The sequence below is a fragment of the Trachinotus anak genome, unplaced genomic scaffold (assembly GCF_046630095.1).
Source record: "Trachinotus anak isolate AG129_WGS33_773 ecotype Australia unplaced genomic scaffold, CSIRO_AGI_Tana_v1 ptg000015l, whole genome shotgun sequence".
Classification (NCBI taxonomy): domain Eukaryota; kingdom Metazoa; phylum Chordata; class Actinopteri; order Carangiformes; family Carangidae; genus Trachinotus; species Trachinotus anak.
The window spans coordinates 6,430,139-6,502,227 of NW_027273866.1; the positions used below are offsets into that span (position 1 = coordinate 6,430,139).

Here is a 72,089-nt window from a genome sequence, read left to right on the forward strand (position 1 = left end):
TAAAAAGAATGCTAAATACATAGACACAAACGCAAGCACACACACATTCACACATACACAATTGCACACCCTGCTGACACCTCAGTGTGGCCACATTCTCACCTCAAACCTTTCCATTCACTGACTGCCAGGCCAGTGTTTCCACCAGCGGATGTTTTTTGAGGCCAGCATTTCTTTGAAAAGACACACAGGGCCTCAGCCTGGCAGGAGAAACCTGCTTCAGCTATTTTAGACGGCGTCTTCTGTAGGATACCTGAAGTGCTCCTTTTCGAGAGCTTTTCTAGCTGCGCCACTGAACTCTCTTTGTTCTGAGCCAGTTTTCTGTTTGATTGTAGATGACTGATCTGTCTTTACGGTGCAAGGTTTAAAACTTTGTTCAATTTTGCATCTTCACAGCCTTAATAAAAACCAAGACCACTTGGCATAACATGGCCCTACGCTTAAATATTACTACATATAAGTACATCAGCGTGAAGCCAGTAAAAAGTCTGGAGAATATACTTTTTTTTGTGCTGGAACAATAGAAGTTCCTCTTTCCTTATGTAGCAGTAAGACACTAAATCTATACACACACATACACACACAAACACTCCAACAGGAAGAGTGTGGGTGTTTGGGAGCAGCTGCATGGAGAAGCATCAGACCCAGCTTCCTCCTGGTGCAGCCAGCACCATCTCTCCTCCCTTTTTCTCTCCCTCTATCTACTCATTTCCTCCACGTCTATTTCTTTTCTTTTCCTTTCATTTCTCTCTCTCTCTCTCCCTCTTACACAGACAGAAACATACATCCAGTCAGAAACAGACAACACCACCATCACCACCATCTCGTATCAGAAACTTAACACAAGAGTCAATCTGCTCCGCCGGCAGAAATTAGCTGGCTGTGGCAAGCGTGGCAAGAAAACACAGTTTGTGCATGTTGCAATGCAAACTTTGCGTGTGTGTGTCCTGTTTCTGTCCTCTTTCCCCAGAATGGTGACACATCAACGCATCACGACCTGAAAGCCCAAACGTTGCACAACACTTTCCTGTGTTCAGTTCTAATCGAGGTCTCGTCAGTGGCGTTAAAGCTCGGCTCCACTCTCACACCTGTGTGAAGTACGCTCAGATGACTCAAGGCGCAGATGGACAGAGCAGATAAAGCCAGAAAATAAACATGAGAAAGCGAGAGAGATGTTTTGGAAATGTAACTGTTACATCAGTGCCTCAGCTGTAAAATGTCAAACTTTGATTGTTGCGCAATCATCTTTGTCGTGGTTTGATTATAAAAACAGGATACATTGTGTATGTCAGTGACTATGTCTGAAATGCAACATACAGTTGAGGAGGAATCCTCCTCTCGCACAGGTGCAGCTGCCTTAGCATCTCTGTGTTTCACTTTCCTTTCCAGTTTTCTATTCTTACTCCCTAATGCTATCACCCAGCGCCATTCCAGCCAGTATTCCTCTGTCTTCTACTTTCCTTTAACCCCTTTCTGTCAGCGGCACACCCCCAGCAAGTTGTTACTGTGCTGAAGACACTAGGCAGTTATTTCTGTGTTTCCTGTGTGTCATGCGGTGGTAGCTTGAACTTAGCTAGCATGGCTGACAACTCGCAGGCTCCCAGGTGCAGAGTGTCACAGTGTGGGCCGTCAGCCAGAAAGCCAGTGGGCCAGTTAGCAAGCCAACTAGGCCCTGCAGCACGTGCTGCCCTCCACCCCCACCCTTAACCCAGCACTATTCCCAGTAGAATGGAGAAACAGGCTTGCAACACACACCTGTGTATTGTATGTGTGAGTGTGTGTAAGCTTGTCTTTTTTTTCTAAGTTTTTAATAAGGGTATTACTGCACCAAACTAACCTGTTTCAGGATACAGTCTGTGTGTGACCTGTGCGTGACTGAGACACAGGGGCTGCAGATCTACTGTATTTGGAATAAGCTTGTCTTTCTCCCACGGAGTTCAGGGGTCAGGCTGCACTGATGGAGAAGACCTCGAGTGAAACCAGCATGCGGCTGCACCAGTGTTCGCCCTCTTCCCCCAGCTCGCTCGCTCGCCCCCAGGCCGCAGATGCACCGACCCAGACAAGGCTGCACTTCTCTGGGCAGCACAGAGAGACTGCTGTGCTCCGGTTCCTGGAGCCCTGATGCTCTGATTGAGACCCTGCGCCCATGCAGGAACCAGAGGGAGGGGAAGGGAGAGCTAGGAAGGGCAGGCAAACACATCTGGCATCTGCAAAACCCTGCACCTCCTCCTCATATCATCATGAGAGAAATGTACAGGACGTATAGAAAAATACACGTTGTTGTTTTGCCTCTGCTATCACATATACAGAAGATACATACTCCCACACACATATCCAATTGTGTGTCTACAACCTCTACAATCCAGAAAAGTAATTATGTGAGGAGCAGGACAAGAAGGCACAACAAATCTCCAGCTGGTAGGACAACACCACAATATACCACTCTGCTGTTCTATTTATACAGCTCACCAAACAATGCCGTGTTGGTGTCCTGCAAAAACAAATTATTTTGCTGCCTATGGTAGCATCTAGAGAGGAATAAAACAAGGCTACTTCCACCTATGTGTACATACAGGGTATGACATATGTATTACATATATATATATACGGTAAGATCTTTTGAAGCCGTCGTAGGGAAGATAAATGAAACGCTGTGAAAGGAGGACACAATAAAGAGCGTATCAGAGTGCAAGAAATTTGTGTGGGTGCACGTCTCTGCAAGGTGTGTTTTTGGTGTGTTTGTTTCTCGTGCGTGGGCGCTGCCTTTTGCATTAGGCGGCAGTACAGGACGAAGTTAGAGGTAGTGGTTGGGACGTGTGTTTATGTATGTGTATGTGTGTGTGTGTGTGTGTGTACATGTGTGGGTAAGAGTGCAGAGTACTTCTGATAAACAACCAACACCTTTCTGTTTCAGCCCACTCTTCCAACAGTACCATGTGTTTGCACAAAGCTATTCTTTTCTTCAAATAACCAGGCGATGTTGTTTCTATAGGAGCTTAGAGAATTTGACACCGAGGACAGGAAAAGAAGAATAAAACACGCTTGTAAGATTATAGTAGAATAAGATATCAAATGCATGAACATGGTAGTGTTCATGTGCCTGTGAGTTGCCTACTCTCTTCAGGGTGACTGAGCACAGGCCAGTGAGAGGCATAGCAGCGAGCTGGAGCGGTATGCTCTTTGTGGCCAGCTGTGGGGCCACTAAAGGCCCATCTGCAAACAATAGGCTCTGTCTGGAGGGCACACACAGCCTGGTTCGTGTCCTGCTCTGCCTCACTGTGTTTGTGTAGGGATGCGTATATGAGAGTACCATGCATTTCCATGCCCCATTTTAATCTATTACAAAGGAATACACAGAAAACATACACTTACTACAGCTTCTGCCTTTAACTTCTACATTTTCCACAGCTGATCTCTTCCTGCATATAATCGACTCATAACCCTTAGTTTGTGGTAACGCCTTCCAATCTAATGTGACAGAAATAAACAGAATCATGCCGTGCTTCACTGAGGCCTCTCTTCGAAAAACCCTGATCTCTTCATGTGATTAAAGCTGTCGTGCCATCCTCTTTTCAAAACTGAGGAAATGAAGATCACTTTATTAAAAGGTTATCTCCTCACACACACTCAACAAAACACAACAGCATGCAAAAATATAGGCAGGCGCTAGCTGGCCCAACCACATACCACTCAGCGCGGTTCGATCAAGCAAGCCACAGCTTCACATGCCCTGGCACACGCACACACACACACACACACACACACACACACAAACACACAAACACACACGGCTGCTGCATGCAGACACATGCAAAAATATCTGTCCCAATACTAAAATAGGCCCTGAGAGGTTGCACCTGCACCTGTGCCCTGGTCCACACCTACACACAGGTGTCAGGATGTGACACATACACACAGAGAAAGAAAGATAGAAGAGAGGGAGGGGAAAAACAAGAGCGGGGTGAATCACACTACTGCGGTCGACCAAAAAGCTTTTTCTAGATATCATCTCTGTATTTTGGAGTCTAACCATGAGTGTGATTTTCATTTTTAAATAGACTGTCAGGTTGATGTGTTTAATTATAAAAGGCATGGCACACAATGCTTGTTCAGTAATCGCTCAGTGCTTTATGATTTGTAATTATATGATGTGAAATAGAACTTTTATTCATAATTATGGGTTTTTGGAGGGGGTGGGGGGGTGGGGTGGAGTGAGTGTTTAAGCAAAGTGTGTATTATATTGCATACATGAGTGCCTCAAGCGTGTCATTCTGTGATCCAGAATGAGTAGTCTCTGAACGTGCATGTGTGTGTGTCACAGTGAGTCATAGCCATTTGTCCCTCATTGGTAAAGTGGGCATCTTCTCAAATGGGGGAGGAAAGGGGACAAATAACCTTATCTTTTATATTTATAGCTGCATGGGCAGAAGCATGCATGCATGCATGCATTAACATACGCCAACACCCGTACAAAAACATGTGTAAGGTCAAGAAACAAATATCAGGAGAAGATTAATTTTATTATTTCCAACATGAGACTGTAAGAAAATGTGCTCAATCTGTTTCGACTGAAATAAATTCATACATACCACTTATTTACAGTAAAATGAAAAGAACAGACTGTGTTAAATTCAGAGGGCATTATTGTGTTTGAATTATACTAAGCTACTTAGTAAAATAATATGATTGTATTAAAATCAACTTTTAAGAAATCTTAAGAATTCTTGCTCTGACAGTAAAGTCTGAGCTCTGTCACAGTATCGTGTGAAAAGTAAACTGCTGGCTTAGAAAATCACTGAGGTTGGCAGATTTTCTTCCAATCAACCAACTTTGGAAGATAAAGATTTTAGATGGGTTATTTGGTACAATATGTCACACTCAAACTAAAAAAAAAACAAACAAACAAAAAAAAAACTCTGCTGCAGCTGCTATTTTTTGAGAAATGTCGCCACCCTGTGGCAGCTGACTGTGCTGCAGCCCACAGACTCTGCTGCTCCACATGTTACTTAAGAGCTTCATTATAACATTTTTTCATTTACCTCCTTTTATTTCTTATTGCCATTTAAGTGTTGTTTTAATATATTTTTATATCTTACATAAAGCACTTTGAATTGCTTTTTTGTTTGAACAGTGCTACACAATTAAACTGCTTCACTGTACACTATTATCGTCCATAACTGACAGACAGCAAGGACTTATCGAAGCTTTGAGAAGAAGATTTCCTGAGGCTCTGGAATGACTAATGATTTGACTAATACAGTCTTATATTTTAAAAGTGATAGATACACTGCAAATATATTTCAACAGTGTATCAAATAGTTTTAAAGATAAAACATTACCACCAGTAACTGACGACATCAGTGCCTACAAAAATCGTCATCAGTCAACTGATCCTCTCCTCTTTCTCACAGCTCATCCTTTCTGGCTCCAATGGGACATGAGACTCCTGTGCCTTTCAGGCCACAGTAGCCTTTTGGTACCTTCTTCAGGTACTGCTGGTGATAGTCCTCGGCGTAGAAAAACTGCTGCCCCTCCAGGATCTCTGTTGTGATGGGACCGTAGCCTTTTTTATCCAACTCCTAGGGGTAGAGATGGGCACATAAATCAAAAATAATTACTGTCCAGTTGTTCCCAAAAGAAGACACAAGCAGAAAAAAAGAACCATTTGTTTATGTTGAAATGAAGAAACAGGATTCATTTTACAGAAAATATACTTTCAGATTATGAACCAATCAGACTGATTCTGACTAAATCACCAGGCAAGAGTGTTTCTCTAGAAATCTGCCCCATTCAAACTGTATAAATCGTTATAAATATATACATCAAACTTCCTGTGTACAAATTATAAATTAGATTAAATTAGATTATATAGATATATATCTATCAATGATAGATGTATTATAAATTAATTCTTCCTCAGAGATCCTCAGAGCTATTTTTACATGTGCTCATATACCACACTCTATCAATGATAACGGGGTTAAAGCCTGATCCTCAAGGTTAGAATCACTAAAAACAAACCTACAGTATCTGTGAGACGAGTATTCCTCTGCTCAGATTCTGCAACCTGTTTCCACCAGCGAAGTCATGACATAGATTCAGCTCTACTTTCTGCGATTGCTGTAACTTCCCCAGAACGTGCGTGCCTCTTAAATGGTTGTTTTATTCTGTAGTGTATTGGATGTGAACTTTCAATACCTCTTACTAATACAGTAAAGAGTTTCTGCTCCTCAACTAGAAAGCAGGGTGATTGAGTGACAGAAGAAAGGAACATCTTTTTATCTTTGTAGTGCAGCTTGCCTCTGTGGCTCTCTCTGTGGGACAAAGCATCAAAGAGTATCCGCTCTCTTTGAGAACTCCTTAAGACACTTTCACACTTACACTTTTCTAAACACCTTGAGAGAAGGCTTCAAACGCACTAGAGAAGCACACTCGCTCACGCAGGCACACATACACACTCTAAACACCTCTGACAGATATATCAAAGGTGTACCTGCTGTGCTGAGTGGTTTTCTCTATCTAATAATACAAGTGCTCAGTCCTCTCTAGATCACTGCTCCAGAGAGCTGACAAAACAACAAGTTCTTGGTGCACTGGGACTGTCTGTGGGCAACAAGTAGCTCGCATGTACTGTGCTATACCTTAGACCAGTGTGCAGCATGGAGGAGCTTTGCTTTGTGGAGGCGCCAGTTGGCAGCGTTCAGCAAACAGCACAGTGCAGAAACAGAATATATTCAATTCAGGCTCAACCTGGTCTTATCAGCTTCTGCATACGTCCTGCCTCTCTGCATGATACTGTCATGGATATTGTTGGGAATATTTAAGGATGGGGGCCTCGTTCTGCTTAAGGTGGTACTTGAAAATTGCCTGTTAAGGTTTGTAGCTTGCTCCTTCATGGAGGTTGTGGTCATCTTGAATTCACAGAAATGATGATGGACTCCACACAGACAATTTTGTAAGGCGGGAAAATGTATTCAAATGTATTGATAAAGTTTGTCAAAAGACTTGTGCAGCATTATCCACTTTTCCATTGTTGAAATGTATGTGCTTCATATTTTTGCAGAGATATGGTGAAAGAAACATCTTTCATTTTAATCCTTGGACATGATGATGTAAAGACTGTGAGCGGGCACATGTTCCAGGATGTAGCTGTCACTTTAAAGCTGCAATAATCTATATTTTCACATAAACAATGTGTCAAATTACTGTATGTGTAATGTAAAAGGCGTTGTTCATAGTGATTCAACACTGCAATCCTGCCAAGAAGGTTATAGCTCATTGTTTTGGTTCTCTCTCGCTGCTCTCAAACCTTGTTTCCAGCAGCAGCAGGCAGCTGTTTTCATCTGCACAATCCACACTACACAATACCTGTTCAACACCGGACGTAGTTAGTGAGTGGCCGGTGAATATGATGGAGCATTTAGCAGCTGAGGAGCCAGATATCTCCATAGGGATTTGAGACCAAAACTGATCTAGGAGGAGTGTGAATATTGGACTATCATTAGCCAGGTGGCCACAAAGATTATCCTAACTGATCCAAATGGTCCATGTCTGCTGGATTAGCTGTTTTGCTGACATGTTCGCAACTTTATAGGGACAATTTTGTGTTCACAGGTTGTTTTAGTGCCACCAAGTGGCTAAAAGAATCATGACCGTTTCAGGAAAAACATACATATAGGTTGACTACAAACAGGAAAGTCCCTTAGTGAGGTACTGGGTCTGCATAAGAGTCCAGTTCAGGCACATTGGCATAGATTCTACAAGTCTCTGAAAATACGGGAGGGATGAACACCATTCTTCCAAATGATAATCCCGCACTGATTCACATAATTTTGAATGATGAGGAGCTGCCCCAACGTAACCCCAAGCTGTTTTGGAAGCTGTTAAATAACTTGAATAAAATCAGGTATACTGAACCCTTTATTTATTGGTCTGATAGTAGCCAAATTTATAATTAAGTCTCATTACATTGCGCCTAGAAATGTTGGAATCAGTCTATAAAATACTCTCATGCATTATGTGTATTATGTATTATTTGTGTAAAATCTCTCCAGGTTGATAAAACTCCCAGACAAAGTACCAAGTAAATGACCTTAGTGTCCTCAACGATAACTATGTTCCTTCATTCATTTATTTAGCTCAGTTTGTTTTGTCACCTGTCTGTCTATACAACCACTGCTGCTGGAGCTGAGCTGAATAACTCAAGCGTGGAAATAAATGATTTTGACCAGATCAGACTGGTTCTAGTTGGTACCTGTATCAACTAGGTCAGCAGGGGAGTTGTGCGTGTAAGAGGGAGATGATTTAAAGCAAATGTATCACCACTAATTTCTAAGAGGAAGTTCTGTCAGTGAAGGGCAGCAGGGTAGTGTGTAGTTTTGTCCACATGGAGGCAGTGTGGTACTAGCTGTGTATGTGTGTGTTTGTGTGCGTGTGTGTGTTTGCTGGAGGTGATGCAGTGGAGTCAGTAAATCAAAGCTCCGCGCCCCACAGAGAGGCTGAGGCAGCAGCTGACCTCTAAGTCCTCAGTGGCTGCCGCTACAATGTGAGGGCTCTAATCTCCCTGCAGGAAGGACCCAGTGTCCACAAACCAAACTGCAGCACAACGCAGCCCTCGCCATGGAACACCAGCATCATGAGCGTGGACATGTTTACCTTTCAAATGCAAAGAGTGTGCAGTCAGAAGAACCCATTTCCCCTGCCTTTATCCAACAGCATTGTAGTGAACCGGCTGACACAAGCATGGAGCTTTGTACATCATGGCCTAATTAATCAGTCATCACCACCAAACCACTGTAGTAGCGAACCCTCCGGGGCAGAGGATGCTACATGTGAGGAGAACACAAAGTCCAAGAAAAGGTCTGCTATTCCGAGCAAACACACACCCCCGCACCACTCCCTCGCTCTCCATCCAGCCCTCTACAGCAGTCACAACACGGCAGCCATTTTAGATCTATAAATCAGAATGCATGGCGTCACGCCACTGTGTATAACCTTATGTGGCTTCGCTTTCTCTCTCTCTCTCTCTCTCGCTCTCTCTCTCGCTCTCTCTCTCACTGCAGCAGCAGCAGCAAAGGAATGGAGGGAAGAATGTGGATGGTAAAAAATAAAAAATAAAAAAAAAAAAATGGAGAGAGAAAAAGAGAAAATTCCAGAGTGCAATAGATGCTCCTCAAGTTGAGCATTTTGATGCTGGTGCTGATGATGACATTCAAATGATGCAAGAGAAATTCATATACACTGCATATGCATGTGAGGGAAAGGATCGAAACAAAGGGAAACGTTATGAGTAGTTCGTATACATATTACTGAATTTGCGGGGTCACAAAAAGGTGACTTATGGGGACTGCCCTCCTAATTAGAGACAAAAAGCTGGTCCCTGCAAGGTAACGCATTACATCTCCGGGTTAAGATGTTTTGGTTAAGGTGATGGTTACGGTTAGGATTAGGCATGGACTGGTCCTAATGTGTCAGTTAAATCTTGGGGGAATGAATAGAAGTCAATGCGGTGTCCTCTTAAGTGACAAAAACATGTTTGTGTGTGTGTCCAGGGCTGAGCTCACTCAGCCCAGTCAGCCCTTCCTTTCTTCACGCCTGTCGGAAAGACTCCCCTGTCAAAGACATGGCTGAACGGGTGCATCTCTCTCTCTCTCTCTCTCTCTCTCTCTCTCTCTCTCCTCCATCCCTTCCATTGCTGATTCTCTCTCTCTCTCTCTCTCTCTCTCTCTCTCTCTCTCTCTCTCTCTCTCTCTCCCCCATGTGAGCACAGACCACCGCTTCGTGCTACCAAGTCCTCCCCGCTATCCAGCCAAGCGAGAGAGCCCCTCTCGCCATCACCATCGCCAGAGAGACGGCCCTGGGACACAAATAGGACGTGACACCCTGGGAGAGGGTGGAGGTGGTGGAGGAGGAAGAGGAGGAGGAGGAGGAGGAGGAAAATGTACTCTCTCCTCTCTTCCTTACCCCACTGTCTTGTTTCTCTCTGTCGTTTTCCCTCAGAAGGCCTGCGGCTGCAGAGTGGTGGGGAAGAGACGCGCATTGACATAGAGTTTGTGACACCCGATGACTCATGGTGAAGACATTTGAAGAAGGATATGACCTCAATTTTGTGATTTATGTAATCACCCCTTCGTCGACCCCCGTTACTGGTTTATGGTTTCACCAGTTTACTGTTTCTCCTCACCTCCACTGCTGCATTTTTTTTTCTTGGTGTCCTCATCTGAGTCCTGATTTCAAATTCAAAGTCAAAATTGTTTAAGTGGCATGACTTTAATCTAGTACAGGGCTGACAGAGCATGTTGTGCAAGGTTTACAAGGCATGTAGAGTAATTCAGCAGCAGTGGAACAAGCTCTGGGATCTTTTATTGAGTTAAAATTTGTAGAAAAAAATAATCCATTACAGAGAGAGATCCTGCTGATATCCCACGTAACCGCAACTTTCCAGATTCAATTTTGGTTGAGGACCTTTGTCGAATGTCATCACCCCCGTCTCTCTATACTGTAATACTATTACATAAAGGCAAAAAGGTGAAACTCTGTTACGAGAAAAATTCTTATTTTTAAGTGGAAGTACAAATACACATACTTAAAGTAACAAAGTGTGAGTATTCGTCATGTTACAGCAGTAACATGGAAGATCATTTATGAGATGTAAAGGAGGAAGAGGATAAAATAGCATGAAATAAAAAAAAAAAAAACCTGCATACAAGTACCTCAAACTGTACTCAAATAAAGCACTTAGTTACTCTCCACCACTGTAATTCTGAATTTAAAGACCAAAGAAAACAAATGGTTTGTGCATTAACACGGATACTTGATCTCTTTCGTTCACTGCAGTCGCACACCTGAACACTGGCGCACAAAAAGCCCTTCAACATCTTAAAAATGTAAATACACTCTGAGTGCCGCAGACAGCTGAGCCACTCCGTGGCTCAGTGCTGGTAATAGGTAGACTGTGGCTCTGCCTGAAAACACATGAAATGGCCTGACATGATACTTATCGACTAGTCCGCTGCACCACGCTTGCCCCCAATGACCTCAGGGAGAGAGAGGGAGCGAGAGAGAGAGAGAGGGACAGGGCAGGAGTGATGGAGAGAGGACGAAGGAGCAAGACAGACAGGGAGAGAAAGAGACACGGAGATGGTGCAGAGTCACGCAGGGAGAGAGGGAGTGAAGTGAAGGAGGAGAGGAGTATGGGAGAATACCGAGAGACTGACGGAATGAAAACAGACTGTGGTGGGGGGAAAAAAAAAACGTAAACACAATCGCCTGAAAGAGAGAAAAAGAGGGTGAAAGAGGAGCACATGATGCTTCTTGTTCCTGTGAGGTTCTGTAAAAGGTCCTGTATGTAAAAGACTCATGTACATCACTGCGACTGTGTGTGTGTGTGAGTGTGTGAGTGTGAGCTAAAGGATGTCTATTTCCTCTGCGTGTCTGTCTATGCACAGAGGATGAAGAGTATTTTTTTTTTTTTTTGCTGCCCTGCTCTGTTCATCTCTCTTTCTCTCTCTCTCAGCGCGGGTCAGGCATCCATTTTAGCTGGGCTCTAATCTTCAGCGAGCGCGCCTACATTTTGTGAGCGAGGAAGCCAACACTCCTACATTTTGAGAGGGAGAGAGGATGCACGCACTTCAGTCTCGGAGCGAGGCGGTGCACGCTCCTACGTTTTTGTTTTGTTTTTTTTGTTTTTTTTTTTCTCTTTTTTCCAGGGCAGACAACAAGTAGCTCAACATCTGAAGAGCGAAAACGCACAAGATCAGCCCCGCATTTGTCTGAAAAACCAATTGCCTTTTTACATCTCAGCTGCACTGCACTCGACCAGATCTCACTGAAAGATGGCCGTTTACCTTCTGGCGATTTAAAAAAAAAAAAAAAAAAAAAAAAAAAAAGTTGTGTGAACATTAAACCAGTAACAATTCTGTGTTATTCTCTTTTATCTCAGCCGATACTGTTTTAGAGCTACATAAGCAAGATGTCTTGCTGTTATCGATAAGTTCAGCACGCGGCAAAACGACTGTAAGATTTTCATGTAAATCCCAGACAGACTGTAAAATGTGAGCTGGGAACAGTTGGAAGGGTAAATCTGACTTTTGAATACTTTCCAAAACGAGAGACGTGAGCTTCGTGCGACTTGAAGCCCGATTACGAAACCTGCTGATGCCGTGCCACCTTTTAACAACCCCCGGGCTTCTCCTCAAGACTTCTAGCCCCAAACGACCCCCCCCCCCCCCACCCCTCTTTTTTTTTTTTCCACCCATCATCCGAACCCCTGTGCTCTCCCCTCCATCCCCCCTTCAAGCTCATTAAGTTAGGATGCCTTATCAGAGGGCACACTCACCCCTCCAAGGCCCGACACACATGCATGTGCGCATGCACACACACAATATTCAAGCTGGCTTGATAAAACCTATTGTTCATACATGCGCACACACACACACACACACACTCTCACTCTCTCCTCTCTCTCTCTCTCTCTCTCACACACACACACTCATATAGAACCTCTGTTCTCCCGTTTCTCTCTCCAAACCCGAACACATCTCTGACCCACCCCCACCTCGCTCTCTCCTCCTAATCAACTCTTCCCATCCCTTCTCTCTCACCCTCCACTCGCCCCCCTCCCCAACCCCCCTCACCCAGCTCTGGGGAGACACATTTTAGCAGAAAGGGAGGGATAGAGGGAAAGAGAGAAGGGGAAAGAGAGAGTGAGAGACGGGGGGAGACAGAGGGAGAGAAAGAGATGCACTCCTCCTCTCTGCTCTGCTGCCACAGCGGCTTGGCTACAGAAGCCTTTGATGTTCTGCAAATTTCAAATTTCATTATAGAGAACCCCCTTCTCCTCTCCCCTCTCCCTCTCCTCCCCCTCTCTGCTCTCGCGCTTAAACAAGCTTTTCTGCCTCACTCTCCTCCTCCCCCCTTACTCCCCCCCCTCCACCTCCAATGCTGAAGTTAAGAAACTGAAAGCCCTGCAGAAGAGACTCTTCGTATGGGTTAATTATTCATTGGGCTGTGCGTGTATGTGCCAAATGTATGTCTGTCTGTGTGTGTGTGTGTGTGTGTCTGTGCTACATGTGAGTGTGTGTGAGTCATGGGCTGGCAGTGGGGTGGAATCTGGATTTTGCGATGCCTGTCTTATCTCTGGTCGTCTTAGATCGCCTCCACCCACTCGCTCTTGTCACTCTTCCGAACATGAACGCACTTCTCCCGATAGAGAGCATTGGCCTTTTAGGATAACACACACACAAACACACACACATCCATAACCTCACGCGCACAGACAGACGCACACAGCCAGCCCTTCCTCTGTAGAGATGCCATTTTCAAGCCAGGCGTTCTTGAGACTCAGCATCAATGCGGCAAAGGCAGCCATTTCAGGGCAGGAAGCTGCCATTTTGGTTCAGAGCGTGTCAGCTGCTTTGAGAAGATATGTGTCCCAGTGGCCCTCAGATGAAACTGGGGTGCCACTGAAGTGGTTGACAGATCAGTGGTGTCAGCAGCGTTGGTGGGGAGAGAGAAGGGGGGAACAGTCTGAGTGCTCTTTCTCCTCTGGATGTTTAGAAATGTGTGTGTGTTGTGAGTATCTGCTGCCTTTGGTGTGTTGTAATATTAACTTGATGAACCTGAGGCTTGTTGTCTTGTTTTTGCTCGGTTTTCTCTCTGATTATTTACAGGCTTATGGCAGAGTGATTTCATGTCATAGACTGTTATTTTCAGAACAGGTTGCTTGGGGGTGGTACAGTATGTGTTCTGGGAAACTTTTTTCTTTTAGGAAAATTTCATTAAAAACTATCATTAAATTCCTGAAAGATGTAACTCAAATCTGATACTTTTATATGAATGACTGAGGAATAATGTCAGTGTTTCAGGGATTAAAGAACCACAGTGATGGGCCTTATTCCATTAAAGACATTATTGATGGTGTAAAAGAAGCAAAGGTTCATGGATTATGTTTCTATCATCATTTTTCATTTTCTTTTGACAAAACAATTTTAAATCAATCTCACCTCGAGATCCATTTAGTCACTGTTCTGATCACATGAGCATCATCAGCAGCTGGTTTGCTCAGTTGTCATGAACTAGAGATGTTCAAGAAACTTATTGTCACAATGTGCTAAAAGTTGAGTTTGAAGTTCATTAAATTATTATTATATTGTAATAACCATTGATTGACATCATTAAACCAACAGAGGTTAGATTATTTTGTCAATTGCTGTTTCCAAGATCAAGAAAGAATTTTGAAGTTGAAGTTTTCAGACAATGTGGATGAGATGTTATAACAGTGTTCAGAGAAACATCTAAATATATAATATCTATAGATATATAGATTGTAGATATTATAATATATAATATCAGGCATGTTGGCATGTTGTTGTGTGTTATAGTCCTCTCGCTGCTGTTCCAGGCCAGTTGTGCTTTTGTCTCTCTAAACGCTGTGAGAGTGTATGGTTTATAAATGTAGGTGGTGTATATATGTGTGTGTGTGTGTGTGTGTGTGTGTGTGTGTGTGTGTGTATGTGTGTGGGGAGGGGTCACCATCAGTTGATAGCCAAAGGGTGAGGGTCACTGTCAGTTGATAGCCTGTCAGTCATGGCCCTCTGATCTGATTGCCTCCTTTCTTTTTCTTTTCCTGCTTTTCCTCCCCCACCTCCCCACCTTCCTGGTCCCAGCTGCCACTCCTCTCTCACCTCTGACCCCAGCCCAAGGCCAAGGTTGGGAGGTTGTTGTCATGGCAACTTGACAGGCGTGTGGCCTGTGACTGTTGACCCCCAGTGTCCTAAGTAACCATGACGACTGTAATTTTCTCCCCTCTGCCCCCTGCAAGCTTGTCCATGAATACCATTTTGAGAGTTCAGAGACGAGCAAGTCGAACTGATGGAGGGATCAATGGATAGATGGACGGAGGGATGGACAGATGGACGGAAAGAACAAAAGGGGGACGCGTGTGCCGCTGAAAGGGAGAGATTTAGAAATGAGTTTAGATGACCTAACGACCCTCTTCCTCTCTTTCAGTTTAAGAAAGGGGGTGTCACCGATTAGATGTAGCTGGGGATCAACTGAACAGAGGTGGCTTTACTTAACTAAACAGCATCCAACTCCAAGAGGTCACCACTCCAGAGGCTTTTAATTGTTATTCAAATAACACCTCCACACTACAGCTTAGCCCCACTTAAAAGTTATAAGAGATGATGGCAAAATTATGTTTTGTTCGTTCTGATAATTCTCTGCTAAAACAGAATCAAATACACAAACATAAACCATTAAAAGTTAACACATGACTTTATACCATAACATAGGAAGTGGAGCAGTGCTTTTTATGTTATGTCTCAATTCTAAACATCAAATTACAGAAAATGTGAATCAGTCTTCACACTTTTTCAACACACGCTCTGCCGCTCCTGCCTTACTTGACGTGTGGTTTGGTTATATGTAACTCCATGCTTGAGTAAATGTCATAATGAAACCTTGTGATGTGTGTGTGGGTGTTATACCTGCTGGAAGGCCACTTTGCTCTTTAATGCAAGCTCCTGTTGAGTGGGGCTGGACGTGTAGATGGCTGAACGGTACTGAGTACCATGGTCGTTCTGCTGCTTCATACCTGTGTAAACACACATAATCACCACAATCACCGCAGACACAATGTCATTTGCATTAAAAAAAAAAAAAAAAAAAAAAAAGGTTTTCATAATCATGTCATCATCCTGCATCTTGAATTCATGAAGCTAAATGAATTCAAAGATCACAGCAGATTCAGGCTTTCATTAAGGAGGCCTGCGGTGTGTAGGTGTACGGGCTCATGTAGGTGGGTGCATTCTCCTCTTCTTTTTTGTCATCCATGTGGCACTGTCAAAATTTTCATCAGCTTTACATCAGTGTGTTTGGAGGAGGCCCAGGTCTAGTGTACCTTGATTAGGAGGCCAAACAGCTGCCGTCACTTCTATGCTTTTCAGATGCAGCAATCGCGAGCACCCCTGGCATCCACAGACCTCCCTACAGCAGCCTTCTCCCAGTCTCCATCTCTCACCATCTCTCCCACTCAGCCTTTGTTTCTTGTTGCAACTGAAGAGAATCTTTTTTTTTTTGTTTGTTTCGCTTCATCTATCTTTCTAAATCCTTGTCTTCCTCAATCTTCGGCCTCCTGTTATGGGCTGGTGTGAGTGGCATGTTTGTGTTTTCCTTTAAGGCTTTTACAGCTTTGCCTTTCAGCCCACTGACATCGACAGCGGCTTAGTTCATCTGAACAACAGACTTCCTCCTCTTCGCTGCCACTGTCACTTAGGTTGGTCAAACTGTGGCTATCGGGCAGTGATTTCCGATGAAAATGAAGGCGCAAAGATGAGAGGGCGCATCAGGGGGGAGCTGATTCTGCTTCTGTTGGTGCACTCGGAAACTTTTTGCAAGTAGTGTATTTATCATGCTTCCGTTTCTGTACTTGTGTCTTGTTGTTGTTTTCTCCATCTCTTCCCTGTTTTTAATACATTTTTTTTAAATCAGTTGTCTTGGTCTCTTGAGAACAGCAAAACAAGCTGCAAACACAACAACAACATACTGTATTATCTCCTTCTAAAGCCGATATGTGAACATGTTGGCACACAGTTGCCCATTAACACATCAGACACGCAGCCACATTAAACACACTAGCATTCGTTTGGCGTTGTGCTTGTGTCTAGAGTCCAACATTCACTCTTCTTGTAGCTCTGTTTTGCTCTCCTGAGGGATGTATCTGGCCTCTCGGCTGCTAAATTGCAATAAGGGAGTGTCCTACATATTCCACCTTTAAGACTCATCTCAAACACTGGCTTCAGTCAAACCAGATCTGTGATCACTTTTAACTCAGTATGCAGCAAAGTGTATTTGTCTTTCTATTTGTGTACTTCATATCTGTATATTGTGAGTTGTGATGTTTTCTGTTTTCTGATACCTGCCTAGGGACCACGGGTGTAAATGAGCCTTTTTGCTCTAATCCGGTATGTTAACATCATGTATTTTTTACTGATGTTCATTAACATGCATTGTGGCTATAAAATCCACGAATGAAAATAAATTCACTACTATGTTCACCAGAGAGCTGCCGACTCTATCCATCTGACATTTTGCCTGGCAGGTCGTGTTCATTGGGTTGAGAGAGAAATGAGGTTGATGAGACTGAATCAAAACAGTAAAGACACTTAAAAGAGCTCACAGACATTTTATCTGCAGTTAATATAAAAAGTGCAACTTTAAACAAGCAAAACAATGGCTCTCTCAACTGTAATGTGTGTTAAGTGTAGTCTGTTTGAGTGATCAAATTATGTATTGCACTTAAGTAGAGGGAAATGTGCCAGGTGTATCTACTGGAAGCTGAGATATGATCCTTTCATGATATGTGTAGTTCATATTTTTTAACCAATCACGTAAGAAATGGCAGTGCCCCTGCAGTGCTGATTCCCCACCTACAGTAATTTCTTCAGGAGATAAGGTTTGTTGCCAATAAAAGCTTCAACTGTTTACATTTTGTCAAAAAACACACTGCGAGTTGCATCTGTTAATATCTCATTCGTATGGCAGAAAACAGATTTTTTTTTTTCTCAATGTGCCATTGCAGAGATCTGCCTATCTTGTTCTCTTTAGATTAAATGTTACATTACATCATTGCCTGTCACAACCTATCGGTGACACAGTCTGTTCAGATATAATGGCTATAAGTATTCATCCGGTCTTCATTCAAATCAGAGCAGACACGCAGACGCTCTCTGACACACACTGAATAAACTCTGTGTAACTAATGTTGCTGCCTCAGAGAATTTGCTTTATTGAAAATGTCTTCAACCATGTTAAATGCTTGTTTACAATATGATAAAAAAAAGAGTGAATGTCTTCCTATCTTCCTCTCTCTTTAGATAGTTTCTATCTGTCAAACATTTCACACAACCTTGTCATCTCACGAGGTCCTCACTACACCCTAACCCTCCACTCATGTTTTTGGCTGGAGTAATGTTTATCATGGTCACCAACTTAGTTTAGCGTGTTAGCATGCTAATATTTGCTAATTACCACCAAAGAAAGTTGGTGGAGTTGAGGCTGATGTGAATGTCATTCATTTGCAGGTCACTGAAGTGCAAGCAGTGAACTAATTTTGATGCGTTGATCCTGCTAGATAAGAACTCAGGGTGTTATAAAAATGATTACAATTCATCATGAGAGGGGCATGAATGTGTTGACCAGATTTTACGACAACCTGTCCGATCGTAGTTGAGATATTTCAGTCTGGAGCAAACTGATGGACTGACCTACACACTAGCACTGCCGTCCCTGGATCCGTGCCGATATCGTGGCTACAAACATCCCTCATTTCATATTCTACTATTTCGTGAACACAAATTTTCTAAGTTAACTTCTTTCCATCTTTTTTTTCTGATTATTCTACCGTCTACCATCAATTCACTCTCTCATTTTTCTCCTTCTGTCTCTGCATCCATCTCTACCCTCACCCTCTCCACCTCTGCAGTGCTGGATGTTGGCCATCTTGCCCCCAGCGCTGTTGTTCAGGGACGAGACTAATGGTGGCCCCTCCATCAAAGGCCACCAAGCCACTCTACCATTGGCTGTCCACGAGAGCCTTTACTCTGATTGGCTGGCTGGCAGGGGTCTTGTAGCTTTGCTGTTCCCTCTGACCTTCCCTACTGACCCTGCGGTTCTGACCAACCACACACAAACACACACACACAAACAGAACTACACTTACATGCACACATATACACGTGCAACACTATATATAGACAAAATATGTATAATAATTATATAAAGAGAACCTGTCATTTATCATCAAACTAATGGTTTGACTGCTGAAATTTGATTTAAGCCGTTTCACAGCAAAGCAATCTTTAACATCACAAAAATAAATAAATTAGTAATTTTTAATAAAAGAAAGTAAAGATGGGGAAGACTTTCCATCTCAAAGAAATGCTTGAAGATATGGAATATTAGAGAAAAGTCAGGAGACAAAAGCCCTTGAGTGGTAATAGCTGCTTCCAACACAAAGACAATTAAGATTCATCTCATCTTCAGAGCTCCCTCCACCATCAGAAGAGGAGTTACTTCCTAATCAAAATATTAACACCATCCAAAACATCAGCCTAGCTTTTGATTATACCAACTCCAAATCCATCCCCAAAAGCATTCAGTCCTCAAAGAGCTACAACAGCAACAAATACCACCCAAAAAAAAAACTTCTCTCCTCCCGCCTCCATCTCTCTCTTGCTCTCTCCATTTTTAACAGCCCCCTTCGTTATTTTCTCCATCCATCAAAGGCGGCAGTAATTATTAATGAGAGCCTCCCTGTTCTCTCTGCATTATGCATGAGAGCCTTGCCTCTGAAAGCAGAGGGTAATGGGGGGTGGACAGAAGGGGAGGGGCTACGGGTCACACACATGCACGCACGCATACACACACCGCCTCTCAGGGTCACTGACCTACACCCAGAAGAGCCAAAAATATTTATTAATTGCCCCCCTGCCCAAAATCAGCAAATTTTAAAGTAACCCCTTCCACACAAATGGAAGTCAAAATCAGACAAAGTGGGTGGGTGGGGGGGGGGGCATGACTCTGGAAGTAAGTACTCTCTCCAACATTCATACACAAACCAACGTACACAAACGCACTTGCATTCACTTTTTGGGCTTTTGTGTTTAAACCCGCTGAGATTTCTTGCAACTCTGTAAAATCTCTTCCACTGTTTACACTTGCAACAAAAAAATGGCTCCACTCAGTTTGTCCCTGCCGGCCGTCGGGGGGATAAAAGCCTGCCATTTCTCCACACTTCCAACTTCACCTGCCCTCCTTCTTTCTGCAATTTGTACTCCTTCAGTTTTCTTCTCTGACCTACCCCCCACCCCCTCACTGAATTCCTTCCAACATCCATCCTTTTCTTCAATTTACCACATGTGCATGTATGTTTGTGTGTTTCAGTGGTGGTGAAAGAAGGGGTGGGCACACACCACGCACAGTCAGAATTGTGATGTTCAGTTGCATGCATGCAAAAAAAAACAAAAACAAAAAAAACAGGAGGATGAAACAGTAAGACGGTAATCAGATTAAATGGGATGTTGGCTGCTATGAAAAACTGGAAAGGAAGGGAGGAGAGAAGGAGGAGACGGAGGAAGAAATTACAGGCCGGGAAAGAACGAAGGCACTGTACCGATGCGTGTAACATGTCTCTTTCTTCCTGCTCCTCTACAGAACCGGTGGCCTTTTTCTCCCTGAGTGTCTTCTACACAACAACCTTTCATCCGTTAACAACTGTAAGAGCCGAGATTAGCCTAACCTCTACACCTCTTTAGGTGCTGTCCCTCCTTCCTTCCTCCCTCTGCATTTCAGCAGAGCAGTCGGCACCCAAACAGACGTAAACCAAGAAAAGACTGCAAATGAGGCAAAAAAAAAAAAATTAATCAGAGACGAAAGAATACACATTTCAGCAGTCAAGCTATTGTCAGTGTCCACAATAATTAAGAAAAGTTTCTGCATAATTGGTGACTTTTCGCATCCTTCTGAGTTTGGAGGAAAAACATTTGAAGTGAGTTCAGAATTACTGCACTTGGCAGTGCGTACCAATTAGTCTGCGGAGTGAGAACTAATGAACAATCTCATGTAGTTTCCTTTTCCTCCCTCTTTTACCTCTTTATTCCTACCCTCTACCTCCAACTCCCTGCACTGTCATTCAATGCAATACTAGTTTCAACCCCTTCAGGCATAACGCTGCCTTCTGCACATGTTGAAACATCAAGCGAGGATTATTTCGCTGAAGAAGTCTGACCAGCTATCGTCATTTCTACTATTCTGCCACAAAAGTGCAAAAAAAAAAAAAAAAAGTATAATGCCTGATAACTGCCGTCTTCCCCGTGTGTGTATATGTGTGTGCGTGATAGTACTCAGGGTTGTGCTGTGCCCCGCGGTCCCGTTACGACTGTGTGCGTGCCAGCAGAGCCCTCTCCTCCTCTCCTCTCTCAGCTGCTATTTTTGCCCTGTTCTTATGTAAGCCGCTCCTGATGGGCTGGAGACAGAGGCAGAGAACCGAGTTGGGATGGCGAGAGCATCCCCAGTGGATACACACATACACTTGCCTGCACGTGCAAACACATGCACGCACGCACGCACACACACACACACACACACACACACACACACACACACACACACACACACACACACACACACACACACACACACACACACACACACTCTGCATGTATGTGTATATTATATATATATATATATAATATATACATACATGTATGACATATGCAAACACACGGAGCAAAACAGAAAGTGATGCGCTGTTGGCTGTCAGATGGTGACACTACACATACAGAGACAAGCTTAAAACAACAGTGGAACTGTGTGTGCACGTGTGCACATAGGACTCTAAGGTGTGCATGCACATTGTAGATCATCACTGCAGTAATCGTCATCTCTTTTGAAAATCTGTTGTACTCCTCTCCCTAGCTTTCATTTTATGTTCTCTGCCGGAGCAGTGCTCTCTAACATGATCACTTCATGGTTCTGGGCATGTTGTCAGAGCACTGTGACTCTGGCCCTTGTGCTGTTTATTTTTGGCTGCATCCAAATCTAACAAGCAGACCTTGTTCTACTGTTATACCCAGATCAGTCCGGATGAGAGTAGAAGTTGATTTCCTAATGTTTACGTCAGTGATATCATGTTTAGTAATGATAATTTTTTTTTTTAATGTTAGACAGTGTTCAGGTCAGCAGTTCCAGAAGAAATATATGCAGAATATTTGTATTATTAGCCTTCGACCACTCTCACAAATAACACACAGCTTTGGAGACAGAGAGTTCAATTCTTATCAAATTTACATATTTATTTTTACTTTATTTCAAATAGTTAATATTTTAAAATAAACAGAAATATGATCAATTAACATTGGTACAATGTAATAACTATAATATTACTATAAATTACAATGAAGTCCAGAGTCAGTTTCACTTCACTGCAGGTGATATATTTTAAAGAAAATATTGCTTATCTTGTTTTGCAGCAAAAATCTTTTGGAACCATTCGTCTGATGATGAACTGTGTGATCAATTTGCCAACACTCAATTGCCAGTTTTCATAATTTGAAATTAAAGCTGACAGTGTTTTAGTTTGTGTTCATGTGTGTGTTTGTGTGTTAAATTAGTTGATGTTTTTATCTAACAGCAGTGGTGCTGAGGTCTGTTTCTAATAAACAACTGAAGCTCAGGCTGAAATCTAATGCTTTTAATTTTTCAAAGTTGTAACATTTGTTTTGTTATTTGCTCTCTTACTTATCAGTACTCTTCCGTTCATTGCCAATTCATTTCATCCATATTGTTTCACTTTTATAGATTTATTTTTAACTTTTTTTTTTCTTGAGAACATAAGACTTCTAAAAATAAAGACATGTAAGTTATAAAGCTTCAACATAATCAAATGGACACGCACATCTCCACCCCCACGCTGTGCACACACGTGCCGCAATCTCCATAAATTAGGGCTGTCAGCGTGTGTGAGGGTGTAATAAATGACACCTGGTAATGAGCACGCCATTCTCAGCCAACCAGGGGAGATGGAAGAGGTTTGGTTAGAAGTGTGGGGGTGGCAGAGGTCACAGGTCAGGGGTCAAGGTCAGCTCCTGTGGGGTTTGGCTTTAGATGGCAGGGACACCCCTAAATTAAGGGATGTGGTGCCACAGGGGGAGACATGGGGGTACCCCAACAGGGAATTGGCGTGTGTCGCAGCCAGCTGGGGTGAAGATATTATATAAATGGAATATTCATGCTCATTTCTATTGTCAGAAAGTAACTGCCACCAGCATGACTTAGCAGATTGTTGACAGCTTGATATATGTCTATTTGAGTGTGATCTGACCTTATTCATGATAAGTGTGATATGTGATATGCCATTTTTATATGTCATAAGACATTTTTGTCACTTAACACAGAGTATATGTCCACTGCAGCGACCACACAGTGCAATTTACAAAACATAAGAAAAAAGAAAATCTCAAATGAATAAAAATGGCAACCATCACTGATTTTCAGATAGCACTTTCCAGTTTAATAGACCTGTAAAATATCATTTTCTACCGTGTGACTCCACCAACATCTACCTACAAGGGTGAGCTTGCATGTACGTGTAGATGTTATCAAATGAGGACAGTCGCGTCGGCCATCTTAGCTGTGCATTAGTGTTTTTGTGTCTACCGGTGTGTATGCCTGCGATGCCTGTTCACTGACGCAGCATCAGCAGCCCACACCATAAATACTGCATGGCCTCAAAAAATAGAGAGGATAGAGGGAATGAGGGTAGAGGGGAAAAAAGGAGAGGAAAAGAGATGAGGGGGAAACAAAGAGGAGGGGAAAAGCCTCGGTTGTTAGGATGAAGGGCGGCAGAGGGGGGGAAGGAGGGGAACGAAGGAAGAGATTTTTTATTTTTTTTTTTAGGTTGGGGTGGGGGGTGGGGGGTGACTAAGAGATAAAAGCGGAGTGAGTTGATGCGAGTGTGTTTGTGTGATGAGCGGATGGCCTCGGGGAGCGGTCGACTCTCTGAGCTGCTGTGCGGATGTGCTGACGGGCTCCGGGGCCGCTGGCTCACTCACTCGGCCCTCTGCTCCGCTCACAGCAAAAGGGGACAGGATTGGGGGAGGGGAGCGGGTGGGGGTTGGCGAGTACAGGTGAGACGGGTGAGATAGAGGTGGGGTGGGTGAGACAGGAGGAGAGCGGACAACTTGTAGGAAAAATGAACTGGGGGGGGTGGAGAATGGAAAAGAGAGAGGAAAAGGAGGTGACCCTAAGTTTGAGTAGGTTAAGGAGGAAAAAAAAAACAGTGAGGGTGACTATGGGAGGAGTAGAGAAAAACAGAAGGGTGAGTTGACAGGTTTCCAAGGTGAAGAAGTGGCTTCATATGGTCCTTCTACCCTCCACTGGCAGTGAAGGGGACGTGGGCTACAGGGAGTGAAACGCGGCCTTCTGTGAGGAAGCATTCAGTGAACAAACTGACAGGACACTGGTGCAGCTGTGTGCACCCTCTGCATGCACAGTGCACGTGTGTGTGTGAGCGTGTGTTCTGCCTGTCCGCATGCATGCACAAATGGAGTAAAGCCGTCTATGAGTGGGCATAATGAGCACTTGTGCATAATGTGAAGTGAACAGTATGCTTGCGTACGAAAGATGTGTGCGCAATTGATCCGCAGTGTGTGAAAGAACAGCACGATGTGTTTGCATCTCGACGGAGATCATTCTCAACACATCAAATCATCTTTTCAACCGCCGTGATGAAACAAAACTGCTGTTACCCTCTGACTTGTGGGTGTCACTTTGACTGTGCACAGTTCGCCCTGTGCTCCAGTGTTTCCATACACTCGCATGAGGAGGTTGTGATACTGAAGAGTTGTCATAATGCAGACATAAGAAACTTGTAATATGGGAGCATGTTGAATGGGGGGTCTTTATGCAACATCCCAGGGAAGCCAGCAGATTGAGACTAGTGTTGCTGAATATGGAAAGAGGGCATACAGCAAAGGCTGCTGGGAGTTTCTGATTGGCTGCTAATGTTGCTATCCAGGCTGGGATTGGTGGAGCTGACGCAGCCCGACATCACGTTGTCGGGACTAAACCCTTTTGAACTGAGGCAAAGCAGTGAGGCACGTATCTCAAAACACACACGCACACGCACACACTCTCATACGTGCATACACACACTTGCAGATGCACACCTACATATACACATTAAAAGGAGGAATTGCATGCCACTGAATATGTATCTAAACATGATAGTTGCACTCTAACATATTGAGCAGATAAGGCAGGACGGGCTCAGTGTTGATATGTCTGGAGAAAACAGAATTCGTAATGTTCCCGGGCCCGTCTCCATATACGATGATCTCCAGTGAATCTGTGCAGTTAAAAGGGAAAAAGAGCGAACTTCCTTAACTTCTCCATTCTCTTTTAAGCCAAGCTCTAAGGTGGACAGAATAAATTGGAGCCTAAGCATGCGTGAAGGCACAGCCAGCGGGCCCCTTTCCACCTCTCCACGCCACATTTGTCAAATCAGAGGAATTTCTGCTACACGTGAACCCAGAATCGGAGAAGAGAGAAGCGGCGGGGAGTAACGCTCCAAGAAAAAGATGTACGCTCGAGTTTGTGGTTCAAAGTATGTCACCTGGTCTTAACTGTGACAAAAAAAAAAACACAACTAGCGGAGTGCATAGACAATAAGCTGCATGCTATTAATAAAACATGAGATGAGACAAGGCGGTGAGTCAGGGGAAATGCATGACTACTCGTTTGGCCTCACTGCCATTGCCCCGTGGCGTGTCAGCTCCACTCTGCGTGTGCCTTTGCCCGTAGTAAGATGTGTCTCTACCCTTGGCTACAGAGAACAGGAGGAGAATCTCTTCTGATCGGCATTCTTGTGGTTTTGGGATGAACCTGAATACTCAACAGTTTCTGCTTCCCTGGCTCCTGCTGTAAACCCACCTCCCTCTGAACAGGTGAAGTGAAACACGAAGAACGTGTGATGTATTTAGTTGGTTAGCAGTGAAAGACGCACAAACATGGCTGACATTTGAGTGTATTCGGGTCACACGGTGTATGAGGCAGCAATCATGACAGATGCAAAAGAGATGACAGAACTGACGTGTGTGTGTGTGTGTGTGTGTGTGTGTGTGTGTGTGTGTGTGTGTGTGTGTGTGTGTGTGTGAGCGAGCCTGTTTTAAAGCTGAAGGTCGGGCCTATGAATCTTTGATCCATCTCTTCCCAACTTGTCGTGCCCCTCCCTACATTCAACATGAGTGAGCAGAGTACCTCTTTGCCTGTCCTTTCGCTCTCACACATACATGCATGCACGCACGCATGCATACACATACACACACACACACACACACACACACACACACACACACACACACACACACACACACACACACACACACACACACACACACACACACACACACACACACACACACACACACACACACACACCCTCCCCATGCCCTCCCGGTGCATTAATGTTCTTACATCACCTCCTCCAGTGAGCAGAGAAAACAAGAGAGCAAGAGACTCGGAAGAGAAGAGATGGAGAGATGGGTTTTTTTTTTTTTTTTAGGGAGGGGGGTTGGTTGGGGTTCTTGAGGAGGAGGAGCTGAGAGATTGGTGGTGAAGGGATGTGTGTCATTAAAGAGGAGAGGTGAGGGGACCAGGATTCAAAAACTATCAAGTTAAATATACAGCACACTGTATAGAACATGGAGTGTAGGAATACAGATGCAGCATTTGAATTCATTAGGTGAAATGTTACACTGTCATAGTAAAGTTTTTCAAAATGTACCAACTTCCTGTGATTGACAACTTCATGGCCGCTGCCAAGGGAATAAACCCACCAATGAAACGCAGCGAGCACAATAAAACATAAGTTCACAGACATCACTCGACCCAGAAAAGAACAAATTTAGTTTCATCAGTGAATCAGTCAGAGCTGCACACGTGATGCGAATGACAAAAGGGAAAGATTCCTCAGCTGGTTCACGTTGGACAAAGTACACGCCACGCACACGCTCCAACACCGAGAGGGATTTGGGTTTTTTTTTTTGCAGTAGGGGTTTGAACACGTACCACACTGGTATGTCTCTCCATGGATGGCTGGATCTCAGACACATTAACACTGTCTGGCGTTGACTTACACCCATGAGACCCCCTCCCCAACCCCAACCCCAACCCCAACCGCACCCCCATCCCCTCACCCCACCACCACCACTACAACGCACACGCAGGCACACGTCTGGGCATCATCCTTCTGCTCTAATACACCCTGCGCCCCTCGGGACGGGTCTTATTTGAGGGCAACGTTTGGGTTTGCGTAAGTGTGTGTGTGTGTGTGTGTGTGTGTGTGTGTGTGTGTGTGTGTGTGTGTGTGTGTGTGTAAGTGTGCGTGTGTTGCTACCTTGTGTAGGATCGTGGCTCTCCCAAAAGCGTTTGAGCAGCTCCTCCAGGCTGATGTCTTCAGGGGAGAAGACCACCCTCACCACCTCAGTGTGACCTGTCAGACCTACAGCAGAAACACAAACCTGCATTAATCATAATCAAGTTGTACGACGCTCTTCACTTATGACGTCTGCTTGACTCATCGCTCCCTCCTCCTCCTCCTCATTCTACTGTTCCTCCCGAAGTTTCACTCACAAATGCTGGCAGGAACAATTGACCAACACCAAAATCATCGTATGTTTATGTGAATAGGTAACGCCAATGTGCTGAGCGTATGAGTCATTGGGAGCATGTGCGAGAGAGAGAGAGAGAGAGAGAGCACAGTAAAGGTTGGAGCTTATGGTAGAAGTTGCCAAGAGCACGCACACACACACACACACACACACACACACACACACACACACACACACACACACACACACACACACACACACACACACTCGCTCCTGTCTGCAACTGCCAGGACCCCAGAGCTTCAACAAGCTGCCTGCAGGCATTCTCAAACTGGAGGCTGCTTTAGGTCTCACATGCAGGTGTGTGTGCACACACACACACACACACTTAGGGCAGAAAAGGTATACTCACACACTTCACCCCAACATACCATTGCTTAATGTACATACCAAGGTGTTAGCTGAGGATTGTATCAATAGTAGCATTTCCCTTCTCTTGCTCGCACATTACACAGACACATGCACCCACAGCATATACACACACACACAAGCATGCCCACACAGATAGACGCATCAGGTGCATTGCAGACAATAGGAGAAAAACCTGCCAAATTCATGCATCAGGCCTGAGACCCACTTTCTGTCTCGAAATGACACTCAGCACGCCCAAAGGCCCAAAGGATTATTCTTGCGCCAACTCATCATGGAAGACTTCACCTGTTTAAACAGCTGTTACCTAAATGGAGAACAGGAACACTTTTCAGGTGAGGATACAACAACAAATAGTCAGTGTTTGCTAGTGGCCTTCACATTTTTTCTTTATGGCGGCAACGTATAACACCCATATAGGACTGCATACTGAGTTGTAGGCTAACATTTATGGTGCAGGAACATCAACAAGAATGGTAGAAAGTGGTACAAACAGAAAACACAAGTGCAACAAAGATAGCTGTCAAGACCTGTTGAAAAAAAAAAAAAAAAAAGTGAATATGCTTCATGATTTTCCACGTTTGTCCCACCTGAAGGGGGTGAAAGGCTGAGAAGTGATGCAGACCAGCACCACTAAAGCCGCTAGAGATTCAATGTTTTGCTGAAGGACACTTCAGCAGGGTGAATGGCCTTCTGGGTGATGACAGCCTCCCCGAATCAACATGCCACCCCATTGCCCCTTTTTGTTTCATCATTCCCGGCTGTTAAAAAAAAAATAACAAGTGACTTTACAAAGATAAGGTTCTCATACTTTTCAATAGGCAGCTTCACTGACAATAAAATAGACAGATCTCACAGGAAAACCTCACCAGAAAAACAGCTCTATTTGACACCTCTGATACTTACTTAATGACTCATGTTACCATTTTCTTGACAAGCAACAGCTGCAGCATCTCTTCTCATCTCTAAAGCTGGATTTATACTTCTGTGTTAAGAGGTTACGGCGTACCTATGGCAACTACTGTACATGCGTATGCTCTGAAGCGACGCTGTAACCGACATGCTGCTCGTCACAAGTGTAACCACATGCTACAGACTCTACGGAGATAAAATGTGGACACTGCATAAATTGTAACTGGCTTTTGTTTTCTCCTACAAGTTTCTGATGGCGGCAGTGATGGATGAGAGTGAAAACAACGTGAAGCATGTTGAAAAGGTTGCGTTATCTTCTCCATTTCACAGACACACATATAGCAAAGCCATTTACACTGCACACCTTCTGCTATCACTGGTCTCTATCACAGTGACTGAAACAACGTAAACACGCCACCTGCATGGAATACATCCGCTCTGAGTAATGAAACCAGGCAGGCCTCCCCACCACTGCTTCTATCAGAAACACAGTTGCTGTAGGGAGCATAATTAAAGCGTCTCAGTCGTGTATGATACACCAGTTTGGTGTGAGACCAACAAATAAAATCCAGCACTGGACTAAAAATCAAAACCTGCACCATAGTCATCTACAGCATGTTAACCCCTTGTGTCAAGTATAAATCTAGTTTCAGAAGCAAAGATTGAAGTTGTGGTTTCTCTCATTAAAATGTTATCACAGTCTTTCCCTGGCCTTCACCAGTAGTTAGTTGCCTAAACTTGTGCGGAACAGAAAACACTGTTATGAGTCATTTTTAGAACAAACATAGGGGTCATATGAAAGATGCTGACAACATCCGTAACCTATTTTGCTGTAATGTTCAGAGAACTTCAGAGCTAAAGCACAAAAGGTTACAGCTCTTGATTCCGTACTGTGAATTAATTGAGATAAAATGTGCTGATTGATAACTGATAGCCCCTCTCAGCTGTCCATATTGTCTGTCCCTCTCAAGACAAACCTGGCTGCACCTCAACCTCTCTTATTTCTGTCTGTCAGACCATCCACCTATCTGCCTGTCCTTCCATCCTTCCCTGGCTCTGCTGACAGGTCCATCAGCCCCTTCTCTCCTGTCCGTCTGTCTGTCTGCCCTGGCTGTGTTGACAGCTCCTCGGTCTCATGCCGTCGCAGTGTTCTGCTCCGTCATGGCCACTGGAGCGATGCCTGCACTCTCTCAGCCGATGGACAGGCAACCGTTCTTTCTCACACTTTTTTTTTTTTCCCTCAAATTTTCTTACCCCTCAAAAGTTTATTTCACCAGTTCCCTCACTTGCTGCTGGTCTCAATCTCTCTTTCTCTGTCATCTGTCTCTATCTCCGTCCTGACCATCTTGTTGCTGGGGAGCTGACAGAGAGAGAGAGAGAGAGAGAGAGAGAGAGAGACTAGGAGGCAGACAGATAGGAAACATACAATCCCTTGAAGGGCTCGGCTCAGAAAGTCTGCCAGCCAAGCCCAAAGCATCTTTCCCCTCCTCTCCATGTCCCCCATGCTGTGCCTGCACCTAGACTCCACGCCTGCCTGCAATGATGTGCCCTCAGAAATGGAGCAGCCCCAAACTAACAGCTCATGACTTCTAAAACACAAGAGAGCCACACGGGGTAAGACAGAGCCCAGACATCTTCATTTGAATTATATATCATCTCCGTACACGATCTACTTGAAATCTCATGATGAGGTTACCAGAAAGAAACAGATTCAGACACACAGAGAGGTAGCCAGACATTTCCACAGCAAATACACAGAATTCGAGAATAAACACCTTGTTCACCAAATCATAGTCTTTGGGAAAGAAGCCCATTTATGGCGCTTCGTACACAGTAACTTCTGTTGGCAAAAAACGCCGCAGTACAGCACAGTACAGAGCCCAATCCTTACAAGTAGGTCATGGGGGGGTGGGGACGGGGGGGGCAGCCCATCTGGAGCAGTACATTCTGAGTAGTTTGACTGCAGATGAAGGGAAGGAGGCGAGAGGATGAGAGTGCTGTGCTTAAAACACCCTTTCCGACTCGGTTTCTTTATCTTTCTGGGCTCTTGAACCTTGACTGATCTTACCGAGAAATGTCCTGCCAACCTACTTCACCTCCTCACAAGGAAGGCAGCATGATTGGTTAATATGAATCAAAGTGTAGACGCTGTAAATAGACAAAAAAAGTATAGGCTAGTACCTGAGCAGACCTCGTGGTAGGTGGGGTTGGGTGTAAAGCCTCCGGCATAGCCCACTTGTGTGGAGAAGACCCCCGGAAGCCTCCAGAAAAGTCTCTCTGCTCCCCAGAAACAGCCCATACCTGGACGTGAAGACAGCATGCAAACAAACACACACAGTATTAGTGCTTCTGTGCTCTGATAGCATCCACAGAGAGGGCAACGTTTCACCACCACGTGTTGGAACCGCAGATTCCACACTGGGTTATTTCTGATATTTAAAAAAAAAAAATGTGCGTGATTGTGTGGTCTCACCAAACATGATGGTCTCCATGCCTTCTGGGAAAGGCTCCACAGTGGGATTCCCACTGACTGCATGTTTGTCTGTGAAGGGACACAGTGTGGAAATCTGCTATCAGATCACAGCAGTGTTTCAACAGCACAAATTACAGTATGCGAGTTAAGAGGCCCATTAGCTGCTTCAACTAGGCCGCATAGGTCTGCACTCTGTTACAGGCTGACCCAGGCCAGCGGATCAGAGCCAGAGGCTTCTGTGCTGGAAGACATTTAAGAGATTACACAGCTTTGACCGCCATCCTATCCCTGCTGTCCTCTCCTCAATACCCACAATTAAATACAGTTATTTTCTGATCTCTCTTTTACTCCGGCGTATGTCTTTGAATGTGAGCGTATTAAGCGAGAGGCTCTGCACCATCAGGTAGCCACAAAGCGCGCTGGCGACGACACGTCAGGGGCACACACTTGTTAAACCCCCACAAGCAGAGGAGGGCCTCGCAACTAGACCCAGTGCTATCCTAATCTTCGCCATGTTAAAAATACCCAGTAAGTAAAACAAACTGGAGTGCTGAGAGGTGGCAGGGGGGGGTGTCACTCTACTGCCAACTGTGCTGCCTGGAATTAGAGTGCTAAAAAGGAAGTGTATGTGTGTGTGTCTGTGTAGCCCACAGATGTGTGAGGAGGATTAGGGTTTAAGAAGACTGAGGTGACTTAGCGTGCAAATCTCCACTAAGCAAGGCTGGTTTGTACTGCAACCACTAATATTAGTCTACAGATAAACAGGCCACAGGGTACAACCAAGAGCTTAGGCACATACCAATAATGGATGCTTGCTCTATGTTCTTTGTGTGATTGCTCTGTGGCCGCTCAGAGATGAGATGTGTGACATTGACCTGAATACAAACAATCTCTAATCTGATACAGACATAATAGTTCATTTCCTAGATAGGCCCGGGATGATCTCTAACTGTGACAACAGGCCAAAGACCAACAGCTACCTGCAGTTTATTTCAGGCTTAAAATGATTACTGTAAAGCCACACAGCACAGAGGCACTGAGAGGAAACTGTGTTGCCAAGCCAGGACCCGAAAGATTAACAAATGTTTTTGAAGAATATTGGCGGCAAAAGAAGCACCGCAGCACTTGAGCTGATAACGGCTGTCTTGTTGTGCCACCTTAAGGGCACTTTTTGATATTAGACAAAACTGTTTGGTTTTTTTTTTCTGCGCAGTAACAGATTGCCGAAGCATAAAGGACTCCTAAAATGTCACAGGGGCCTGGCTGCCCTCAGGCAGTGCCTTCCTGCCCTCCTGTTGTGCGACAGTTCTGTCTTTTAGCAGCAGGTTGTTTGGTACTGCCAGGTCACGTTCACGGGCACAGTCAGCTGCAGTCAAAGTATATCTGTGTCAGTGACTGTACTGACTAAATATTCTCAGTCCACGGGGGTGACTGAAGGTGGTGGGAGGACAGGAGAAATCTTCATTCTTCTTCTCTGAATTTGTTTGGTCTCTATCCTCTGCTCACCCTCAGCCTGTTGTCCTTCGTTTCTGGCCACAGCGATAAAAAAAGTACTGAAGTTGCCAAATGACTGAGAGAGAGAAAATTTGAGAGTGAGAGAGAGAGAGAGAGACAAGAGTGCGATAGGAGGAGGAGGAGTGGGAGGAGGAGAGATCAGCCTGCCAAAACAATAAAAGGAGTAAATAGCCAGTGAGAAGCAACAGATGAGGGTAGCAGAGAGGCAGTGAAGGATTCTTTTGGCTTTCAGACCACCATGCCTTTGAGCGCTATATGAAAAGACCAAGCACTTCATCCAAGAGAGAACACAGAGAAAACAAACAAGAAAACAAATAAACAAACAAACAAGAAAAAAAAGAGAGCGGTAAAACGAAGACAGCCAAGAACACGCCGACACAGCACTGTCCAGAGCAGCCAACTCCGAGCCAAAACTCCCCGCCCTCTCGTCTCTCTCAGCTGCTCTCCATCTTCAACTTCACACTCTCTTCCTCACACCACCACTTCCCATCATCCCTCACTCCCCTCTTTACAAACACGTGTGCGCCCGCCTGCACGCACACAAGCACGCAATCAGCAGCACAATCGCTCGCGCGCCAACCTCTGCTGTGGGTATTTCTCCCATGGAGCAGCTGGCAGAGGTCCAGGCGGTGCCAGGCTGGCTCCTTTCACTGTGCCTAGCCCAGCATTCCCCCCTGCCAGCCCAGTGCCCACACCCCATTCTGCCAGAATTACCCCACCTAACACACACACAGGCACTGAGAAAGAACTGGCTGAATACCCTCACTACGCTGCCTCACTACGCCAGCAAAAGAAAGAACAGAGGACGACAAAAAACAAGCAGGGAGGGTGACTGACTGAGCTTACAAAAGAAGAAAACAGGCTGAATATGGGGGAAGGATTCATGAAGAGGATTTTTTTTTTCCAACTTGGATGAGATATGGGCGTAATTTCTTTTGTGCGCCTTTGTTTTTGAGGATATCTGAAAAGCGCAATGCAGGCTATACAGTACAGCGAGACTGAAGCGGAATACTTTGGTCACCTTTTGTTGCTTTTAGCTTGGTGGTTGTAGGCGGCTGGACCAGAACCAAAACATCGGACCCGGTGCCCTGCCACTCTGCTTATATCATGGTTACAATCAGTCAAGGACACAACAATCTGTCTGTTGCTTAGCGGATAATAACGTCCAGTTTGACTTGTTTTGGTGGGTATTTAGTCTTTGCAACTCTCCGGTTGTACCCCATGGTCCTGTGTTTCTCACCCGTACAACTGAAGTCCAAGTGCTGCTGCCCCCTCACGCAGAGACACGGGAGAGGTACTATCCCTGGATGCCAAAAGTGGTGACGGAAAGGTTGATTTCCAGGCTGCTTTGTTTATTTCCTTCCAAAAATCCATTCTCTCCCTTTCCCTCTCTTTTCCTCTTCCCTCCCTCTCACTATTCCTCTTTCTAGCTTCACACAGGTTGGCAGGGAGTCAGACACGAGTCGTCAGAGGAGGCTGATGCTTTATACTGGTGCCAACTACCCTCTGCTGTATGGGAGGATGGGTAGGGGCGAGAAAGAATGGGGCAAACAAGGGGAGGGGAGGAAAGAGGCAAGGCTGATGGGAGGTGGTCCATTTTTAAGAACAGTAAGAGGTAAGTAAAGGAAATAATGCTGCTGTGGCCTTAAAACAATCAACACAACTTGGTATTGTGACATACATACATATGAGGCTGCCTCTGTTCAGACTGGGAAAACTGTCTACACTCTGGAGAGTCCAACTTTCAAGCCATCCATGCATTCCATACATATTGTAGCCTAGCAACAGAAACAGTTGCTATGGAGAAGAGTCGACTATCTACTTTAGCGCTGACTCCATTATCTTCCTCTAGCAAGATGGAGGCACATCCTGTTGGGGACTGCTCAAACAGTCAATTTGATGGGGGAAAAAGGTGTGGGCGTCCTGCTGGTCAGCATAAATGTATAAATGCATCTTGTTTTTAACTGTATAGTAAAAGGAAATTCATCTTGACAGTCTCCCTTTACAGATATATAAGAGCAAATCCTTCCATTTTCTATACCGCTTCCTCTCATCAGCATGCATTGGGCAAGATGCACAGTACACTGTTCAGGGTCTCCAATTTACCTAAGTGAAAATGGGAAGGAAACCAAAGCACCTGAAGGAAACCCATGCAGACACAGAGAGAACATATAAACTCCACATTTAAGGTTGGGTCCAGACACATTTGGTCCCTGCACTGAGGGAACAGTGCTAATCACTGAACCACAGTGCTGCCCATGAGCAAATCTTTCTCATTTATTTGTCTACCGTATACTTATTTGCATGCTCTTCCACTTACTTACACATTTTTTCTTACCCTCTGAGCTCATTGCAAAAGCCAAAAAGCAAGGGCATCTGGAGACAGCAGAGATGGGAAAACAACAGAGAAATAATGCCAGAAATATATCTTCGCCATGAACCTGCTTTAAAGAGTTATGGAGAAGCATGTAACAGAGATTGATTTTGGTCAGCTGACCTCCCCCATCCTGCTTGGAAGAAATATTGGCAGTCTATTCTGCACTGACTCAAAATAATAGCTACTGTGCCCCTACCATGTAGCAATCTGCCACTGGATCATTCTCGCCAAGGTCACAGAGTACATTATACACACTGGAGCGAGGGAGGGAATGGAGGACACCGGGACGTCTGAACAAGGAATGAGGAGCTTCTTTAAAGAGGCAACTTTTGAAAGTAGTGATTTTCATTGTACAGAGGGGACAAATGTGTCCGCTCACTCACACACAAGGCTGGGGCTGCACAGTGCAAATGTGGAGACAGTCCTTGCAACCCCTACATTACTCATGCTTATTGGCCCAAGCTGACAAACACAGAAGCATGCTATTCCAACACACACATACACACTCTGGAACAACCCCATCCCCACCTAAGCTGCCCCCCATGGTGAAAGGGGAGGAACAGATTTCTGCCATGCGGTGTCTCCGAGCTGCTTCGACAGACGGAGCAGGAACTTACGACGGGGCGGAGCCTTCATGCGCATAATGCCCAGATGGGCCCCTGGACGCTGCGGCACCGCTTCTTCCTATGACACTCACACCCAGCTCCCACAATGCACTTTGCGGATGCTCATGTCTGAGTAGGTGATGACTGGGAGCACCAGGTTCAAACTGCACCATATTTCTCCTTTGTCGCAGACTCCTACGAGCCCTCCTGTCCCAAAATAGGTAGATGAAAAGATGAATGAAAGGACGAGACGGGCTGAGATGTGAGGGAGAGGTGTGACTGGGTCCTACACATCAAAAATGAATGAAATTATAAATAGGTGAGCAAAAGTGGGAGTATAATGTGTTCATTTCATGCCCAGCCACTGGCAAAACAGAAACAGAAACTTCACTTCAGAGTGACAGCTAAAACATTTTACAAGCAATAGTAACTGAAATGTCATATTCTCTGGGAGTGCCAGTATGTCTCTGACAGTGCTGGGAACTTGATCCATACAGATTTGCTTTATCCCAGTTTAATCATCAACTATTTGTAACACAATCCTACCATACATCCCAACAGGCTTTCGCTGCCACTTCAGATTTTGTGGTTGACTCAAAGATTTCATCACTGTCCCCTAAGAGGCTAAAAAGAAAAAAGTATTAAACCAAGTGTACCATAGATGTACTCGGTTTATAAAGGTTAAGTATGCAAGAATAGGTTCCCAAGGGGCCAAAATTTCAAAGGGAGAAAACACTGTCGATAAAGGAAGTAGCCTTACACTGTGGGAAAATATTCTGTCATGAATCAAACACATTTATGTGATTCTTTATCCAAGACTCAGAGCAATGAAGTCTGGTGGTTCCCAACCTTTTTATATTCTAAGACAGTGCAACAGAGAATATATCAACTGAAAAAGAAGCTGGCAGTTGTCCTTCAGGAGTCGTTGTAATTCATCCACTATTGCTTTCTCAGTTTCTACATCCACTGTCATAAAGAATTCCAAGATGCTTGAGTACGCCGCACTGTTTCAACATTATCTTTGTTCATTATGAAAAATTAGCACATTTGCGCTTCAGCTTCCTCTGAAAGTGGTCTCATAATAACAGACTTGAGACATATTCTGTGACCATCATTTCAGTCAGTCTGGAGTTGTGATTGTGTTTTCTTATCACCACACCTTGGACGTATCCGACAGACAGTTAAATCACGTTTGGACTGATCTCCAGACCAAACTTCATCAGACACGAGGACTGCGTCAAGCTGACTGTCGGCCAAAGATTCTCCATTTTCTCATTTCAAGGGCTCCTCAAATAAAGACAGTTTCAACCACAGACATCCACTTGAAAAAAGGTTTTGTCCCTGGACCATATAATCTGTAAAAATTGATGTGTTATCTTATCCGCCTTTTGTGTTTTCTGCAGAATTGAGATATTAGAAAAGTTCAAGCCTGTGGTCATAGAAGCCATATCCTGGAGCGGAGCATGACTTCAGTGCCTGACGCCACGCAGAATCTGGTAGGCGGAGAATCCAAAAAAAAAAAAAAAAAAAAAAAGTTGAGGAAACGCCTCATCTAGTTGCAGCTGTCCTGTCACTTTACTGCCTGTATGTCAGCTCACAACACTTATACGAACATCCATCTCAAATTAAGAATTGTTTTCAAAATAACGAACCCCATCAGTCACTGCAATCACTGCATTCCTTAATAAAACAGCGTGAGGCTATTTGCTGTCATTGTTTTTACATCAGCTGTGCCAGCTGCGCCCTGTGGGACAGTACTTTTCACCGTGGGTTATTTACCTGCCACGACCGTTTTCTCCTCTCTTCCTTTCAGAGCGCGGTCTCTGCTTGGCAGCTGAGTCTTATCTGACATTGTGTCCGCGGCAGCGATCGAAACAGAGACAAGAAGGAGCCAAACTGTGTGTGTTTGTGTTTGGGAGAACCACTGTGGTGAAAATGGCCGAGTCTTCCGGGATGCCTCCATAACGCCACGCTGTTGCGCTTTACAGCGGGGATGGGAAGCGGGGATGGGAAACGGGGAGGGGGGGGGGCAGGGGCAGGGGGGAGGGGTTGGAGAGACGGCGGCGAAAACGCCATCAGTATGAATATTCATCGTGCGTGGGCAGCGTCGTGCACTGCATATTAACTAGTCAAGGGGTTAATATGACTTTGGCACAAAAGCCTACAGTGCACCGTGTGCGGGAACGAAATTAAATTTAAATAAATATCCACGCCGTTCAGCATGCAAATGAGCGCTCGCCAATTATCAGCTCTCATTCTGTGGGAGGTGTTTCTGGTGGATCAGGTTAGAGTATGGACGTGCGGGTGGGTAGGTTTCCCTTTGTGGTTCGTTTTTACATCAAGGAACCCGTGTTTAGGATTTATCTGGACGAGTAACAGCTTCAAGACCGCTCTGGCCCCACGAATCATGTATTTTACAAATATTGAAAAGCATCTGAGACAGAAATCAGTGGTTGGGTTCCTATACTTGATTCAGTCTCCGTGTTGCAATACCTGACACTCAGCACTGACCATATGATGCAGTATGTTTCATATAAAAAGCCGTGCAGAGATTGATGCACTGTCCATTTGGAAAGAACTATCCAGCACTATCCCATGTTGGGTCTCTTTATCTCTTTTTTTGTAATTTACACCTTAAAACTGCAATTTATTAAAAAAAAAAAAAAAAAATGATATAGGCCAAATGTGATATGAGTCATATATCTGTGTAGTGGGACATTCAAGAAGGCGTCTTAGGTTTTTGCACTTGAAAGAACTGGTTAGTTAATATCTGTTGGCAAATGCCAAAGTCATAAAATTTCATCACTTAAATAAATAATATATTTGTCTTCAAGTTACCTGCTCATTCTATGCTATCTTCAAGGTTAAAAAAAGACACTGCAGCCTATCGCGTCTTACAATATACAGAAAGTTGCAGATTGCAATTCAAAGTCTTTAGGCAAGTCATATCAATAATCCGCTTAACTGTAATACTGAATATCGGTGTTCAGGATGTGTCAAGTCATCGAAAGCTGGACATGATTTAGAATTAGTCACAGATGTAAAATCCATGGACAATAAAGAACAGAGCTGAAGCAATTAGTCGATCGACTGTGTGTTGGACAAGAGCATTTTAAGACGTCACTATGGACTCTGGGCAACTCTGATGGATGTTTTTCCACTATTTTCTGATATTTTATGTACCAAACAATGAATTAAGTTCATTGTTAGTCGTAGCCCTAGACCAAGGAGTCATCAAGGACCTTGTGGTCATAGACACTCACACCACTGCTATGTCGTCTCCCCACATTTCCTGTCTGATTCTCTACTGTAGCCTGTCAAGTAAAGGCAAAATATACCAAAAATAATCTGAGAAAAGGTCACCGGCGTGCACTGGTCAGGTCATTCTCAGAAGTGATTTCACTGCTCTCGGGTTTTATTTGACTACAGTCTGACCTGAAAGGGATGTGATAGTAATGAGGATGATTATTTAAGTGTGGGAACTTCTTGTGTATGCCACGAACCAACCAATCTACCAGTAACAAGAATTCAGGGCATTGTTCCTATATCCTCTAAGCCAGAATAACATCACACCCTGCTGCAATCCCCCTTTCCTCTCTCTCTCTCTCTCTCTCTCTCTCTCTTCCTCTTTCTCTCTCTCTTATCTGCTGGGGAAATGAAGCTCAATCACCTGCGGAGGAGCTGAGGGCGGCACAGGGGACTTTGCAATGCAAATGCCAGGTAATTACCCGAAAGCCAGGAGAGTGGAAGCACACAGATGAAAATAGAGCAGGCAGAAAGAGAGAGAGAGAGGGGGAAAGAGATGAACTGAACACTGGGTTCACATGCCTGTTGATGCAGGATGATTGGGGTGTTTTGAGGGTGTGTGGAGATGTAGGAAGAGGAAAGGGGGAGGGGGGAGGAGGAGACAAAAAGGCGATGAGAGACACAGGGATGGATGGAAACCACATACATGCATACAGAGATCCCACTATGCGTGTTAATTTCCCCCCTGGTGTGTGTGTGTGTGTGTCTGCGTCTGTGAATGTATGTGTGCATACCTCTTTCAAATGATCAATAAATTTTTGTCCACCACTCTCTCCTGTGTCTATGCTGTGATGGAGGAAGGATCTACTTTTAATTCAGAGGAATATTGGTGGTGAATAAACCTTTTTTTTTTGCATGAGTGTGGTAGTAGTTTGAGTAGAAGTGTGTCTGTGTGTGTGTACACTTGCATGTGTAAGTGTTTGCGTGTGTGCGTACATGAGCCAGCATGCACCACTGTGTGCGTGCTCTCTAATAGGCACTCGTGTATGCAGTGTGTGTGTGTGTGTGTGTGTGTGTGTGTACGGTGGGTGATTGCATATGTTCGCGTGTGTGGTTTGTGTGTTGTACCGGAGGATTTAGTGAGTGTGCCAGCTTGCAGCTGTTTGATTGTCAGTGAGTGAGAGCAAAGAGATGTGCAGATGTGAGTGAGTATCAAAGAGATTATGAAATGACCTGGAATTAACCACCTCACTAGAATTGAACTGGGTATCGTGGCACCTTAAGCCCCCCGTTTGACTCAGAGATGGCTGGAGAGCTTCATGTTACCTGGTTCAGACAGTTTAATGCAATTTCATTTAACGAACCAAAATGCTTATTTGTAATTCAATATAGCACTCTAGTGTTTGTTTGATTGTTTGTGTGTTGGTGGAAGATATTACTAAGCAATAGTGTGACTCACAAGCAGTTTGCACAGCCACTCAATAGCTGCCTCTGATTAACATCTGAACGGAACAGGAGCCAGCCAACCAGAAAACTGTTTTGGCGATTTAGTGTAATTGTGGCTTTGCTAAAGTCTCACTTCACCTAATTAGAATAATAAATCACGCTGCCTCGTTGTTTTCAAAGGGTCCTCCATCGTCTCGCCGAAGCAGGTGGGATTGTGGGATGGTGTGAAAAAACAAAGGGTTTGATTGCTGAAGCTACAGTCAGTTAAAAGCAATGTGGCGCTCTCCAGGGATTCACATTCAAAACTACGCTGTATCAATTCACAGACCTGAGTGGGAAAAGCCAACTTGACAAATTTTGATTCATCCGCTGGCCCATGCTTGACTTCACTTGACATAAATCACTTGGCTCATTGGAGAATGGAGAGAATATTTTAATCACTGAAGAGTACAACAAGTAGAAGTGGGTACCAAACAAAAAATGTTGAAGAAGAAATGCTGATATATATAATAAACGCTCATATTCATAAGGATTCTTAGCCATGACGGACAAACGTGAATTTCTGTAAATTGTGTTCTTCCCACAGCGAAGGAGGAAGTGCATCTCTGTCTCACCGTCTCCTGTTCAACAGTGATCACACACTGTACACACTCCTGTTTGGGCAGCCTTGTCTTTTTGTGTATTCTTCTCATTTGACGGTCACTGAGTCTATACTCGCTTGGGATGTGCCTCCGCTTCCGAGGAGACAGTTTGCCAATTTGTAGTATCTCTTTAGAGCCATGTAGCATGTCATTTTATTGTTTTGGAGTTTTGGATTTGTTATTTCAGTGGTTCAAATAATTAGATTTATTAATTTCTTCAGTGATTTTGGTTCATTGAAAGATGTTCGTAGTGTAAGTAGTGCTTATGTTGTAAATCTCAAGAGTGCTTGTGACTGAAGGGCATTATACAGCATTGCAGGGATTGTTAGGGACTAGATTTTAAATTTAATAGCCCCTTTTCAATATTTATCAGGAGTAGGAGGAGAAGCTCTGCTCTACAATTCCTTCTTTGTCTTGAATCCTTACCTGCACCCTTCAGACTTTACTGTATTAGATCTCTGTTGGATGTTTGTTCCTTTTACAAAATAAACTGGTTGAGCCCTGCATGTGTGTATAGTTTTGTAGTTGGGGAAATTACATGCATAATTACATACATATTACATAATTACAGGCTGCTCCAAATGTTTGTATTACTCAATTTGTTTGACTTATTTTGCAGGACATCTTACCTGCATCAAGTAGCTAAAAACTGTCCTTCAGTGCAGTACGTGAGTAAATGCACTTAGCTACTTTCCACAACTGACAGCAGGTTGTATTCACTGTGTATTGATTGTAATACAATAATTCTTTTTCTCATATATTTTCGGAATAGCAGGTAGAACGTTTGATATTAGAGGCTGCTACATGCCAGATACAAGTAAAGGGAGAGGAAAGAGCTGAACAAACGCATAAAAAGAATCTGAGCAAGCTGAGTGCGGCTATGTAACGCCAGTCCACTTCCTCTCCCTCTTGCTCTGGCGCTCGACCCGTGCTAAGAGTGGCTAGGCTAAGCCACTCTTGCCCTACATACAGCCTAAACAGCAGATTACTGACTGTCCCTCTAATCCCATGCACCGGGGCATGTGCCACTGTCACCATGCACCAACCACCCAATCACCCTGCAGCCACCATCACAGCGCCTGCTGTTCGGCTAGCTGTGCAAACCCCCCACCCCGATCCCTTACATCTTCTCTGCTTCTGTTTTTGGTCACTCATGTTGGATTTTCGGAATAAAGCGCGCTGGAAGCTGAGATACTTAAATACCTCATTCCACTGTCATCTCTTTCTCTTCCTCTCTGTCTCTCTCTCTCTCTCTCTCTCTGTCTTCCCTAGCAACACCCTGTCCCATCCTCATCCTCCCAGTGCCCCCCACCCTCTCCCAGTTTTAACCTCCTCATGACCACCTGGCATGGGATAGCTTCCTACAGTCCCTCAGCCTCACCTAAACCACCAGGCCTGAGATTAGGGTTAATCTGGACCTTGTGTCATCCTGTATCTATCCGCCTCCCCCACAGCACCATTCTTTCCTCCCTCCCTCCCTCCTCTTTACCAAAGAGGCTTTGGTTTAAAATCCTTTATTGTGAACCCCCGCTCCCTTTGCAGTGTCTTCCCGCCTGCTGCCAACTGCAACTTTTCCTCCCGCACCACATCCTCAGCCAATCCTCAAACAGATACTGGTAGAACCTGTCCCCGAGCTATGCTGGTTAAGAGACGTGAGCAAAGGATTCTTTCATTGTCTTTCTCTTTAGAATAATTTTAGAATTAGGCAAGAACTGTAAAATTTTGCTCATGCACTTGTTCGCGTATGTGTGCATATGAGCATGCAGTAATACATGACTATACACAGAAAGTGTGAGTACAGTGTGAGTACTTGCTATAATAGTGTGTGTGCATCTTTTGTGCACGTCCTTGATAGTTTGTTCAATTCATCTGGACGAGGGGTTTAGATGAGAGTCAAAAGAATTCATCCTTCGTTTTTCTGTCCCAATCACCCAACCCCCAGTGCATTTAGCCAGGCGAGCTCCCCCGTCCTCTCACCCCGAGGACAGAGTGAAGGCACGGAGGCCCGAGCTGGATGAAGAGACGCCACAATGGTGCAAAGAGCAAAGATGCGTAGAGAATGAAGACACAAAAGGGGGAAAGATACAAAGTGCTAAAGCCCTTTTTCATTTTTTTTTTTTGTCTCTGGAAATAAATGGCAAATTCTCCCTCAAGCAAAGTCTCCTTTCTGGAGTTGAAAAGCCAGGAAAAAGCACTTGGCAGACAGAAACTAGTAGAATGGAGACTGAGAGGCAGGGAGGCAGCGAGAGATGTAGGCCAGCAATAAAGTGTCGTATCGTGAGGGGCAGAGAGAAAGACCCTTGAGCAGGAGAACCTGCATGAGTTGGATGCCTCTAATGAGAAACCGACATGGAGGATCCGTGGAGGAGGATGAAGGATCCGTTGAAATGTTAATGTCAAATTCCTTGTGTAATCATAGGCAGCCAATTTGTTGAGCAGTATTTAATTTGTTCCGATTACACAGATAGTCTGTTCGCTTATTAAAAAATCTGAGTACATGTAACATAATGATTATTTATAGGGTTCATTCATATGATTCCCAGCCAGCCAGGGGTTCCTCACGCCTCCAAGTCACACACACACACACACACACACACACACACACACACACACACACACACACACACACACACACTACATGCACATACACATAATATGAACTTGATGACATTATAGTTTCGGCAGCAGTTCTTAATGCATGGAGGTAGGACAGGATGCTGAAGGTCTTCTCCACAGATTAGGAATATGGAATCCCAGTACTTTGAAAAAAACAAGGGGCAAGATGCAAGAGTGAGTGGTAGAGCAAGGGGGGCTGATTAAAGGAGAGAGCGCGGGAGAACATGCTGAGAAAGGAAAAAGTTGAGGAGTGAGGGAAGAAACGAAGAACATTCAAAGTGATTGTGCAAGAGTGCAAAATGTCCACAGAGAGCAGGAAAGAGAGAGCGAGCGATGTAGTTAATGGATGTAAATTAATTGCTGTCATGTGGATTCTGATCCCAATAAATCAGGGTCAGTGTGGTCTCCGGTGCCATCTCTGCATGGCTGGGAAAAGGCAGGATGGAGCCTTGATCTGGTAGACACACACTGACACACACATATACATGTATGCACAGACACACAACCTGACACACACATGCTGCTATTCTGATGCAATAAAGAGTGCGTGCATATCTCAAAATGTTGAACATGAGAAGTAAGAAACACTGAGAAATGTGATAATCCTTGTGCGATTTGTGAAGGAGATCAGATGTGCGTGAATATGTACAAATTGTGACCAAACATATCAGCTGAAATTAAATCTGAGGAACCAGAAAAAGTTGTGTAATATATGAAATTATATGTAAATAAATGTACAGTAATACAAAATGTACAGTGAAATAAAAGTCGCTGCAGCCCTCCTGATACTTGCCGCTGTGTAATCCGCCTGCATGTGATATCTGGGATCCACAGTGCTGTGCCATAAGATCCCCTTCATCATGAGGAGCTTTTTTAAAAATGCACCTCAAGTCCAAACAGAATACTGGATGCCAACTAGTGCAGACCTAACTGGGTTATAAATGCAATGTGGTCCAATGAATTAGCCATGCTTATTACTGAAAATTACCACTGTGCTTTCTGCTTAACTAGGCTGCAAAATTGATTTACCTTATTTCCCCAGTCTATGACCATCACAAAGACATCCTGTTATTATGAGGGCTGTGAGTATTATTGTATGTGTTAATCAGAAAATACGTGAACCATGTATTTTAATTACAAATCATACAAGGGCAATTTTAAAAACAAAAGCCTTTAAAAAAAAAAAAAAAAAAAAAAAACAAAACCCACTCATAACGTGTTGCCCACACGTTAATAGAAGCTGCCATGCTGCAACAACACCAAATCATGATTTGAAAAAAAAAAACAAAAAAAAAAACTGTCTACGCTGATGTGAACGTTAACATATTTTAAAAAAAAAAAAAAAAAACACATTTCATTCATTACACTTTACAGTACACTATTCCCCATATTATCTACACCGTGTTTTCTTTGATACTGTATGCCCCAAAGCAAATCACTCATGTTCAAACAATAATATCTGAACATGAGAGAAATGGTGCAAAATGGGAAGTAGGTCACATAGCAATTTATTTGACAAAAAGGGATGGGGGTGGGGAACTGGGGCATGGTGTATGCAGAGGCAGCAGCAAAAGGGAAGGTTTTTGGGAACACAGATCAGATAGTGTGTGTTTGCATGTGTGTGTGAGAGTGATTGAATGTGCACATGTTCGACCTGGAAGTAAAGTTACGAGCTGTTAAGACTCATTCAAGAACTGCTTGGTCAGTGTCCTCTTGCTGATACATGATCGTGTACACATATATATCTTGTTTTTTTCCTATTCAGAAAATATTACAGACCACACACTCATTAACACACACACTCATCAGAGGCTCCATTGCCCACTCTAGTGAAACTGAAACTGATATTGCGGTCACTGGACCATATCAGCACATCTGACACACAGAGTGTCAGCAGCATTGATCAGCTGTCAATGAACTACCCAGCTACCCCCACCCCTGACACAACACACACACACACACACACACACATACACAGTTGAGCTGTGTGCATTGCCACTGATATTTACAAAGTAAATACCTTAAATCCACATAACCTACTGTAAAAGCATGTATTCCCCTGCACGCACACCCACACACACGTAAGCTCTCTGGCTTCCTCCTGATCCTGTTTAAATCCCGTCATCACTGAAGATCACAGCTGTATGATGTGCAAGTGCATGAAGGCCATATACCCCTGTATTCTCCACTGACCTACTGCACTAAATGCTACAGCTCATCTGGCTGTGCAGTTCGACATAGTGATGATGCATTTGCTCGGAGACGCCTTCATTTGTCTTCAGGTTCACTGGCCAGAATTTGTGGGTCACTGCTGAAAACTTGGATTTTTTAAGTTATTTTGTGGGGAGGAAGGAGAAAAAAAAGCCTTCGATAAAAATGCTAAGTAGTGTTTTACATAAAAATAAATTCAGATGATAGGTGGTGAATTTAAAAAAGAATTTGTGATAAAAAGTATAAATAAATTTTAGCAGCGGCCAAAATAAAATTAGATTTATATCGATTAGTTCCACTCACATACAAAGAACATTACTGAGTGATACATTTCAATTTCTGCAATAAGCCCTTCTACACCACTGCAATGTGGAAGTTCCTCTACAAAAGTATTAAAAGAGGAATAAAAAATTTAAAAAAAAATCTATTTTCTTATCAAGACAGGCAAAAATTTCAAAATAACTAAGAGAATTTAAAAGAATAAGAACATCAGTCCCAAAGATTGTTGTATGTTATATGGCACATAAACCATACACATTTTCATCCAAACAAATCAATCTGTGGAGAATTAGGTTTATGTATATGTGGCCCCATTTACATATTGAAAGACTCTCTACTGTATATACTCTGAACACAATCTAGACTATCTGTGCAGACTGCGCTGAGGATCTGTAAAGCCACATTAACACATGAGAGAGGCTCTGGAGCACCAGTCTTTTCTAATGACTCGATAATCCGACCCAAATGCTGCCTGCTTGCTAATCTCTCCATCAGATTACCAAACTAGGGACGAGCACTGTCTATTTGTCTCGGCCTGTCTCCCTGTCTGTCTGTCTCTCTCCCAGCTTGTCTCTTTGTATAACCGCTTGTTTCTTCCCCTTGTATTTTTCTGTATGATCAAATTTTTTTTTTTTTTTTTTTTGCATGCCTCTCTGTGATCTTCCTGGCTGTCTGCTGGTAGGGTTGCTTGCCTGTTTGCCCGCTCTCATCCTCACATGTACAAGCTTTTAAAATGGAGGACAGGGTAGTAGGACATCAAAATGCAGTCGCAAATCTCCTTCCTCTCTTCATGCCAACATGCACAGGGGTAAACATGCCTAACCGAGACACATAAATGCGTACGGTACAATACGCGTGAAATTTATGGCATGTAAATTTATGCCTATAAATAATACAGATCCATTTTTCTTCAAGAAATCTAAAAAATAAAAATTAAAAAAAAATCACACAAATTGCAGAGTATGTTCCACAAAAACAAATAAAGCAAAAAGGTAATTTATTTGTGTTTGTGCTTCTATTCAAACCATCTTCAGTCACATTCACTCCTGAAATCCTTCTCTCCATCCCTCACAAATAAAAGGCCGAGCTGTCTTTACCGTTCTACTCTCTGCTGCAATGTTACTGTGCATTTCATGTAAACAGATCTAAACTAATGTCCTATTTGTCACATGTTGACCATGGCTGATTCTATACATTTACTATAAATCACTGCTGCAGTTTTAAGCCTGTCAGGCCCCACAGAACGTCTCTTTGATTTTACAGAAATCACTCTGTGTGTGCCTCTGTGTGTGCGCGTCTGCATCATGTTTGCATGTGTACACGAGTTTGTGTGTGTTTGGATGGAGCCGCGTGTCTGTCTTAAATTTACTGTAGCTCAAACTGCTGTTGACAGTCTGCAAAAACTTTTGACATTTAGCTTTTCACAAAATAACACTTGACGCGACTAATACTAACTGAACATGTCTCTGCATTATCCCTGGATGCATGGCAGTTTATGCAGATTCAGTGACAGATCATATTTTCCATGAAAAATTATATATCAAATTCTAGGACATTTCAAGGTAAGTAATCCTGCATGATATTGAAATAGATATTTTATGGTTTTACAAAAATGAAGATCAAAGGGTGTGAAGTAAATGTGTGTCAAATTGCTACCGGGCAGACATGCAGCCATTTAGCCTACATGGTTTTGGTAATGCCTGACAAATATCACACTGCCGGCCTCAACGTTGCTTCTGACTGCACTATGACAGATAAAATAAACATAAGAAAATTATTATAATCAATCTGTACTTAACATAGAACACAGGTCTGCTAATGTGTTTTGTAATCACCTAAACAACCAGTTTATTCACCCTATAATCTCTTTTTCAGTGCTCATATTCATAAACAATGAGAGCACTGTTGTTTAACTTCAGTTGCATAAATGTATATATTGATGAAGAATTTGTTGGATTTGAAAATATCCCTGCTTTAACTTCTACATGTAGCCCTGGAGATAAAATATGACAGCACTGTGGCACAAGGCTCAACTAGAAAAAAAGATAAAACTAAGAGTGGCAGCCAGTATAAGCATAAATTTTTTAATACAATGGGATCAGTCAAAACATGGAACACGTAAAAAAATATACTCATTCAAAATGGATCTCTTCCTGCATAGATATGACAATTGTAGATGTCGACACATTTCAAAATAATGAGAGAGGTGAGGAGTGGGGATATCGGGATGAGCTAAGTGCTGAAGTGAGGCATGAGATGGGAAAGAGCAATGGAGGGCTGAGGGGAGCGGGAGATGGAAAAGGACTGAAGAAAAAAAAAAAAGAATTGAGAGGGGCCCTGGTAGATTCAGTGCTGTTAGGGGACGAGTGTGTGTGTGTGTGTGTGTGTGTGTTTGAGATGGAGGAGGAGAAGAGGAGGGTTTTTTTTGTTTTTTTTAACTGCGGCTGTCCATTTCCCGGGATCAGCTGATGGCCGCGGATGATGGAACGGAGAGGGGTCAAGGGTCAAAGCCCTGCATTGTCAGCCCTAGCCCCGCTCTCCCGCGGAGTTCCCTCCCTTTCTTGCCCCCCCCACCCCCCACCCCCCCCCCTCCTCCTCCATCCATCTCCGCTGCCTCATGGACATTTACATACATTTATCAACACTGCGCGTCGCCGTGGCTTGCAGAGTGAGGGGATGCACTGCGTGCATTACTGGCTGGCTCCCGCTGCAGTTTGTGCATTCACCGCAAAGTCATACTTGTAAGCATTTCATATTGTGCTCGGGCACTGGTGCATGATACATAATGTGCATATGCATGAAATGTGTATGTGGAAATGTTCTATATATGAGTGAATGTGTACGAGTGTCTACCATCACATCTGTGTGTGTGTGTGTGTGTGTGTGTGTGTGTGTGTGTGTGTGTGTGTGCAGGACAAGACAGCCCCCCCCCCCTCAGTATTAGGCCTACCCTCCTCAACCGTCGCCCCCCCTCCCATTCCCACCACCCCCCACACACACACACCTCCCCCACTTTGCCTGTGTAATCCCTGCCAGCTGGCCCCGATGGCTAATCCCTCTGCACTGATCAGCTGGGCCATGCATCCAGTACGGGACAGGACAGGGACAGGGGCAGATAGGGGCGGGACGCTCTGTGTGTGTGTGTCTGCATGTGTGTGTGTGTGTGTGTGTGTGTGTGTGTGCGCGCGTGTGTTAGTGTGTGTGTGAGGTGGGGGGTGGTGTCGACCAGAAAGCATAAATTGAAGCCCGTGCCTTCGCCTCGGCGCAGTGTGTCTGTGTGTGAGCCAGTTGCCTGTTCCTCCTCGTCCGTCCATCCCTTCTCTCTCTCCTTCTCCTCCTTCTCCCTTGGATCCTTATACATATATACCTTCCCGGCTTATATATGTATATTTTACATCTTGGGCTTTTTTGTCTTCATTTTTGGTTTTGTCTTGAGCAGATCCAAATGGATTTTTCTAATGATGGTGACTGGGTAGAATTTAGCTGAGTTTTTTTGTTCCTGCTACCCTCTCTCCTCTTTCCCCTGACTGCATGCGAGACACCTGCCTGCCTCCCGTCCCTTCAGCCCCCTTGTCCGCCATCCCACCACCCCCAGTGTGCCTGCTCCCCTGATCTTCCCAACCCACAAGGACCTTCACAGGATGGAGCTGCGCAGTCACAGCTACAACTACAGCAACAACAATAACAAAACCAGGACCAAGGACCTGAAGGAGGAAATACTCTGCAGCTCCTCTGCTATTTTTTGCCTCGTCTTTAGGGAGGAAGGATATATTTGATCTGAGCAAACCTTATTCTGCTTGTGCTACAGTAGTATTCTATGTAGGCAAATATAGAAAGGAATTAAGTGCATTAGTGAAGACTTTAAAAAAGGATTATAAATATAAGAGTTGCACTTTTTCTGGACCTGAGAGTCTTGCATAATGGCAAAGAAGCTAAATTCTTCCTCTTAGGTGTTTGCTTTTTCTTATACATCAGTATTTAATTTGTTAAATTATTAATTTGTCTATGTAGTTATTTATCAGAAGATGGGGACTTGTTATTTAGATTCTGTTTTCCAGTCTGTACATGGCTATAGTTACATGCGCAGAGTGCACAGAGAGAGAGAGAGAGAGAGAGAGAGAGAGAGCAGCAGAGAAGAGATGGAGAGTAGGAGGGAGGAAGGGAGGGTAATGGGGGGAGGGTGGGTGGGTGGGGGTGGGGTGGGGGGTGGGGGGGTAACGACACAGCTTTACCAACTGTAATGAAGAACTGCTTGGTCTGGTTAAACCGTACCAAGCTCTTAACCAGGAACAGCAGAGGCAGTACTATGGTGAGGATAAGGCGTAGCGGCGCATCGCTGTGTGTACTCATAAATATCTAGTCGTCATCCTTTGTTTTGCTCTGAGGGGAAGATGGTCTGCAGGAATGGCAGCAATCAGGTAGCTGGGCTGCTGCTCTCTTTATGGTGCAACAAAGGTAGCTGTGCTCGCTCGCTCTATCTCACTCCCTGTATCTCTGTGCTCTCCTCTCTCTGTGGTGCTTTTTAATGATGTGCTGTACAGTATGTGTATACAGAGAATGCCTTAATGGTGCGAATGCTGCTTTGATGATCACTACATGTATTTTTTTTTTCTCTTTGTTCATATTTTGTTGCTGGAAACCCCTTTTCTTGCACATCCACAAACGCATGCATGCATTTGCTCACTCTGGGCTGATCAGTTAGAGGAATCACAATGTTATTGGTTTGTATAAGGTTTTTTTTGCCAGTATTGTCTGTATAGAAATCCTGTTTTCATTGCAAAGGCAATATGCATGTTGGTGTGGGATTAGCATGCAATGTACTTTGACATGTGAAATGACCGCATAGCCGCCTCTGAGCCTACAGGGAGGAGAGATCACAGGTGAGGAAAGAAGAATGAGAAAGTCAAACAGGGGTGGACTGATAAAACAAACAAAAAAAAAATGGGATGCACCTTTAAGCGATTAGCACATAGAGTATATGTTGAAAAAATTGCTGTAGAAGATGAAAACAAAGGAGGGAAAGTGTTGCTAAAAGGAGGGTAAGTGACTGAGGAGACCAGGACATGAAAAGGATCCAAGAACCTCTTGGAAGTTTGGGTTTGAGCTCTTTGTGTTCACAGTGGACCTTGATTTAATTTCAATACAATTAAGGCACGCGGTGAATGCCAAGAGAGAAGCCACAGTCTGCACTCACCTGAGAGACCAGCATAAAGCCGCTATACAGGACAGGAGAGTGGCTACACAGATGGAAGCTTCGCTACATTCCTCTGAGATTAACAAGCAGCGACATTTATAGTCACAGAGAAGCAGGAGAAGAGGCATTAGGCAAAGAGGTGACAGCGTAGTGACCTGAGACAGGTGTACCGGTCAGTTAGTCTAGGGTATGTATTATTAAGACATAAAGGAAACATAACAGAGAGAAATACATCATCATCACTGGGCACCAGTCTAACTGATATACTGGTTTCCATAATGTCAGAACAGACAGAGCCGTAGGCAGCCTACCAGTGTCGGTCCTGTGGCCAAATGGACAGAGGGATCACACCAGGGGGATTTGCCATGTGGTGACAGAGGGCCACTTCAAAGGTCTGTGTGTTTACGCATGAGCGTACACTTGCCCTGTGTGAGAGGAAGATGGAAAAACAGGGTGAGAAATGCTATAAGAGCTTGATGTGCTGCACTCTAGAAAAATTATTGTTTTTACTCACTTCTGCCAGTAGGCCTATCATAAAAGGTAACTACCGCCTGAATCATTCCCTCACATGCTGATCTCTTGACCATCCATACTCTGCAAATACAGCTTTGCGCTTAAAAAATTATAGCTTTCAGTATAACCTTGCCTTTGTTTGTGTTTTTGTTCTGCAAAAAAAAAAAAAAAAAAGTCTCAATAAAGAAGTCATTTCATGGACTGCATTTCTATTTGTACTATCTAGTATTTCTTTTCAAAAGTGAAAAGGCCCACAGCACATCGAGTCATTTAAATAATGAGCTTCATTTCTACTCCTATAATCACAGAGCTGCATCAAATGATTCCAGCTGTAAATTGCTGTAGGCGATAGAGATGGGAGTTGACCTACATCTCAGATGACGGAGGCGGAATACGCAAAAAAAAAAAAAAAATTAAAAAAATAAGAAAGAAAGAAAGAAAGAAACTGTGGATTTTCGTATGGATAATTTGCCATCTACTGCTGTATGTTTAATTCTCTTTTTTCAGGCTTTAGACCTGTCAAAATAGGACTCAATATTTTTATTATAGGAAGAATGGAAAAATCACCACAAACACAATCGTGCATCATAGCTAAGCAGTTAAAAAAATCTAGGATTGTAAAGCTTGAGATAATATAGAACACACAAATGCAAACGTTTTTTTTTTTTTTCTACAATACATTCTGAACCTATATTAGACCTGCATGCTTCTTGATATTTTTATATACCAGTGGGTGACATTTAATTATTGCCTGTCATCTCCACACAATTAGAGTGTGCAGAGGGCAAGTGTGCCACATATGTTGAGACAGAGGTCATCAACTGTTTTCAGGCCCCTGCGCCTGTCTACACATTATGCATTTTCCAAACTCTCAATAGAATTGGGACACTAGGAGAAACGATGGGGTAACACTCAATATGTCAACAGTGCAGGACCCCTGGCGATGGAGAGCAGGTGACCACATATAGATCCCCCCCACATGATAAAAACATTCATCACCATGACATTCTTATTCCTGCTTTTTTTTTCTGCTTTCAGTTTTGATGCAAAATAAAGATGATAAATTGATGACAGGTGTAAGATTACAGGGCCATTGAGAGGGTTTTTTTTTTTATTATTACTTTATTGTTCATGTTCATCAAAAAAAAAAAAACAAAAACAAAAAAAAACAACTTCTTTTAACATCCTATTTCAAAAATATCAAATTAATAATTTATGTTAAATTTCATCAAATGACTGAAAGTGGCAGCTAACAGAGGTCCATGAACATAAATCTAATTTTTATTTATATAGCAGTCCAGATCTATTCTTCTCTATATTTTTTTTTTTTTTCATTTTTAGCTTCACTGGGCTACAGTTATCTTCTTTTGAATATTATAGCCAGGCTTTTTTGATTCGAAACAAAACGCACGAAAAGAGAGAAGAAATCTAATTTAGTCATGTAAATAGAGGTCGGGTTGGCGACATGGTGAAGCGTCACTAATGGAAGAAAGAGATGGATGCCTCATGGTAATGAGGGAAAATAAAGCAGAACCATGACCTTGCAGTGCAATATGAACCCACAGACACAACACGCTTACTGCGAGGCTCTCTGCTTAAACAGCAGCCTAGTTTCTATCAGACAGGATACAACAGACAATATTTGAAATATAGATATAGATAATATATATAGAATGCAGGGTCACAGAGTTTAACCGGGGAATAGCCTTTACAAGCGCTGAAATGAGTCGATGCAAAAACATGAAAGCCAGTGAATTGATATTGAGCATTTTCTGGACAGTTTCTTTTACATTTTTGTCTCAATTACAGTGAAGTCAGAGGAAGGAGACTGGGGATAATTCGAGTGCCTCTTATGTATTTAGTTAATAGTGTCGAGATTCTGCAAATGGAAAAAAAAAAGAAAAAAAGCAAGTCCTCCAACACACACACACACACACACACACACTACAAAAGAGTCATCAGAAGAGTGAGGAATTTCTCCTTTCACCACTGCAGGGAAACTTATTCTTGTATCTCCATCTCCTCCATCCGTTTAGCCTCATGCGCTCTGAGATGTGAGTGCTGACCCCCCCCACCCTTCTTCGCGTTCACCCCCACCCGACCCCCCCCCCCCCCCCCAACCCCCGCCCGCCTCCACTTTCTCCCCACGGTCCCATTTCCCTTTCTTCTCCTCCATCGTCTCGGTGGCTGTATCTGCCTCTCTTCTTTTATGGCCGTTCATTTGCATCCCGGGGGGGGGGCACAAGGCCCCCCAGAGACGCGTGGATAAGGGTCACAGGAGATCCCCTCGAGGCAGCGGGTTTGCCACGCACCCACAACGCAGACACGACACGTGCCGTCAACCCCCCTCTCCACACCCGACACTCACACACACACACACACACACACACACACACACACACACTCACACACACTGAACGTCTCCTCTCCCTAAGAATCTGCCCATTCTGTCCCAAACAGCTGAGTGATCCTTCTCCCTGCTTTGCAAATATAGGCCTCGACCTTCCTTAGTTTTATTCTGTCTGCGAATTATTATTATTATTACTATTATTATTATTATTATTATACTGTAGACTGTGGCTATTGTGTAGGCTTAGGTCCTCAGGGGAAGTCATAATTTAGACTTTTTTTTTAAAATAATGCCAACTTGTGAACCACCTCTTGGGGCAGTGCTTCATCTGGACAGCCTATCCAAAATTTGTGTGAATTAAAAAAGTCACAAGGGTGTATTATACTGAGGCTATAAATCGTAGCTAAATTCACAGAGGCTCTGGCCTAATCTTAAAATTTTGACATGCAAAGAAAACAGCAGGGGTGTTTGGTGTATATCATGTTTTGATTTATAGGCCTATAGGGGCCGATATGTTATGATTTTTAATGTTTGAAAATACACAAACATAACAATAGAGATCTTTACTTATTAGGCTATCTACAGTAAAATCCTTGTACACACGATTTCATTTAGGAAGAAGGCTGTTCATTTAGGTTCACCAGTTCATTTAGTTTACGGATATATGGCTATGGGAAATAAAACATTTAATTGCGTTTTAGCAGCCTATCGCCTGCACTAAAGGCCAGATGTCAAATCTCAACAATATAGGAGAACACAGCACTAAACATTCATTGATAAAGTTTTCTAGCGTCCCAATTTTTTTTTTTTTTTTTTTTTGGACGGTGGTACATGCTGTTTCAAAAACAAACCCTCAAACTAAAAAACAAAAAAAAAAAAGATACATATCCAAATTCCGAAACGAATGTAATACATCCATGCTTATTGGTGAGACACTTCAGCCCAATACTAAAGGACTGTCCTCTTGTGAGGATAGAAAATGATCAGCAGTAGATGATGCTCTGTCGCCCTCTTGTGGCCGCCATGATACATCCGCAACGGCGAGGACAGAAAATGGCGGATTACGCATCATTTGGACCCCCGACAGGTAAGGGACATGGGGGTCAACATTTTCACAACTTCAACTCCAGTGCAACCAGGTCAAGTTACTGTCACCGCTTACCTTTGAGGCAATTATTTGCTCGGAAATCACTCAGTCGTGGGTGAGTAGTAGGCCTTTTTTTTTTTTTTCTCCTTTAGCCCAAACGTTTCCATAAAACACTTTATAATCCTTCAGATAAAATACCTTGCACAAATCTTACAGGGCTGCATTACAGCGGTTTGCTGCCATAAAAGAAATGAAAGACAGTATGGTTTAAAGAAAAAAAAAAAAAAAAAGGTCTTAATCATTTAGTACATCCCACCAGGTGCTGTGTTGTGCCTGCTGTGAGGGAAACGATACAACACAAGTAATCAGGTACAACAGGGAACCAACGTGACTACAGGAAAAAAAACAGAACTAATGAGGAAAACCCACACATGACTTTGTGGAGCATCTTTATTATGCCACAAATAAAAGCCAGTAGTTCTGAAAGAGGACCTTGCGTTTTGTTTTTGTTTTTTTTGTTTTTTTTTTTTAACTCACCAACAATGACATTCTGAAAATGGTGGAAGCTGCTTGTGATATTATAGTATGTATGGTTGGCTGAGCAGTCAGAAACAGGAAGGTGAGAGTGTGGAGGACAAGGCGGGTTTGGAAAATAGAGAGGAAAGAAATGCAGGGTACAGTGGTGAACACTGGAAGTCAGCATGAGGGGTGGACGGGTTGAGTATGAAGGTTAGCAGAAAAACATTCATTCATATACCCATCAGGGAAAAGAATAACAGGTGAAAAGAATGCACAGACTTACTGCATGACAAAATTGCTTTACAGAGTCAAACAAGGGGAATGCACACCAGTTCTGCTGAATATACCACATTTATTACTTTTGAACTGATTAATAGAAAGAGTGGGGGCAAGGCCACTCGCATCACTGTCTTTAGAAAACGGGGGGAGGAGAGAAAAAAAAAAAGAAAGAAAGCAGCCCATAGCAAAGATGAATTAACTTGTCCAAGATAAAGAAAAAGAATGTAAATAAATCCAACGAAGACTGTTAACAGAGGGCCCCATTTTTTTTAGACCATAAAAATTATACACCAAGCAAGACTTGTCAACTTAACATTTCTTCTGCTTTCAAACTCTTGACCCCCTTCCCTACTTCTCTTCTCCAGATCCTCTACATCCTACCCTTCCCCCCACACACTCTGTCCAACACATGCAAAAACAAAATAGAGGGCCATCCTGAACATCTGCAGTCCTCTTAACCAAAAACATGGCAAGCATGTACCAAACAGATTCTGGAGTGAGCGTTGCTGACACCGGCCTACGATGAAAATCCGCTGACGAGAAAACTTCACTGGGTCCTGGTTGAAGAGTTGAGCATCCTTAGAAGACAGGGTATTTGGGGAGGGGGAGGGGGGGGGGGGTTTACAAAGAAAATGAGACAAACTGCCCATTCTTGACTTTGGGACACTATTATAAGCCAACACTACAAATTTCTATTGGATTTGTGTGTTTGTGAGAGAATTAAAGACTTGCTCTTGAACCATAAAAACAGAGGATCCTTTCATTTTAAAAAGGAAAAAGGAAAAAGCAGCATACAGGGGAAAAAGCATATGTAGTGGAATGGGGTGGGGCAAAAAAGATTTCACCTAAGGATGCTATGCATTTAGTTGTAGTCCTATGAATAATCGTTTCCTTTTCTTTTTACTACAAGTTCGAAGTAAGTCTTTAAAGTCAAAAGAAATCAAGAAAGTCTTCATTTAGTTTTTTGTCCTTGGTTAATTCTTCACCCCTATTAGAATTTCTTAAGAGATCTGGATTTAATGGTGTAATGGGGTGGACAGGGCTTTAGGGGGGGCCATTGCAGTCTTTTGACCAAAGCACTGACTGTTACTTGACTCGTCCTTGGCGCTCCTAGAACACAATCAAAAAAGACAGAAATTACACACAAAATATTTATATTTTGAAAATACAGTTGACCCAGATACCAACAACTTTTCCTAGTTCATTCTTTGCTTGTTAATAACAGGGCAACTCCTGCCCAACTATAAAGGACAGTTCATATATAAGCCCTTTTAATACAACTTGTTCAAAAGAATGTTGTGCTTTTATTCCGCCTCGTTGTGTAGAAAAGGTATAAACATGGAGGGGTGGGAGGCATTGTTGTTCCACCTTTCAGCTGGCTGCACAGGTGGTCAATGAGAGCAAACTTGATATCTGTGTAAAGAAGCGAGCAGGCATTGCGGGACAGACACTGACGCTGTTGAGTTAAGCCAGTGTTATACTTTGCACATTCATGAGTATGTGAGATTCCATGTGATGTAAATTCTGTCGGAGGGCCTCTGTGAGAGCAAACCCACGACGCTACAAGGGTGCCAACTGTGCACGAGTTGGAGGTCCGCCACATTTTGAATTGATTTGTAGTGTGCATGCATAGAATACAAAGATGACAATCTAGTGCACATGTATGGAACGCATCCTCCAAATGGAAAAAAAATGGATGAACACAACTACATGTCCAAGGTGTCTGTGTACACGTTCGCAAGCAAGTATAACAGAGGCCTTACACGTCACATCTCTGATTCCAGAACGCTGGTATACTATCATACAAACACTGGGGTGGCAATATGCTGGCTTTGTTCGGCTCAGTGTAAACACAGCAAAGCTGGCATTGCTTTGGGGTGTTCTTATAGGAAATATAGCAGGATCTCTGTTTAAAAGAGGCTACAGATAAAAGTTTTATTTGCTTGATTTTTGGTCATTCAGCAGCTCAAGTCTTCACCAAGCAACTTAATATGTTCAAGTTTTTCAAATCACTGGAACCATCTGAATACATTTCAAGCAGTTTCCATCAAGTGTTCAAATAACAACATGCATACTGCTTCTGCATATGGTGACAGATGAAGCAAGTTACCTGAAGCCTGTAATGAGTCCTGTTGCTTGGGTTGCTGGGATATGGCTCACTGCCTTGGACCTCCACCTGTCACACAGAGGAGTGAAAACTGAGCGCAACTCAAACAATTTCACATTTAAAAGCACACCAGTCACTATGCCTAAACCAGATTTTGGAACAGCAGAGGATTTTGATGATTTTACATTAACCATGCCAAGTCATGATCAAAAGTTTAACTATAGATTACAACTCTGCCAACAGACATCACAAAAGCATTATATTTAGGAACAATTAAATTTCTCAAGACCTAACTTTTACATTATACATCAATCAATTACTAATCCACAACTGTCAAGTGCAACTTGAACTAACAATAATAATTTTTAAAAAAGCTATTTCATGTCACTACATTGACAGAGCTCATCTACTGTATCCATCACTATGCAACAAATAGTTTTACTGCTGTCAATGGCATGGTCACTTAACATAAATCACAGTATTTAATATTTCTTGACTGAAAATAACAAAGTTAAACAAGTGCAAAATAATAAAAAAAAAGAAATTCAAATAAAATGTTAATGACTGCTGCTGTTACATTTTGTACATTTGTTTTTGTAAAGATGTCTTGCTTATTTGCTGCAGTGGGAGAAAGCAGGCAACAGCCAGTAGAAACCAGTGTTCCCAACAGAATCTGTAATATACCCAAGTATTTTTTTTTTTTTTTTTTTAAATAGGATATTTACCAGCTTACTTGTGTCTACAGCTCATGTAACTTGGCTTTTCAGTGATCAACAGTAACCTGTAGGCAGCATATTTTATGGCTTTAAAAAGCCATTACATTTCCTACACCTTAAATATTACTAAAATTGCAACACACTGGACGATAAATGTTTATATCCACAGAATAAAACAAGCTTTTCTATATCTAATAACAAGCAGGCAAATAATGTCAAGTTACTAAAAGTTGACAGGCTCCTGTATTATCTTATGTTTTGTAATGTTCCCTTAATTTGTCCCTCAACGTAAAAAAGTTACAAAATGTGTAATACAGATGTGCAAGACATCAAAGCCTCAGTATTTAACAGTACCTTTTTCAGAAACTAAGTTATAAATGCAAACAATGCACATTTGCTCTTCTATTTTTGTTCCTTACGTTAATGCTGATGAATTCATAACAAAATAAGTTAAACAGATATCACCCAATACCAAAATGTATGTAAAGATTTAAGAGATTGAGGGAAAAAAAAACAAAAAACCAAACCACAAAAACATTTCAAATTGCTTCAGGAAGTTGTGCCACCAAGTGTATGTTATAGACAGGAATAATACCAGATACCACTTATGATTATAATCACAATTCAAACCAATCAATTCAATGTGTTCTCATGTAATCCACTATATGTTACCATTTCATAACACTGTAATTTGAGTGAGTATCACCAAGTAAAATGATTTATGGTGTTCATTCTCCTATGTGTTATTCTATTTTCATGCGGGGCATTACATGTGGGTGATAAAACGGACAGAGAGCATGACACCACATTTAAAAAAAGAAAAGAAAAAAAAAGAGATATAAGAGAAAGAAATATAACCAAATATCCTACTGTGTACAAGCACATCAAATTCTGACAAAGCTCTAAATCCAGCTGTAAAATCCTTGAGAGGTTCCTCTATCCCTATCTGTACATGCACACACACATCCATACTGGCCTCATATACATCACCTTTTACAATAAAAGTTCAAGCTGAACGCTTTTTCATTCATCTCTTTTAAAACTTTATTCAACAGTAACTAGGTTACCTTTTTCACACACTCTTCCTCCTCCTGACGCTTCTCGTAGTGAGAAAAGTCATCGAAGATTGAAGTGGTGTGCTTATATCCAGCGATGATCTTTAGCACCTGCCTGGCCTTGTCCAGTGGTACCTCCTGTGTGTCCCGAGAGTTGGTCACTGGCTTGTTTTCGTTGTTCTCCAGTCGAATGTGCCTCAGCTGACTGTTGGGAACGTCCTTAACAAAGATCCAGCGCACATCAAAACGACCCTTCCACTTGTCCTGTGACCACACGCCTGCAGACGTGTTGTAGTCCACTGGTGAGCGCATCTCTGCTACGCCACAGAAGTGACCACTCCCATTGACACTGAACAGAAGATAAAGCGGCCCTTTGCCACCCAACGAACGATAGGCCGTGTCGAGCCTCTTGTTGCCATGCTCCGTGCTGCACCAGATGTTGTACTTGATGGAGCGGTGGATGTCATCCTCGGAGTAGCTCTTGATGATAAACACCCGGCCCTGCTTGGGATTCCAGTCAAAGTCCTTGGGGTTATAATTGTTGACCATACGTAACTTCTCTAGGACTGGGTGAGGCTCAGAGGGGACCCCAGGAACAACACCCACACCAGAAGAGGTAGGAGGCGACTGGCCTGTACCACTCCCACTGGCATCCCCAAAACCATTGGCCCGGTTCCGTGGAGGGACCCAACGAGTAGGCTGAGAAGGTTGCTGCTGTTGACTTTGGGGAGGAGGACCCTGGGAGAGGGGAGGCTGGGGCATTGGACCCATACCTGGCTGCCCACCGGGTGGAAGCTGATGCTGCCCCATCTGGGAAATGGGCGGCACCAGCTGTCCATTGCTGAGGGGCATTTGTGGGTTCCCTGCAGCAGTAGCTCCAGGCTGTGGGGAAGCCTGACTGGGTGGCTGCCCATTGCTGGGAATAGGGGGCACCTGCTGAGGGGTGGCAGCTTTAGGCATGGTACCCTTGTTGTCCCAAGTGCCGATGTCCATGTTGTGTTTAATGGGCGGAGGAGGCAAATTGGCACCGGCCATGCCACCCTTAGTTTTCAGCTTGGGTTGGGGCTTGGCTGGCTTGCTGGCAATGTCGGCCCAGGAGGCAGGCTTGGCAGGGGCAATTGAGACAGGAGGCATGCTGGGAGGTCCTACAGATGATACAGGGCCAAGGGGACCCCCACCAGGCAAGCCAGAGCCAACCACCTTAGGAGCCATGTCCCCATTACCACCAGGAGCAGCACCGCTGATCTTAAGCCCTGCCATGCCTTGGTCAAGGCTGTTCATACCAGGTGCCTTGTTGAGTGGCTCATTGGCAGCAGGTGCAAATGGGGACTGTCCATCGATCATTGCACCCCCAAGGGAGCTGGGAGCATAGGCATAGCTGCTGCTGTAGCCAGAGCTCTGTGGTGTCCCCGACTGTCCCTGAGAGCTGCTGTTGCCCCAAGCCGAGAAGTCGATACCACTGGGGAAGAAGTTGAAGCCATGCTGACCCAGGAAAGGGTTGCTGCCCAAGGGGCCAGGCTGGCCAAACATAGCGTCCGGGAGGTAGTGGGGCTCCCCATTGCTCAGCTGTCCATAGGAGGCCAGGTAAGGCATAGGAGGGTCCCCACCTGTGGACCATGCTGCCTCATTTAGGGAGTAGGAAAATCCTATGGAGGGGCTGTAGTAGCTGGGCATGTACGAGTCCGACATGGCCGTATAGGCATTGCTCTAAATAGAAAAAGATTTAGCTTTAGTGACAAGATATTAAAAGAACAAACATTTCCTTGCAACAACAAGCATTATCAACAACATTTATGTTAACATAAGCTTCTGTTTGATATGTGTATACCTTGTTCTTGTAGATCCAAAAAGTCAGACCAAGATAAAAGATGAGCAAAGTTATTGAATTATTGTTATTATACCAAAGAGTCACCACACAATAATGAAGCATGTATAACAACAATAACAAGTATATCTCCTTCCATCTCATCTATAAATGCACAGCACTGAACTATATTACTTTTTGTTTATAGTTTATTGTTTTTAGTATAGACAAGTGCATTCTTTTGAGTGGAGGAAAATACAGGCTCCATTCTTTTCCTCTACAGCCCACTTAACAGTGCCTCTGTTACTACACAAGGGGAACTCCCGCTACCACACTATGAAGATAAATAAAATGCAAGGCCACTAAGAATAAGATAAACAAATGTTCCCAATGCAGCTGCAAATGCTTACGGTCTTCTTATACTCATGCAAAAAGCAAGGATGGGCCTCAAAGCCACTGAAACGAGTTGGTTTACAAGTGTGTATATCAATCTTCTGCTAGAGAAATTTATTCAAATTGTTACCAAAAAACATGACACCAACAAATGCATTCAGAGAAATCAGTAGTAAACTTCGTTGGCTTGTGTTTGAAATTCAGAGAGGAAGGTTTTAGTACACTGTGTGCCTCTTCACACACGTTAATTTTATGCCAGGGATGTTCAAGTAGTCAATGATGTACTACATGTACACCGTATTCACTTTACATGAAGCCTGGATAATCCCACGTCTCAAATACAATATCCAAAACTTCATTGTGTGTCCAAGGTCACACATAAATTGTCCATGTTATGGATGCAAACTGCAAGATCAGCATCAGGATCAATCAAAGCATTTATAAACTGACCCAAGTGACCAGGCCACACTTTTTTTCCCCCTCTTTTAAATATTTGCTAACAATGACCACAAATATCTACAATTATCATACTCGTCACATAGATTGTCAACTATTGTAATCCAGATTTACCCTTCTTATGTTATCTTTCAACTCCACCACAATAATCACAGTGGTCAAACTTAAATAAAAAGATTAAACCAAAACAACACAAAAAAGGTATTTTAGTCATTGATGATAAAAGTGATTACACTGAAAAGCAGCACCTGTGGGCAAACACTTGTCAATAAAAGCTTACCTGTCTGGCCTGAGTATTCAGGTAAGGCTCAAACTCATCGTCATTCAAAGTATCCTTTTGGGTCACAGCTCCGTTTTGCACTGAAGAGAAAGCAACACTGATGTTAACAAAATGCACAAGCAAGTACTGAGATATATCACATTATGTAGTCATTTCACATCAGCATCATAACAACTTGTTACATAACAAAACCACTCCCTGCAATTATTTATGAGTCTCACAGGAAAAGTCACTAAACTGAAATCACATACTATAACTGCCCAATATGCTTCACATTACACAGCATAAACTTCCACAATGATGAGGAAACACAGATGAATCGGCACTTTCAAGAATTAATTGCACCTTGCAGCGGTAACATACTGGCAAAAAAAGTAAAAACATCCAGATTCCCTCAACAGACAGATTAAAATACACCATTAGTGATACTTCGAGAGCAGATTTAATTGCATGTTAAACCCAAAAGAACCAGTGGCCCGTGGTTTGTTTTCACAAGTTTATAAGTGCTCTCTGCTCTGCTGTGTTGGATGGCTTGGGATTCTTTAAGAGCATTTCAGGACTTGAAAAAGTTAGACTGAAACACACAAAGGTTTATAAAGTCACATTATCTAACAGTACAGTCTGAACAGCATGATGACGGGAACGTGTGAGGCCCATTTGGACACAGGAAAAGCATGTCGGAAGACGTGTCATTTTGGGTTAACTTAGCAACCAGCTAATGTTAGCATGTTAGCTATGTGGCTAGCTGCGTGCGGTGCGCAGCGTCTCCATGTTAACGAGCGCCAACAGTCCTTTCAACATGACGGACCTGGCTAACGTTAGCCGAGTGGCCAGCGTGCTTGGATGGCACCTGTAGCTTTACACCGCAAAAATGTTTTACACCGACTAATGACGAGAGAGACTGGGTGATAAGATTGAATTCTCGCACCTGTCAGTGTAATAAAAAGCGCTGCACGTACAACCAGGAAAATGATGCCGATGTGTGTCATGTTGCCATTTAACGTTGTTAGCTTGTCAAGAGATGGCTAATGCTAACTGTGGGAACCTTACAAGTGTCATTTCAGGGAAGTAAAGGAAACTCACGAATGATGAGCAAAGGGCCGAGAACGCCTTTGTGAAACAGCTTGTTGTTTTGTGTTTCATTGAAGCGGCAAATTAAGTGCAAAAAATCTTTATAACTTACACTGATAGGCCTATTTGCCAAGACGCTAGGAGACCAGCTATCGCATCCGCGCACGCAAGATTTTCAAAGCGCACCGCACGTAAAAGATCCGCATTCACTCAACCTGAGTCGGTAATGTAAGACAAGATTTGATCTTACCTTTATTAGCTTGGCCTTTCGGTCTCTGGATTGGGTCCAGGTGATTCATGAAGGTTTGATTTATGAGAAGAGAGGAAGGGGAAAAAAAATAGATGAAGAGATATATTTTCAGCAGTCAGTTCCTTTAGCAGGTGGTCAGGCCTACTGCACTACTGAGCCACAGCCGCTGCCTCTGAGCTAAGCTATCCTCGCTAGCCGTCGCGATGGTGAGAAATTTGGCCCTCGTAAATGTTCAGAAAATACCTCTCTTTACCTGTTCAAGAAGGCTGCTGGCTGACATGTCTTTCCCCCCCGGCGCCTGTGTAACTGTATTTACTCCTAAATAAAAGCGGCAGGGTGTAGAATTTGTCTAGCTATTGAAGAGTTTCAGCCAAGCGCCCCTATCTCCCTACAGAGCCTGGTTTCTACACAATGGCGGGCTGCAGTTTGCTTGACAGACTCCTCAACATGGCTGGGCGGCCTCGTTCAACCCACGATGGCATTTATTTACAGCGGGCACACGCCCCCTAGTGGCGCGGAGGAGCCGGGTATAACCCACGACCGGTCATTTCCAGTCAGCACGGCATTTAATGTTAAGCAGATAAAAATAAGTAAAATTGATAGAATGAGTGAAAATGTGTATCCTAAATGAACCAATTAAATTAAGTGACTGAGTCAAACTCAGCTCATAATGAAATGCTATTTCATAATTTCTAATTCTCATGACAATTTACTTTTATTGGAGAACGTATGTCGGTTTCTATTGTACTATACTTCAGAAGATCTACCACAGGTCCCTTTGCAATATGAAAAATCTTATTAGGTAGGATAGCCTCAGTCATAAAACTCGTACAAAAATCTTCCTGTACTTTGATTTAAAAGGACCCCAGTGGGAGCTAAACATGATATCAAATAACCAATAGACGCTTTATGTGTGACAACTTAACCTACCATACACAGCCGCCAAATATTTCTGATGGGCTTTTGTTAAACTTGGCATCTGCAGAAGTGCGGTTGTCAACCCGGAGGTTGGGACCCCACTAGGGGTCGCAATACAAATTTGTGGGATCACGGGGTAATTTATGGGGGAAAAAACAGACTACATATTTCTTCATTAAAAATGTATTGTACGGCGAGTTTTCCATTTTGTCATCTAAAGCATTTAAATTACTTATTTACAAGAATATTAATAAGAAAAGCACCACCGTATATGTTCTCTGCGTGGGCATCACTTAACTTTAAAGGGCACAAGCTCTCTAGTAAACTTGGATACAGGTTGTATGAATTCTCATTTTCCTTTCAAATAGCCTCTAACCTGCCTCTTCTCAGTACACTGCAGTTCTGCCTGTTGAGTATAGGTTTAATGTTGTCTTTGACAGGAGAATAGCACTCTACTCAATTAAACACAGAAATGCTCTTCACAAAGAGTTAAGTTAGTGTTTGTGATCAGCTTTCTTCTTAACTCGCTACCAGTGGTGGGAGAATAACTTTTACTTGAGTAAAAGCAGGGATGCCAGAGTAGAATGTTTCACATAGCTAAAAGTCATGTATTCAAAATGTTATTTAAGCAAAAGTATATAAGTATGAGCATCAAAACAGTACCAAAAGTAACAGTGCTCAGAATAATAAATGTTTGAATAATGTATATTATGATATTAGATTATAATTATTTTTGCATTAATGTGTACATCACTTTAATGTTACAGCTGGTAGAAGTGGGGCTGATTTTATATATATATATATATATATATATATATATATTTTTTTTTTTTCTGCTGGGTAATGTAAATTACCACCCATTGATTAAAAAACTCTCATTATATTTTAATCTATAAAAAGACATCATAATTTAATTGTTGAGTAGAAATACAAAGTAGAAAATAGATATACAAGTGCGGTACCTCAGAATTGTACTTAGGTACAGCACTTGAGTAAATGTACTCAGAAAGACTCTAGATTAATATCTAGATAATCAGCCTCACAGTTGTGGCATACTGTTAAAATAAATATTTAATGTTAATAATATAATGTTTTTTTTTCACTTACACAATCACATCTTCCATCCTTTCCATTGTTTTCTTGCTGTTGCTCATGCATCAATGAGGCATCACAAATCAAAAAAATGAATTAACTCCAGTGGGAAAAAATAGTTAATTATTTCTATAGTTCACTATAGCTTATAGCATATAAGAATAATGAATAATATGATGCAAAGACATTTTGCATTGGACAGAAAAGTACTGTTTTTGATGACAGCATTTTGATCTTATTAGTATGTTTCCTTTTTTAATCATTATCACCCACTAGTGTTTTTTCACAGAATAACAGCAGAGCTTTCAGGAATGCACTGGAAAAAAAGAGCATAATTTGCAATTTCGTGGCCCTGCCACAAGGTGGACTCCTAGTCACTGTCCTGAATTTGTGATTTAAGTGAGGCGGTGATGTCAAACATACTGTAGCTTCTGAGTGGTGTGCAGTTATTACACATCATCATTCAGGACCAGTCCTCCCTTTCTCTTCCTGTGAATCACACTAACAGAGAATCTACTCACTCGCATAAACATAAAAGACATTTCTTCAGCAGATCCTTTCATGGGTGTTACATTTTGGTTTACTGGCTATTCATTTATGAAGCCCTGTTGTTGGTGTCTGTCAAAGCTCTGGCGATTCTGACACTAATTAGGAAAACCCTTACAAATATCAAAATGGAATTCATTAGACTCTCTGAATCTCATTCACTTTTAATCTTGTGATGTTTGTGTGACTCTGTAAGCTGAAAAAAATGCACAACACCAATCTTTTAATAGCTTGACAACACTTGTCACAAATTTCACATAGTTTGTTCTCTTTAATCACATCATATATGTGTTATTATCTACAGTTATTCTTTACCTGAAGTCAGTCAATTTATTGGTAACAGTTGACATCATGCAGGGCAGTGTGGTAATATGATACCGCCCCCCCCCCAGGCTACTCTACTTATCATTTTTCAGGCTGAGGGTTGGTCAGATGGCATGTGACTAAATTGCACCTTAGACCACACGACACAGGGCCAGGAATAACCCCACCCTTGGAGTCACACACACACATCAAAACCCTGCAAGAGAGAGGGGGGCAGAATGTAGCATAGATCGCAAGCCTTCCTCAAAACGGAGGCATTTCATTTCAAATTCATGTGCAAAGTAAAAAAAAAAGGTATGCTGAGTGATGGTAAAAGTGTGGAAAGAGACATTGCATCATATGTGTGACTGCTGAATTACAGGATACAAACTTGGCTGTAATGAATAACACAGATAAACAGGGAAAGCAAACCGGTAGCAGTGACAAGACATTTGACTTGTGAAACATGCCTAGGACAGTAGCATGGCATGCATGTATCATATTCCGCCTCTCAACTCTCAATCATTTTTTGGGGGCTTGACTTTTTTTTCCCAGGGGCTTGTTGACTGGTGTGGATTGGACAGGTGGCATAGCATGGAGAAGAGCTGGCCATTTACCATCCAATAAAAATAGCTGTGGTCTCCATGATGTCACCGGTGAGTAAATCATAGCTCTTGACTGTAGAGGGAGAAATAAAATGAGAGAAATAAAAGAGGATCTGTATTTATTTTTTTTTAGCAGTTTAATGATTCTCCTTGCCTGTCTGCATTTCTCTTTTATTGGTTAAAATAATTTCACATTGCTTTTTTGTCTTCTAGCTTTCCCTCCAAACCTGTATTAGGTTCACATTCCAAATAATTTTGTTACGCCCAAATTTTCAGAGGTATGTAAATCTATACAGCTGGGAAGATGACAAAAACCAGACAATGACTACGTTCCCAACATCAACCACCAATAACACTGCCATCTTCAGCCAGTCACACTGGCTGCAGTTGCCAGAAAGAGTGTACAAACTAAAGCCGGAGTCTGATCTCACTCCCATACCTGGCATTCTGAAGCCACAACACCATGCTGCCGATGTGGAACCCGATCAGTCGTAAATCTTCCCTGTTTGACCATGTGACATGCCAAATTTGTGATTCTGCCCTCCGTCCACCCTCCACATCTCTTTCCCTCCATCTGCTGCCACCCATAGTGCCCTTCTAACTGCAGCCCTCTCTGGCACACTGAAGCAGGAATGTCAGACAGGAAGGTGACAATCCCACATGCCCAGATTGGTGTTTCTATGTGCATCTTTTGTGTGTTTGTATGTGTTACTTTGTCTTTACATGTGTGTTTGTATGCGAGTGTGTGAATTTGTGATTGTGTGTGCATAACTCCAGTGACCCAGCGGCAGCGTGGCAGCAGGGTACGCTCGGTAATAGGTTGTTAGGAATGTAGCACTTGTCAGCCTCTCCAAGGATGCTGTTAATTCACATTCTGTCTGTTTCAGATGGTTAGCCTTTAATAAACAGTGTGTACTTACCTGTGTAGAAGCTCTCCGTGTGTTTTGTGTGTGTATGATTTGAAGTGTGCAGATTACTTCCTTGTATTAATGATTCAGCTGCTACATGTTTGCCCAGACAACTTGCATCACCTAAAGCTGCCACACAGGGATCATAACCATTAAAGTGCAGTCATAGCAGAAACAAACGGGTGTTTTTACCATACTTATAAAGTTTTTAGATTTATGAAACTTTTTTCCCTGTCCTCTCGGCAGCTATAGTACTGTTAATTTTAGTACGGCATGAAAATCAACTTGCATGGACATGAAACTTACTTGAGAAAAGTATTGCAGAGTAACAACATCTAAGATTTGAGTTGCCTAGTAACTGCATCAGATTTAGATGCAATTTTGATATGATGTGACAATACTTTGCAGATGACTTCCATGTATTTTCTGAATATATTTTAAGAGATATTTGAGTAAAGAAAATGTGCTGCATTAAATGAACTGTAATGTAGAATTTAAGACCAGGAAAAAACAACATTTAAGCTTTATCATGCTGTTCAGTATTCAGTATCCAAAATTCCAGATGATATTATCTATCATAAGAAAATATATACGGTTCCTTATGAAAGTATTCACCTCCCTTGGTGTTTTTCCTGTTTTGTTGCATATCAACCTGGAATTATATATATATTTATATATATTTATTTATTTATTTTATTTTAATTTTCCTTTTTTTTGTGGGGTGAGGGGGTGGGGGGTGGGGGGTGGGGAGGGGGGGGGTAAGATAAAAAAACAGGAATCTTGAGTGCAGATAAGTACTCACCACCTCCCCTAAGTCTATAATTAAAGCTACAAGTCTCTTGGGGTATGTCTCTATTAGTTTACTCCTTCAAGTTAGATGGCTCATGTTGGTGTTCAGCAGTCTTAAAGTTATGTTCCAGATTCTTCGTTTGATTGCAGTCTGGGCTTTCAAGGGCCATTAAAGATCCCTGCCGATGAAGAACCATGATGCTGCCACCACCATCCTTCACTTTAGGGGTTTTATATCAAAGGAGCTGAAAACATGTGCACTTCCAATTTTTCACTTTTTAAATATTTTTAAAACTATGTATTTTTTTCATTATACTTCAACAATTTGGAGTATTTTATTTGGTCACTTACAGTAGATCCAAATGGATATCTATTTTAATTCCAGGTTTTAATGCAACAAACCAGGAAAAACACCAAGGTGGGTGAGTACTTTCGTAAGGCACTGCACAGCTACATTATCCAGCTGTACAATCAATGCTTTCGGCCACATTAAAACTATTAAAGCAACAAAGTGTTTTCTGTGATCTCAATCAGGTTTCTTGTTGCTGCACGTTGGTTTTCAAACTGTGCTGCCATGAACTGAAACTGATGACTTCCTATTAGGTTTTAAAACAGTATAAATGACTGTAAAACTAGGATCTAGGTATGCTGTGGAAAATGGCTGGCAGTATTTTAAAGTGTACATGATCTCTAATGAGTGGGCTACAACAAGTATGAAGTCTTTATTTTTAACTGACTTCTCTCAGACTTGAGTCTGTAGAGTCCTGGGGTCCTGGTGGTCTGTGAGGACAATCAGGGAGTTGTTTTAGGAAGAAAATAGCTGCACAGTTGCACATTCTATCACAGAGGATTTATCACCAACATTTGTGTAGAAGGATGAATGAGCCAGACCTGTCCATATGAGGCTCTGTATGTGTGTGTGTGTGTGTGTGTGTGTGTGTGTGTGTGTGTGTGTGTGTTTCCGATGACACGTAGTGATGATTTTGAACAGCTGAGATGAGTTTGTGTGGAGCTGGACAATGGGGCAGCTGTACATCTCTGTCTTGCACATATGCACACACATATGCACACGCATGCACACACACACACACACACACACACACACACACACACACACACACATAGAGAGGCATATAAACAACAGTGGAATCCTGAGGTCCGACCCCCTTGGGACCAAGCCAGACTGAGACCTTAATAAAGGCCTTGTTGTTTCAGGAGGCAGCTTATATGGTTTCAGGTTTATATGTCACTTTACAGACCACCACCATAAGCTTAGTGATCACATTGCCTTGATTTGCATTAACATATTTGATTTTTGACTTCTTCTTACATCATGATCAACTTTACTGTCATGATCAACTAATGGATCGATATAAGCACATGTGTGCTGCTATTTCTTTAATGTACTCAGGGATTTCTAGCATAGAGTATAAACTATTAATGGTGATGTTGCAATGTGAATAGTGGTCTAAATAAAACTAGGTTGCCATTACTACCTCAACTGGCCCTGCAACATCTCAGCCAATGAGAGACTTTATCTGGTCAGACCTCTTTTAAAAGGGGCAGGGCCTCGATGTGCTGCGGGGTCACAAGGAGTGATGTAACCGGTGTTTATTTTCAGCATATACACGTAAATGTAGACACACAGACACCTCCGCACACACTTGCACACCAACACGCATACACCAGAGCAACTGTAGACCCTTGCACATACTGTTCTTTACATGCAAAGATTTTAGCATGCACAGTTCAGTATCACTGACAAACACAAATCTACCCACTGACTTAGTTTTCGACTTTGGGATCACTGACATGTTTCTGCAAGCTGGTTGTCTCTCTTGCCCTCTTCCTAGTTTGGTCACTTGATGACAAGTGTTGCATGTGTGCACACACACTCACACACTCACACACACACGCACGCACACACACACAGACACACACACACACACACACAAATGACAGTAGCGGTTGGCTGTTCCAGGGAACACGATGATTAAATAAAGAAAAGGTGTGTGTATCACTAGGGCAGACAAGTGAGAGGGAGAGAAATTTAGTCATGGCCATTAATACTAATAGTGGCCTCTCTACCCTTCCGTCAGCTGCAGCTGTTGATCACGCTGGTGTAACAGTGAGCTTTCCAGCATTGCATCACTCTTTCTCCCTGACTCCAGTGCTGTCCTGCAATACCCTGCATGTATATGGCTCTAGTAGCTCATAATGCACATCATGCAGTGGTGACAGTGGAGTGAAGTAGGATTAATGCCTCAGTAATGTTAAGACTGATTTGTTTGAAAAATGAATAAAAAAAACAAAAAAAGAAAAATCATTAATTTGTTTTAGAAACTGACTCTGTTGATGCTCTTCTGAGGTTATATGCAATACAATGCTGTCCAAAATACAGTCTTACATTGCACTGCTATTATGTAAATTCATTTTATCAAAACAGTGATGCAAGACTAGCGCAGGCAAAAGTGAGACGAAACATGTTGCATGGCAGTTTTATCCACTCCTTTAAGAGCGTGTTTGATTCATTAGCATGCCAATAACCTGACACTAGTTATTCATACTATGTGTGATGTATGCATAGCGAGACGTTGGTTGGTCATGTTCTCCATCTAGAGAACGCAGCACAGGGGCGATGTAACTTCCCCAGGAGCTCGTCCACTAGCATACATCAGAGACATTCCACCTCATCTGACACTAGTCCATGGAATTCTGCAAATTTTCCACACTATTCTCCCAGGCATTCTGAAGTGCCTGTCAAAAAGACTGGCATGCCCAAACACCAGGCACCTGTAAATCCTTAACACAAGAGAAATGGAGTACACTTAATGGAGAATGTGGCTAACTCGTTTTCAGGATGCTTTTTAAAATCTTTTTGTGCATGGATGCAGATTGAATTCTGTGCTCTTGTGGTGTTTGCTATTGTCACTG

General features: G+C 43.0%; 2 protein-coding genes and 1 long non-coding RNA gene across 3 annotated transcripts; 1 reads left to right on the forward strand and 2 right to left on the reverse strand.

The window, feature by feature from the left end:
- Positions 1–4,501: 4,501 nt before the first annotated feature.
- msrab (methionine sulfoxide reductase Ab) lies at positions 4,502–37,464 on the reverse strand. Its single transcript, XM_071498395.1, has 6 exons — positions 37,261–37,464; positions 30,985–31,053; positions 30,693–30,812; positions 26,957–27,061; positions 15,489–15,595; positions 4,502–5,579 (listed from the first exon to the last, which is right to left on the reverse strand). Exons 1-6 carry the CDS (start codon positions 37,442–37,444, stop codon positions 5,406–5,408), a joined length of 759 nt encoding a protein of 252 aa, XP_071354496.1. The 5' UTR covers positions 37,445–37,464; the 3' UTR covers positions 4,502–5,405.
- An 18,032-nt stretch (positions 37,465–55,496) lies between these two features.
- Positions 55,497–64,455, reverse strand: ythdf2 (YTH N6-methyladenosine RNA binding protein F2). Its single transcript, XM_071497940.1, has 6 exons — positions 64,248–64,455; positions 63,995–64,019; positions 62,674–62,753; positions 59,753–61,447; positions 57,973–58,038; positions 55,497–56,972 (listed from the first exon to the last, which is right to left on the reverse strand). Exons 1-6 carry the CDS (start codon positions 64,272–64,274, stop codon positions 56,949–56,951), a joined length of 1,917 nt encoding a protein of 638 aa, XP_071354041.1. The 5' UTR covers positions 64,275–64,455; the 3' UTR covers positions 55,497–56,948.
- Positions 64,456–64,597: 142 nt separating this feature from the next.
- Positions 64,598–68,757, forward strand: LOC139632760 (uncharacterized). Its single transcript, XR_011693616.1, has 3 exons — positions 64,598–65,248; positions 67,409–67,509; positions 67,672–68,757. It is a non-coding gene; the product is annotated as an uncharacterized lncRNA (long non-coding RNA).
- Positions 68,758–72,089: the final 3,332 nt, after the last annotated feature.

Excerpts from the sequence above, each read along its gene's own strand:
- msrab (XM_071498395.1), bottom strand. The coding sequence starts at position 37,444 with ATGGAGGCATCCCGGAAGACTCGGCCATTTTCACCACAGTGGTTCTCC. Across the intron at positions 31,054-37,260 it reads GGAGAAAACGGTCGTGGCAG|ACAAACATGCAGTCAGTGGG; the intron begins GTAAATAACCCA and ends GTCCCTTCACAG. Across the intron at positions 15,596-26,956 it reads GAGCCACGATCCTACACAAG|GTATGAAGCAGCAGAACGAC; the intron begins GTAGCAACACAC and ends GTGTTTACACAG.
- ythdf2 (XM_071497940.1), bottom strand. The coding sequence starts at position 64,274 with ATGTCAGCCAGCAGCCTTCTTGAACAG. Across the intron at positions 62,754-63,994 it reads GAAAGGCCAAGCTAATAAAG|TGCAAAACGGAGCTGTGACC; the intron begins GTAAGATCAAAT and ends CTTTCTCTTCAG. Across the intron at positions 58,039-59,752 it reads AGGAAGAGTGTGTGAAAAAG|GTGGAGGTCCAAGGCAGTGA; the intron begins GTAACCTAGTTA and ends TCTGTGTGACAG.